Here is a 72,089-nt window from a genome sequence, read left to right as displayed (position 1 = left end):
AACACTAGAATATAACTTGTTACCAAGCCTGTCAGGAGAGATATACGGTCAACATTAATACAAATTAATATTGGTGTTCCACAGGGATCAATTATTGGGCCACTTTCATTCATATAATATTTAATGATTATTATATGATCTATAATAAGACGTAAAATATAAGACTGGATGTGTTGGTACAAAAACTATATTTAGATTTGGATTTGTTTGTTTGATTCAATTAACTTAGTATTAGCAACCAAGGCCAATGTCATTTAAGGACGACCTCCCATTTATGTGGAGTCTTGTGTGTGTGAAGAACGAGGTGCGTGTTTTGGGAGATTCGTGTTGTATATTGGAACGCTTTCCCTTTTATAATGCTACATTGTACCACTCTCTAATACCAGTCTCTCTTGCCTGCAGTGCGACGTGGGCGGTGATTGTTTTTGTATGTTGTAAGAGACTGAGTATGTATGTTTGTTTGTTTGCTTGCTTGATTGCTTGTTTGTTTTATTTTTACAGCCAATCTCAATTTATTTAAATCTAGCTTTTAGTCATTAGTTATTGGTCAAGATTAAAAATATGGTTGAAATAAAATGCAAACACTGAAACAAAACGTAAACAAATTTAAAGTGGTAAAAATATTTTTCAGTTAAACACAAATAATTCAACAGAAGCATCGAATCTCGCGACACAATAATGAATAATCCATGTAATACATGTAACTGGATAGAAATTCTAAAATATTAGCTTTATGCACCTGGCAGGCTTTCAATTAACCTTACATGAATTATTAAGGAATGCTTTTTATTTTTTGTTATTTACTGATGTGTAAACTTATACAGATATTTTAATCAATCGGTGTATTTACATTTAAACTGACTTTGTCTTTTAAATTTAATGTTCCGATAAATTAAAGATTCGTTTTTTCAGTGTTTTGCGATTGATGTAACAGCCGGTCAATTGATGGAATCCCGAAACATCTGACTTCAATTTGACGGGAAATGTTGTCAAGTTCAGAAAATTCACAAAATATAGTTCCACATTAACACATTCAATCATTAATACAATATTCTCAAATATTATTTCCTGAAAATAATTAAAATATTCAATACATTAGTTTGTTTTATTGAAGAATTAAAAAATACGGAAACAATAAGACCAAGTCTGATGCGCATTAAGTGTAAACGATTTCCCAGCTGGTAAGTTATATAGATAAGAAAAAAAGGAAATGTACATTTTTTTATTTTTACTTTTGATTTTCCTTTTCATCATTTCTTCAATTATCAATAATCCAATATATATATTTGTTGTTGTTAATGTGTAGTTCTTCGGGTGCCGTCCTATGTCCGTTGTTTTTATTGAAAAAATATGTATCAAATAAACTGAATATATGTAACATAAGACCTAAAGATCCATGATTCAGTCCAAATGGTGTTTTGCCGCCCTGGTGGAATGAAATGGTATCAAAGGGCGTGCTTCAATTAAAGGCATGACATCAGGTTATCCCTTCGGTCAATATATATGTATACGAGGGCATGACACCATATGGACCTCAACTAAGTCTATAATTAATATATTATAATTCAAATTTGCTTGTAACGAGCATTTTCATTGACTGTAAATTCACTATATCAGCCCATAATGGGAAAAATGGCGTCGCCATTTGTTACGTTGATTCTGATTGGCTGAGATGACGGCGGAATGATTTCATAGACAAAAGAGTCCAAAATTGAATTTTGAATATTGAAGAGATTATCTTTAGTAAATTAAATAATAAGAATTATTTTGAATATATTTTTTATGTTATGGAGATACAACTCAAAAATCTGAGTGTTCTCTCATCAAAAACCGCTTAATCCTTAAATATACCAGACAACACCATAGTCAATGCGAAGATTACTGGCTTTACTAAATGCTGAGTGAACTTTCCGAATCTTGTTCGCCACATCGTCTGTAATTAAATCTTCTGCAAAGTTTGCAAGTAACAAAATAATGGCATTTTTGTTTTGCCAAGGTATCTTAAGTAGTGTTGAGGTGTGAATAGAACAACTGGGACCAGAAGAGTACAAAGGAACAAAAAAGATACCTACCAGCTGATTGATGGTCAAAAGGTGAAAATCCAAGTCAATATCGACCGAAGTGGAGGGCCTAACATACCGGTTATATCCGTTCAGCAGATAGGCGTGTAAGGCGGTTCCGTCTGATACATTGAAACAATCTGTAGATGTCACTGAAAGAAATATTGACAGTTGAATAAGATATAGTATAACATTAACGTCCTATTTATTTAGTATTTTTATACATTTACAAAAGTTACTTACTTAATTAGTTACCATTATTTTAAACGTTTGAGCTTCTCGTTTTACTTCTAGATAAAAATATTTAAAATAATTAATTGCTTCCCTAAAAAACGCTCAAAAATAAAAATAAAATATTTAATGTGTATTTCGTGTTAATACGACTTATTAAACATCGGTTATTGTTCAACAGAATAGTATCGTTTAGGCTCGGTCGGCGGCGGAGCATCTTCACAATAGTTTGGCCCTGCAGGTAGGGCGTTAGAATTGTACCTGCTGCCCCTATTGGATGGTCGTAAAAGGCGACTAAATGTATGACCTTATCCTCTTCTCTTCTTCCTAACTGACTTGAACCTTCATAACGTCTCCCTTGACACCGCCCCACTTTTGGCCTTTTTGAGCGCTCACCCCTGTGAGGTAGGCTTTATATTAGTCTCTGTCCGCTGGCCGAGACACACCATTTCATTTCAAAATATTTTATGAAATCATTTAATTTAATAGGGATTGGGCAGCAGGCTATGCCTATATAATCTATATATATGCCGAGACACACCAAAGTTTATAAAATTGGTAGTTTCTGTAAGACGACTGGTTCGCCTGGTGTCAGTATAATGTGACCGGGTGGGGTGTGTTGCTTGGTGTCTTCGGCGGCAAGCTTCAGTGATAGAACACTATAAAAAGGGCAGTTCCACTATATAAGAAGACACAACACGGCCATACTGCATTCTTCCAAATCACACACCTTGCACGACATACACACTGCACTCCGCATGCATTGGAGGCCGTCCTTACATGACCTTGGCTGTTAATAGGACGTTAATTAATCAAAATTAAGTCTTTATATAATTAAAATTCTTAACCAATGTTTTTATTGGATTATATTCGTGATATAACCCTCTATGGCGTTGTTGTGGCGATGTCGAAACTTTGAAGGAGGCGAATCTTTGCGTTATTAGAAGGTAAGGAGCGGCATATGCAAGGCCGAATCCTCGCATTACTATAAAACGGTCAATTTATTAATGAATTTGAAGACAAAATTATTTAAATTATTTTAACTGTTACAAATTGCACGGACATGAAAAAATACCTTAAGGAAATGTATACCTATAAATGATACATTGGGGCACAGCAACCTGATATTGGCCTGTAACATGTTCATGGATAAATTAAAAATGCTCCGCCGCCAACAGAGCACATACGATACTCGTCATTTTAAAAAGCACTCATGTTTAATCGTGTATATGTGTATAATTAACACAAAATTAACATAATATAAATTGTTTCGCATTTTGCACATGCGCAATCAGTACCGCATTCCATATACAGTGTAGGCCATATTGCCATGGACTTTTTTCTGGAAGCAATAAATTATTTTTTTTATATTTCTTTCTTGAATTAAAATAAGTAAGTAAAGTTTGTAACTAAAGAAGAATTCCTCTGCACCTGTTTCTGTAGGGAACAGATACCATTCATCAGCGGTGTGACAATTTTAATATTCGTTCTACTAACTTGTCCAAGTGTTTGACATACGCTATCTTCTCTAAATCTTTAAATGTACTAGCCTATATAGCTATTTTAATCTACCAGTGTGAAATAAGAAATGTCGTACTAAGCAATCGATACCATATATACATAAAATGTCTTCTCAGACTTCCGTTGTTAGCGAATAAATATAATGTCTTAAACTTGTCGATGTATTCACTCTCTGATGAGTGTGTATTTAAAGATTCTCCATCGCCGACAGAGCAGAAACAATACTCATTATATTAACAATACTTGGTGTTTAATTGTGTATATATACACTGTATTTCTAATATACACAAAAACAATATAAAATAATATATTTTGCTTTAGGTGCGTGCGCAATCAGTACTTAATTCCATATTAGACATAATACCAGAGATTGTGTTCGGATGCAATCAATTATTTTAAATATGTTCAACTTGAAGTAAAATTAGAAGATCAAACTTTCAATGGTGGTAATGGTGTAAAGTAAACTTTTGCAATTGAAGAAAATACTAAATCGTCTGCTTCTGTTTTAGATAGATAAAAAATACCATCTATCAGAGGTGCAGCATCTTTAATTTTACGTATGTATATAGTTTTTCGAAACAAAATTAATTAAACAACTATCTGAGTATGCAATTAGTATTACTTTAGTAAAGTAATGGACATTTATTTTGTTAATCACTTGAGTTATGTGCGTCATAACTAAGCGAATATTGTGACATATTGTTCTTAAGTTATCTATCAAATAACATTATAATTGACGATAATAATGTCTGCTGCCTTATAAACATGTGTTACAACACAGAAAGTTGCATTGTAAAAGTTTGTGTTTTTATGTTTATAGATTTAGATGAAACGTCTATTTACAATTACTAATAACATTATCCGCACAAAAATACCAATTTTAAAGGGACCCTGTAGAGAGGTGTAGACATATTGTTAATGTTTATCTGAACAAATATACTAAAGTACCCTGTAAATAGCTGTAGACATATTGTTAATTTTTATCTGAACGAACAGATACTAAAGTTACGTTGTAGAGAGGTGTAGATATATTGTGAATGTGTATCTGAACAAAAATACTAAAGTTACCATATAGAGAGATATAGACATATTGTTAATGTTTATCTGAACAAATATACTTAAGTACCCTGTAAATAGCTGTAGACATATTGTTAATGTTTATCTGAACGAACAGATACTAAAGTTACGTTGTAGAGAGGTGTAGACATATTGTGAATGTGTATCTGAACAAAAATACTAAAGTTACCCTGTAGAGAGTTGTAGACATATTGTTAATGTTTATCTGTACACAAATACTAAAGTTATAGAGAGTGTAGACATAAAATAATGTAGAGAGTGTAGACATATTGTTAATGTTTATCTGTACACAAATACTAAAGTTACAATATAGAGAGGTGTAGACATATTGTTAATATTTATCTGAACAAAAATACTAATGTTACCATGTAGAGAGGTGTAGACATATTGTTAATATTTATCTGTACAAAAAATACTGAAGTTACCCTGTAGAGAGGTGTAGACATATTGTTAATGTTTATCTGAACAAAAACACTAAAGTTACCCTGTAGAGAGGTGTAGATATATTGTTAGTGTGTATCTGTACACAAAACACTAAAGTTACCCTGTAGAGAGGTGTAGACATATTGTTAATGTGTATCTGTACACAAAACACTAAAGTTACCATGTAGACATACATTGTTTATCTGTACACAAAACACTAAAGTTACGTTGTAGAGAGGTGTAGACATATTGTTAATGTGTATCTGAACAAAAAACCCTAAAGTTACCATGTAGAGAGGTGTAGACATATTGTTAATTTTTATCTGAACGAACAGATACTAAAGTACCCTGTAGAGAGGTGTAGACATATTGTGAATGTGTATCTGAACAAAAATACTACAGTTACCCTGTAGAGAGGTGTAGACATATTGTTAATGTGTATCTGAACAAATATACTTAAGTACCCTGTAAATAGCTGTAGACATATTGTTAATTTTTATCTGAACGAACAGATACTAAAGTTACGTTGTAGAGAGGTGTAGACATATTGTGAATGTGTATCTGAACAAAATAGTTACCCTGTAGAGAGGTGTAGACATATTGTTAATTTTTATCTGAACGAACAGATACTAAAGTACCCTGTAGAGAGGTGTAGACATATTGTTAATGTGTATCTGAACAAAAATACTAACGTTACCCTGTAGAGAGGTGTAGACATATTGTTAATGTGTATCTGAACAAAAATACTAAAGTTACCCTGTAGAGAGTTGTAGACATATTGTTAATGTTTATCTGTACACAAATACTAAAGTTACAATATAGAGAGGTGTAGACATATTGTTAATATTTATCTGAACAAAAATACTAATGTTACCCTGTAGAGAGGTGTAGACATATTGTTAATGTTTATCTGTACAAAAAATACTACAGTTACCCTGTAGAGAGGTGTAGACATATTGTTAATATTTATCTGAACAAAAATACTAATGTTACCCTGTAGAGAGGTGTAGACATATTGTTAATGTTTATCTGTACAAAAAACCCTAAAGTTACCCTGTAGAGAGGTGTAGACATATTGTTAATGTGTATCTAGACAAAACACTAAAGTTACCCTGTAGATAGGTGTAGACATATTGTTAATGTGTATCTGTACACAAAACACTTAAGTTACGTTGTAGAGAGGTGTAGACATATTGTTAATGTGTATCTGTACACAAAACACTAAAGTTACCATGTAGAGAGGTGTAGACATATTGTTAATGTGTATCTGAACAAAAATACTAAAGTACCCTGTAGAGAGGTGTAGACATATTGTTAATGTGTATCTGGACAAAAATACTAAAGTTACCATGTAGAGAGGTGTTAATATATTGTTAATGTTTTTTCCAAATAAAAACAGTTGAAATTACATACCATTGTTCTGTAGCTGATATGCATAATTTATTATCTTGTAACGTATTTGATGTCCTTACATTCCAGTTCTGTTTATAATAAATTGTATAATGTGAGATTGTGTATGCTATGATGTTAGATGCACCTGGCCGATGATCCAGTTATCACACTATTACCCGGTCATTGTCCTTAACCACAATGCCTTCCATGTCACTCGATACACTTGTCTGATGATAGTAATTATATGTCTTAATACGCATACCTAGGGTGCATGCTGTGTCGATATATATAGAGTGCCTTATATTTAAAGCAAAATCATACAAGGGCATTTTATATCCAGTCAAATATTGCACAACATGACAATGAAACCGATGGTTTAATATACGGGTTCTACATGTAGTGAGTACATCACACCAATGTAATCGACGACTGATTAAATGTCCGCTCCGAAAGGAAGGAAATGAATAATAAGGAAAGAAATCAACCAAAGAAATAAAAAAACGAGACAATGCAAACAAATATACAGTTATCCATTCTCGTTATATCCAATAAGTAATATTTATTGTCATATCTACAGTTGGAGAGTATTGTCCCAGTCAGACCAATATCCTCGAGATTTTGTTTTAATTATGACAAATCTACTTCGGTATTTTTAACAAATGTTAATCTATATCAATTATGGTATGTTTTACAGGGGCGTAGGAAGCTTGGGATGGGGGTGGGAGGACAGCGGGTGATTGCTCCGTTCCCAATGACGGGGGACAAACATGTCTTTTTGACCCCGGAACCTCCCCCATTTTCGTTGAGTGAAATGTTCTAAAAATGCATATTTGAAAAAGGGTCCAACTGCACATTTTCGTATTTCATTTTATAAAACTTTCCGCTGCGCGGTGTGTTCCCTAAAACATTCAAGCGCGTAATGTTCAAACCTTAATAATAAAGTTTCAATACACATGAACTAGACTAACAATGTCCATCTAGGGATACTATTTCAAAAAATGTATCTATAAAGATTAATTTGTTTATATGTCTTAGCAGACAATTGAGTCATAATCATTCTGAGTTACACAACAAAGAAGTGCCGATTGTGTGGATCCAGTATGTTCAGATCGAGCAGAGTTGCATAATGGAATGACGACATTCGCAGTTATCATCAAAATTCATTGTAAAACTCATCGTAGCCATTCTAAATCGTAATATTTTTTCTCGGGGGAGACCCCCGGAACAACCCCCCCGCCTTCGGCGCTCGCAAATTCATCAAAATACATTTTTACAAAAATACAAAATACAAAATTTGTGTATTCATTTATTTCCTGTTAGCGACGCCAATGTCTATAGATGTATACAAGGATCATTTAATGATATATGAAAAAATAAAAAGTATCTCCCCCATTCCGTTTCATCTTCCTACGGCACTGTTTTATGTACACGATCGGCATAGCATTAATACATTTTCTGATCCCAAATACATGTAATGTTGCTGCGTGAGATGTATGCAATATGTTAACTGTTAATGTTAAATGATAATAATAAAACTAGTATGAACAAACAATTCGATGGATGTCGGATAAAAAGCAGAAAACAACATCGTCTTCTGAATTAACTGAAACATTTATGAATTTTGCAATGTCGCATAATCGATATGAACGTCGTCTTCTTATACCAATGATCTAGACAGTAGATCATTCCGGTCAGTCGACGAATTGAACTGCTCTTATTTCGGTTAATACTACCTTCACAGCTATGTTAATTTTCATATTTACCCATGACTAGGTCAACAATTGCGTAAATCGTAAACAGCCGTGAGGCAAATTTGTCATGGAAATTAGATTTATGAGATTCCCTAAACTGTTAAGGCATAATGTCACATATTGGATATTGTGAAAATCAATGGTTAATGAATAATATCTAAAGACAAGTGTGTCACACATGACTGGCTATGCCAACAGTAAAGCAAAGTTGTAAGCAAACCCAACGATATTGTAATTATATGTCACCAATAACTCGGAACAAAAATAATGCATTAGACCTTTCTTAATATTAACTCATGAATATTCATACATAAACCAGAACGAGGCGTAGTGAGCAAGCGTCCTTAGTAATACACATGCAGCAATAATGGCTTCATCATACAGTGATAGAGATCTAGATTTAATTCCATCGCTTACCTTTTCTTTCGTGGAAAAAATGTATCCATGAACAAACAAAAATCCTCAGGACAGAAGAGCATGAATACAGGGTTGAAGTACTTCAGCATGTTTTGTATATTTATGTGTCAATGTCAAATAGTATAGGCCTGAGAATGAAACGTTCCATTACTACTGCAGATTTTCACAAGACTTTGCCAGAGCTCGAACGCGTATTAAATGATTCGCCAATAATTGTTTTGTTTAATCATATTTAAATAAAATAGAATTAATTAACTTCAGTAAGAGTGTCATTTATCGCAAACTTTGTAAAAATAACGAAGACCCGAATTCAATTGTTTGCGTGAATATAAAGTAGTTTGTAGATTTTTCGATGTATTTAACACCTCTTTGTCTACTTCGATCCTCTAGGTGTTACTATCACTGTTGTTATATCCACCACTATTTTTATGTCATTCCTTAATTATGATAACTCAGTATGCATATTTATATCGACAATACAATTGGATATGTCCATTCAATTATATCATTTACCTTAAAAGGTGCAATAAGTACAGTCTGATCTTAAGCCTTTTATTTTGGGAAATTATTTAAATAAAATACGAATGCAGTAAAAGAATAGACGTTCAAGATCGTTCTCCATTCAGAACACGACGACATTTTAGAAGCAATATTATACCATTGATAAACCATTTGATCAGAATAAAAAAGTGAAAAATGTATTTTACCTACCATAAACAGATATCCACACTATCGCCCTTGTAATAACTATCCTATAATAATTCTTCATTGCGTTCTGATCGTCACAAATGGTCCTGTTGACACCTACTAAACCTCATCAAATGCTGAAATAACGCTTCCATTTATTAATGGTGTGCTGACTAAAAGTTTTGGTATGGCATGCCAGTATGTCCGCGCCAGCCGATCTACGTGATAGGTTACCTACAGCAGGCAAATCCAGTCTCTGGTGATGATGACGAGTAACGGGATACATTACCATGTGATCAATTTCTGATCAATTTTCCAATCAGATACTAACTAAGTCATTCCCATATTAGGAAATGTCAATATTTATGTCACGTGGTGAGGATTCCGTTTAAGAGTTGTTGGCTGTTCAATATAAACACGACTTGCCTAACATTGTCTGTCCATTATGGTATAGTTTTGGAATTATCACTAGATATCACCATCATAACTCCAAGGCCCCGTAGCATTGTTTTCCATGATTAAGTAGGCGAGACACTAGACCTTTTATGATCAATAACATTATAAAACTCCCAGCGGGTACATTGTTGGTCTCAAGTCTAATTATTCATCTCATATTAGAATCGGTCCAAACAGTGTTCGGCTTAAAGTGTTTTAGTATTTAATGGTAAGTTTTATGATCATTTTGAGCAACGCTATGCAAATAAAATTAATGAATCAATCAATAGGCTATTGAATTGAAGGTACTGTGTATCCTCTCTGAAAACTATTGATATACAGACATGTATAAAACACCCTCCTGAACTGATCAATTATTATTATATTCATTATGTGTAACATGAAAAAGATACTACTGCTTAGAGCCCCGGTGGCTGAGTATTAAGGATGTCTGGACACATTACCACAAGCCCCTTCACCTTTGGATGGCGAGTTCCAATGCAATGTTGGATAAGTTACCAGGAGTTGAGCGGTAATCGTGGTATGTTCTGTAATAACCCTGGCTGTTATTAGGACCTTAGTAACCAGGTCTATCCAAACCATACTGATATTACTATCAATGAAATTTTGGAATACCGATTTGCTAAATTAAGAAAATGTCAATTCAGGTTAGAAGAATCTCGGTGTAGACTCAAGAGTTGTATTGCTTTTCTCCACAAACATGGCGGCCAAGATACAATCAGAGAGATAGAGACAAAGCGTAGGAAAAACGTATTTGGGATTACCTACACAGGGAATATTTCTTTAAGTGAATTGCACGTGAATGGGGACAGAAAAATGTGGCATAATAGATTTATATATAAATGATAAGAATTTTAGAGTTAAAAAAATTTGGACTAACATAAAATTAGTTACATTTACATGTGCGGCTTTCAAGTGTGTTAAAGTGTACACGGAATGGTTTGGTATATAAGGCTTGATAAATGCGTCTTTGGATCAAATTTAGAATGGAGAAAGTACGAGTTTCATAGCGATTACGGTATTAGAGATAATGCGACTTTTCTCTAGAACACACCTGAAGCCCAAAGCCATTGACCCCGATTCGGGACCCCTGACCTGTGACGTCACGAGGACAACGGGACTTATTCTACTCGCATAAGATAGAGAGGCGATTTTTGGTGTCTGCCATCTAATATAAACTATCTGTTTGTAAATATCGATTTTGAAGACACAAATACCTGTGTTCATGTCCGATACCTATTTGATATTATCCTTAATCACAGATATGAGTTTGAAAAACGCTTGAAAACAGGGATTTATACCATGCATACATGTATATTGATGTACCTGTCATAGATAAATAAACATCTCTACGAAATTACTGCATAATGATACACAATAAAATGCTCATAATAATCCACGTACGCTGTATATCTGTGGTGGTTGGAACCACATATATGTGAATATTATATCAAGGATTCTTGATTATGTTATCCAAAGCCCGACTCGGGTCTTTGAATGTCTACTGGTCAAACCCGCTTAACAAATTTCTGACTTTTTTATATAAAACCTGCCCATACGATTAAGTCATGATTCCAAACAGATTTTTTTGCATATAAATTATGTAAATGCATCAGCCATCTACTAATTGCGTTATATCTGAAATTGGTCTATTTGTTTTTTGACGAAATACATTCAGCTTACATATAATAAAGTACACTCGACGACTTGTTGATATTTCGCTCAAGTTCATCCATTAGTGTCTTTAATTGAAAAATAAATCATGCACGGGTCAGACGAAAACAATGAGACTGAAGATGTCTATGTGACAAGCCTAATCCATGTAGCAGATATCAAGTACAGAACAAAAACAGAACTGTCATTCCGAATAGCCAATGTCGTGCTGCGTTAATCTCTATACCTGTATACTGCAGTAACTAAACCGGGTGGTCAACCGAGACTAATGAGGGGGCTAACCAGATTACGTAAGAAAGGTGTTTAGTGACCTGTCACGCTTTGTTGATTAGCTCGAGTCAGGTGTCAAAAGTAAGATCACAGGTAAGTTAGCGATGGACCATCATGTAATTGTTGTATAATGTAATATTTGCTTACACTTAAAAATCCCTGGTTTACTGTAAAACATACCGTTCCAACATAACATATAACAAGTGTATCAATTACTAGATGTTCAGTATATATTTCAGAAAGACTCATTATACATTTGTCTTGTTTATATGTTCTGGTTACATGTAAATGTATTTTTATAAGAACAACTACAAAATTATTTACAAATGGCATGTCGAGAAAGAACTAGAACACTGACACGTCAGAAAGGGCCCCGCTATGTGTCTGACGTGCTTAAGTGGAAAAGTAGTATTTTGACAACGAATTCTTCCGTGTTAGCTATATGTTGCTAATAAATAATTAATGTCAACATTAATTGGGAAACCGATGATGGTACATTATTATAATTCTTTGGAAAAAGTCTTCCAAGTATTTAACTTGAATCCTGATTCCAAGCTAACATTACATTAAGAGCATACAATTAACTCAAATAAATTTGACCTTGACCTTTGACTTAGTAACCTTGGCCCATGACCTTACCTTTGGACAGTCAACTCCTTGTTTAATTCTGAACAACTTTGCATCATAATGTTATAACAAAATGTTTATCAGTTAAGAGCAACAACATTGTGATTTTTTTTAAATGTTAAAATCCAAGATGGCCGATTTTTTAATTTAATTTCAGCCTGAAAAATTACCAAGCAGATCTAGGATGGATGGGGAATCATCATGTAAAATATGGGGAAAATACTCCACTCCCTTCCATCATTAATGTGCAAAAGAAAAAAAACGGACAGACGGACGGACGGACAACCTGATTACTATAGGGCACCCGCATCTCGATGCGGGGGCCCTAACAATGCAAATATAATGCTCAATGTCAGAATTTTGATATTTCTGATAGTTGCTAGATTTCGGATATCCATTTTTTTTACTCCCCTCCTAATTTATGTCTATGATATCTACGTGTATTGACCTATGAAATACATTTAAAACATATTCTTTTCGTTATGTTGGTTCTTGAAATCAGAAACATATATAGGCCTACATATATATTTCTGCTGAAATCCATAGGCCTAGAGAGAATTTTTATTTATACAGAAACATATTCAAATGAATAATTATATAACCATCATTTTTCCAACTCGTCTCTTTTTAGATCACATTATGAAAATGGAATATTCCCAAAGGTTTGATAATTTAGAAAGTTGTTAAAACAGAGATAAGATCTCTAGTTAAATGTACCAGAAACATAAATAACGTATACATGTTTCCGCTAATCTACATATATATTTAACCTAATTTCAGTTGTAATATTTCCTATTATATATATAATTAAATCGTCAACATAACTATATACTTTATATATATTTGTAAAATTCTCGTAACCCCATTTCCGGAATACATATATGTCCCCCTTTGTGCTATAACCCCACTATCAAACACCTCACTGCCGTTGTCCCCGTGACGTCACATCCGGTTATTCCCCAAATCAGCGTGAGCGGCCGATTCCCTGATTAGCAGTCGATATACAGGTAAAAATCGAGCACTTCGGAGGGCTGTATCTCGGTACTGAAGCGGCCGATTTTGATGCGGTTTTCAACATTCTTGTCAGGAGATCAAACAGATTAACATATCTAAATATTATTTTCCGTTCCGTGTACACTTTAAATTGTGTAGGTCAAGCACATGTGTTTCTTATTTACAATAGTACATGTATATGTACGTATATGTAAAGTCTATTGGGAACCAACTTCTGTTAGGGTCATTGTATAACTACTAATTACATAGGCATGCTATCAATCATGATACACGATAAGTTCTAATGAGTTACCATGTTTCCCTAAGTAATACAGCAGCTACATTGATATCAACTGTTCTAGGTATTGGATATCATATCCAAATATTGACACATGTTATTCCGATGTACTGCAATATTAACTCGCCAATCTCTGTACAGAGTCGATTCCTAAGACTCCAATAAAAGTACCATCCACTCAATCTGCGTTGGAGTTCTACATTTCCACTACTTACACAACCACGAGATATTACAAAAGTTTAGATTAATATGAAACTCATATGAAGAAATATTGTCAGTGTAATAAAGAGAACACGTCAACGTATTCGAGGCTTTTGAATAAGGTTGAAATGTATGTAAGCTGTAGCGAATTCCATTTGAGCAGGAAAAATAATCCCTTGTAACAGACATTCGCTTAAGAAATTTTGAAGCTTTATGCTATAAGTTATTAAAGTCAATAGGCTGATTGCATCCCAGAGCATGATTACTAAGCTCACTCACAGATTTCAAAGTCGGCAACAATGTCTTCTTTTGACAGATTTTCCATTATCTACATTTAATTGTAGACTTGTTTGATCTTCTTTGATTTCCTTTAAATCGATTCGTTTAAGCCCCACATTTCACTTTAAAACAAGGCTACAACCAGCAATTTTAGATCAAAAATTTGTTTGTTATAGAGCAAATAATAAGTAGTTTGTTTGCTTGTTTGTTTGTTTGATTTATTAACGTCCTATTAACAGCTATGGTCATGTAAGGACGGCCTCCCATGTATGCGGTGTGTTGCGTGTATGTTGTGCGAGGTGAGTGTACTGGGAGACTGCGGTATGTTCGTGTTGTGTCTTCTTGTATAGTGGAACTGTTGCCCTTTTTATAGTGCTATATCACTGAAGCATGCCGCCGAAGACACCAAGCAACACACCCCATCCGGTCACATTATACTGACAACGGGCGAACCAGTCGTCCCACTCCCTGTATGCTGAACGCTAAGCAGGAGCAGAAACTACCACTTTTATAGACTTTGGTGTGTCTCGGCCAGGGGACAGAACCCAGAGCCTTCCTCACAGGGGCGAACGCTCAACTCAATGCCAAAAGTGAGGCGGTGCCAAGGGAGGCATTAGGAAAGATAAAGTCAGTTAGGAAGAAGAGAAAAGAAAGTAGAAATTCGTATCAAGCAGATTCGTCTAAAGAAAGTGTTACTGTACCTCAATTATATGTATGAGTGTTTATTTTATACAAGATTTTTTGAAACATGTCAAGGAAGGCTTTTTTTACATAAAAGTTATTGTTTTAGATGTGCTTTCTATAACACGTCTATGACAACTTACATTTCGGAGGCCGGTATATTGTTCCGCCTTTCTCGGAATCCTGGCATCACGTCATTTTACTGTTTCTATCATGCAGTCACAGTAATTAGGAATACTGTATATGTCTGACCTAATACGGAAACTTATTAGGTCTAAAAGTAACTGGTGTCAGGTTGGGCGACGCCGAGTCTGATACCTATTTCTTTTATGCCTAATCTTTCCCACATACAAAATGTGTTATGGATTTATCTAGTAGAAGATCCTTTCAATTAACAAAAATGAAAACAACATTAAACATGGAAACCAAAAAAGCTCAGAACTTAGGGCAGAACGTAGGTAATGTTTTATATCGCATACATTGTCACGGTCCACGTTTGTTATAAACCTAATTAAGTCTTGATGATTTCGTGTTACTACTGCGTGGATTTGCGTATTAATTTACTCGTTTTGGTCCCAAACATCCCTAAACCTTAACATTACAGAAGTTTTAGGGAAAAAATCTTAAACGAATTTATTGTCTTCCTATAGAGAATTTCAAGTTAAGGAATTCCATAATGTTAAACAAAGGAACTCTTTAAAGTTTAGGAACGCTAAGTTGATTCTCCATAGGAAAACATTATATGAGTTAAAGAAAAATTACGAACCTAAAGAACCTTCCGTAAAACATGTAATACTTTCCTATGGATATTTTTAAGTTAAGGAATTCCTTTATGTTCAATCTGATTAAAATACATATCCTTATTATCACTACGTTTGATAAGAGCCTTTCTACCACAATAGGCGGTGTTATTCAACTCTCAGGGTATCAAATAAACGATGCAGCTGTTGATTAACGATTTGTTTATACCAAACGTAGTATAAACTCTGTACGCATTCTGATTGGCTGACACGATGAACTTTGACCGAACTACGTCTTTCTCAGTTTCATGTCATCATTTGTCAACGTCATCAATAATCGAGTGACGTCATGTTATGCTGTGCTCGCTGCTTGGCGCCAAAATTGCTGTTGGATAGCTACTTATCCTCGTCGTATTTTTATCGGCTAAAAGTGGATAATTGTGGTGGAAACAGGTCACACGACTCGTGGTTGTTGGATTTGGAATAAGTGGAATAAGTTATTTTTTTTTAAAAGAAACTAACTCGTGTGGAATAAATTCCATATCCATCAACCACTCGTTGTGCAACCTCTATATATTAAACGGATCTGTATTTCAATCAGATTGCTTTTATATTAAGGTATGTTCGTGATTCTGTGGCCCGTTCCTATCTTTATGAATGCCGTAAGCGCAAGGCGTTACTTGAAATGAATCTTGCCTGAGGCGATATAAATGCATTTAAGACTTTTATTTGCGAACAACAGTTTAAAAATAGATTAAAAATGTTTAAATAAATTTTATTCACATGGAAATCTCGAAATAAGAGCCGCGACAGATTGACATACTAGAGTATATAATTTTACCATTTAGTGAAATACAAGACTTTAAGACGCTTTTATATGGATTTGAAGGAGAGTGTTCACAAAAGCCTTAGGTTTTATAATTTGCTACCCCGGCAAGTATTTCCATTAGCAGGTGGATGAATCTTTAAAAAAAAATTAAGAAATTTAAGAAATTATAATTTAAAATCAACTTTACATCTGATGTTATCAATAACCACAGCAGACAATTTGAACCTCTGTAGTGTACACCATTGGAAGTATTTATTCATGATTTCAACCATAATAATTGAAATACATGAGATAAAAGTGGATAAAATAAACATGCTCAACCGCGACAGCGCACAAACATTACTCATCGTTTGAACAACAAATCGTGTTTACTCTTGTAAATGAATGTCAAAATAACAAGAAATATAATTAATATCAAATAATTTATTTTTCTTTTGGTGGATGCGCCATCAGTACATGCATTCGTACTTCATTTCTATAGGGCATACTAGTAGTGCAAAATGATTTTTTTTTCTGGCGCAATTAATTTTTTTATCTTGAAGTAAAATAAGAATCGCAAACTTTTAAATGGTGGTAGTGGTGGAAATAAGGTATTTGTTGTAACTAAAGAAAAATACAAATTGCTCCTGTCTTTGAGAAAAAATACCATTCGTCAACGGTGGAACATCTTTGAATATATAATTTGTTTAATACAATTAAGGCTAATAGTCAGGGTAATCCGAGTAACATACTAAACCGTTCACAGCTTTACGATAACCACAGCGAAAGTTAATTGATTTTTACAAGGTCCTTTGTTATAGTTAACCACAACGTTAGTCAGTTGATTTCAACATGGTCCTTTGATATAGTTAACCACAGCGTTAGTTAATTGATTTCTATAAGGTCCTTTGTTAAAGTTAACGACAGCGTTAGTTAACTGATTTCTACAAGGTCCTTTGTTATAGTTAACCACAGCGTTAGTTAACTGATTTCTACAAGGTCCTTTGTTATAGTTAACCACAGCGTTAGTTAATTGATTTCTACAAGGTCCTGTGTTATAGTTAATGACAGCGTAAGTTAATTGATTTCTACAAGGTCCTTTGTTATAGTTAATGACAGCGTTAGTTAATTGATTTCTACAAGGTCCTGTGTTATAGTTAATGACAGCGTTAGTTAATTGATTTCTACAAGGTCCTGTGTTATAGTTAACGACAGCGTTAGTTAATTGATTTCTACAAGGTCCTGTGTTATAGTTAACGACAGCGTTAGTTAATTGATTTCTACAAGGTCCTGTGTTATAGTTAATGACAGCGTTAGTTAATTGATTTCTACAATGTCCTTTGTTATAGTTAACCACAGCGTTAGTTAATTGATTTCTATAAGGTCCTTTGTTATAGTTAACCACAGCGTTAGTTAACTGATTTCTATAAGGTCCTTTGTTATAGTTAACCACAGTGTTAGTTAATTGTTTTCTATAAGGTCCTTTGTTATAGTTAACCACAGCGTTAGTTAACTGATTTCTATAAGGTCCTTTGTTATAGTTAACCACGGTGTTAGTTAGTTGTTTTCTATAAGGTCCTTTGTTATAGTTAACCACAGCGTTAGTTAATTGATTTCTACAAGTTCCTCTGTTATAGACTTTCAAACAGTAATAGTCTCTATCTTATGATGGCTACACATAAAATTAGAATCGCATCCGAGTTGTATAATTCATAGTTTCAATGTGACATTAACATTTCTTTTACTTTTTCTCCAGGAAGTCTTCTGTGCCATTCAGTTCAAAGTTCTGTTTGCGAAAAGTGAGGAAGTGGTTTTCTCTTTGAATCGTGACGTAATCCCACAGACGCTGGAAGGAAACCGGAAGTGGATCCAGTCCTGCTAATTTCGCTATATCATTGTTGAAGCGCCATTGACGGTCACCGTCGCCCATGAAGTGAGCTTTAGTGCCATCTAAACCTTCCTGCTTTCTTTTAGCGAAGTCGTTTTCAGCATCCTTCACCATTTCTTCTTCTGATGGTAATGTGACGCTACCATCCAGAATGGAAACTACTGCTTTCGCCATCTCGAACCAGTGCGGGAAATAGGCCAGGAGTTTGGGAATAGCTATAAATAAAAGTGTTTGGAATTTTGTGTGTACAATGTGTTTGTATATTGGGGTAATCCGTTCGGAATTTATCTGGATGATGTCGTTTGACAGAAATGGAAACTGGGATAGAAACCCCGTGCACAGTACAAGCGCGTCAACCGCGGCCTGAGTATCGTCGAGAAACACTACTCCATTCTTCGTCATCCGCTTAATACCGGTTTTCTCCACAATGTTGGCAGGTAAATCTGTAGTGAGGGGATCCTTTAGATGGCTGAGGTAGACCTGTACAAAAATGACACGGATAACACTTATCTGGCGATTAACATGTATTAATGAAGTAACTTGTAACGATGTCAATGTAATGGATTGGTTGGGGATATCTTAATTTCAGTTCAAAGGTTATTTAAAGAATTACAGGTAATTGATAATGTTTACAGTCACTAGTGAATTGATAATATAAACCTCGTTGATTTCAACCAAAGGCTACTCAACTTTATTTCTCGATAGATTGAGTATGTCACGCGCAATTTGGAGGCATGCGGATGGATATTTGATGGTCCGCATCAGAAACTGTTAGTATTTCCAATACCGATCGTATAAAATATTGAACGCAGGAATAATCAATATTTTATGTTTGTCTTTTGTTATTATATACGAAACAATAAAAATTACAATTACTGACACCTTTTAACTGCCTCCTGGTCGTTTGCTGATGTGTTTGTTTATTATCTTTCTGAAACATGCCGTTGACGATACCGACACAAGCAATATGATTACAATACAGATCCTTGTTATCCCTACGTTTGATAAGTGGATCTGACAACATCCCATTAGGGGTCACGTCCAGATGACCTTTGGAAAAGGTCAATCAAAATGGCACTGCCAGAATCTTGACTGGGGACGAAATAGTTTTAAAAAGCTGTCCGAATTATTACCTTGTCATCTCGCCCAAAGAGCACAACAAAACTAAATGTATATGTATACTGGGACGAAATGGCGTTATCAATTGATGTAGCATTGTGTAGAAATCATATATGATCTAATAGACACGTGGTGGAAAGGTCATCCGAACCTGACCCTTTATGGGATGTTCTCAGATCCTCGATTGAACGGAGTGGTTATAAGGATCTGTATTTTAATCAGATTGCGACACATGGTTATTGCATTACTAATTTATATACTACTATTTTGCATGTGGGTTGTGATTACCTGTTTTGCATGTGATGATATGCCAACTGCTATATCTTGTCCTGAAAATGACGCCCCTAGGATGACAACATTTTTGCCCTTGTAGATTTCCGGAGTCCTGTAATTGTGACTGTGGGAGACGTCTCCTTGGAACTCGTCCACACCTTCGATCTCCGGTACGTACGACTTCTCGTGCTGCCTATAAGACATGGTAAAAATATCTGTAATATAATATTTATCACATAATCTGCCTGATATACAGTGATTTCGCCCGTGTAATATTTTTACGTATGTCACTACTGTAATATTACCTGGATTGATTTTCATTGGCTGGAACTGGAACATTATGACGTTAGACAAAAACAATAAAATGACGTCAGGAAAAATGACGTGACGTCAGGATTACGAGGACGGCAGGACAAAATGGCGGTATCTGCAGGATTTTCGAAATATATTTTGGCGTTAAATTCTTGTTTTGTAGGTATTTGTAGTTATGTGAGAAAAAGTATCTTAATTTTGTGTTTATTTCATATGAGTATTAATTTTGCTGGCCAAAAATAAAAATTTCTCAGACTCTCATATGAAATGAACACTCATGTAAGTTCCTGTATGAATGATGTCAAGTGATGCTCAGCGGTAGAAATACTGTTTTGTTTAGGGGGACAACAACCGTGGTGGAAAAATTATCGATTAATAGTTACATGTAGCTTTGGTTATTGATATCTTAGTTATCAATGTATAACAGGGCAAGAGTAGTGTGCCGCCAGTAGGGCTCGAACCCGCGATCCCGGACTTACTGGTCCGCCGCACTTCCGACCGAGCTCAAGCAAAGCTAGAACGAGACTGTATCACTTTTTGCACTATATACAACTAAAACGTCATTTCGTCCCAGTATACTACACATTAAGCTTTGTTAGGTTCTTTGGGCGATATAACTACGAAAACGGAAATAATTCTGACAGTTTTTTCAAACTATTTCGTTTATGTTTCTGCATAGTTGCCAATAATTGCATTGATTTTAATTTCGCGAAATTCGCGAACGCATCCAATACCGCGAGATTGATCAAAATCATGGTTTTGCATATTGTCAAAAGTCTGCCGGGTGAATGACACTTTGAAGGCGAAAATGAACTCCGACGAATAAGTAAATCGCAAAATCAGTAACTTGGAACACCTATACAGTATTAGAAATCAGTAACTTTGAACACCTATACAGTATTAGAAATCAGTAACTTTGAACACCTATACAGTATTAGAAATCAGTAAGTTTGGACACCTATACAGTATTAGAAATCAGTAACTTTGAACACCTATACAGTATTAGAAATCAGTAACTTTGAACACCTATACAGTATTAGAAATCAGTAACTTTGGACACCTATACAGTATTAGAAATCAGTAACTTTGAACACCTATACAGTATTAGAAATCAGTAAGTTTGAACACCTATACAGTATTAGAAATCAGTAACTTTGAACACCTATACAGTATTAGAAATCAGTAACTTTGAACACCTATACAGTATTAGAAATCAGTAAGTTTGGACACCTATACAGTATACAGTATTGAAATCAGTAATTAGAATCAGTAGTAACTTTGAACACCTATACAGTATTAGAAATCAGTAACTTTGAACACCTATACAGTATTAGAAATCAGTAACTTTGAACACCTATACAGTATTAGAAATCAGTAACTTTGAACACCTATACAGTATAGAAATCAGTATGACCTATACGTATAGAAATCAGTAACTTTGAACTATATCAGTATTAGAACACCTATACAGTATTAGAAATCAGTAACTTTGGACACCTATACAGTATTAGAAATCAGTAAGTTTGAACACCTATACAGTATTAGAAATCAGTAACTTTGAACACTATACAGTATTAGAAATCAGTAACTTTGAACACCTATACAGTATTAGAAATCAGTAACTTTGAACACTATACAGTATTAGAAATCAGTAACTTTGAACACTATACAGTATTAGAAATCAGTAAGTTTGAACACCTATACAGTATTAGAAATCAGTAAAACACTATAACAGTATAGAAATCAGTAACTTTGAACACCTATACAGTATTAGAAATCAGTAACTTTGACACCTATACAGTATTAGAAATCAGTAACTTAGGAACATTACATATCAGTAAGAAATCAGTAACTTGAACACCTATACAGTATTAGAAATCAGTAACTTTGACACCTATACAGTATTAGAAATCAGTAACTTTGAACACCTATACAGTATTAGAAATCAGTAACTTTGACACCTATACAGTATTAGAAATCAGTATACACTATACAGTTTAGAACTACTACAGTATTAGAAATCAGTAACTTGACACTATACAGTATTAGAAATCAGTAACTTTGGACACCTATACAGTATTAGAAATCAGTAATTTGAACACCTATACAGTATTAGAAATCAGTAACTTTGACACTAACAGTATAGAAATCAGTACTTTGACACCTAACAGTATAGAAAGATCAGTAATTTGAACACCTATACAGTATTAGAAATCAGTAATTTGAACACTATACAGTATAGAAATCATAATTTGTATACAGTATTAGAAATCAGTAACTTTGGACACATATACAGTATAAGAAATCAGTAACTTTGAACACCTATACAGTATTAGAAATCAGATGATACGTGTTTTAAATAGCATAGGGACTTTTACTTACCCACTACATACAATGACAGCATCGAAGACCTCGCTATGAACGGCCTCTTTTTTCCTAACGTCAAAGTACTTCACCGTCCACTTGGTATGACGGTCTTTTGTAGTTGGGGAAACTTCTTGAACGAAAGTGTTCATCTGCGATCAGAAAATATTTCTAATAACTCCTTGCTCCTAATTTACAGTATTTACAAAGTAAGCTCGGCCATACACGGCTCACTTTTGGACGGTAGACGCTTCATGATAGTAGATTTTGGTACCTCGAATTAAATTCACTATGTTATATCAGTTTTGTAATTTAAACATTTTTGTCGTTGTACACACTTATGTTATATGATATGATACTTTTAAGGTTTATATATATTTGTCAGCGACATCCACCTATGTCATCATCTTCAGGTATCATTTACCTCTTTAATTAAAAAAACAGTTTTATTAGTTTTACGTCCTTTTAACAGCCAAGGTATGTAAGGACGTGTCAGGTTTGTTAGCGGTGGAAAGTCTGAGTTCCCGGAGAAACATCACCGACCACCGGTCAGTACCTGTCAACTGTCACATATGATTCGAACTTGCATTCCCGAGGTGAAGGGCGGGGGGAAATATATGTGGACGTATTAACCATTCGGACACCGCGGCCCCTATTTAATTTATAACTATTGTTCAATACATGAAACGCAGGTCAAGAAGATGATCTGAATGTTTATGTTATTATTGCACAAAAATAATACCTTGATAAACTTCCTGAGGTCATAGAAATCGGCATATCTCTGCAGATAGTCACACACCTCGGGTCGTGAGAGGTAGGATTGGCCGTCTTTATGTGGAAAATCAGGAAACGACATCAACTGTTTTGGAATGTTCGTCCTAAAATTGAGCATTTGTGAACTTTACTAGGTGCTCAGTAAACTATAGCAATTAAAACATTTATCAACTACTATACTGCTATCACTGTATGAATTGTATTTGAGAACGTTATCAAAATTAGACGTGTTTCTTTTGTAACACACCTAGGATAAACAAGTGATTTATAAAGCTGTATTTTGTAACACACCTAGGATAAACAAGTGATTTATAAAGCTGTATTTTGTAACACACCTAGGATAAATAAGTGATTTATAAAGCTGTATTTTGTAACACACCTAGGATAAACAAGTGATTTATAAAGCTGTATTTTGTAACACACCTAGGATAAACAAGTGATTTATAAAGCTGTATTTTGTAACACACCTAGGATAAACAAGTGATTTATAAAGCTGTATTTTGTAACACACCTAGGATAAATAAGTGATTTATAAAGCTGTATTTTGTAACACACCTAGGATAAACAGGTGATTTATAAAGCTGTATTTTGTAACACACCTAGGATAAATAAGTGATTTATAAAGCTGTATTTTGTAACACACCTAGGATAAACAAGTGATTTATAAAGCTGTATTTTGTAACACACCTAGGATAAACAAGTGATTTATAAAGCTGTATTTTGTAACACACCTAGGATAAATAAGTGATTTATAAAGCTGTATTTTGTAACACACCTAGGATAAACAAGTGATTTATAAAGCTGTATTTTGTAACACACCTAGGATAAATAAGTGATTTATAAAGCTGTATTTTGTAACACACCTAGGATAAACAAGTGATTTATAAAGCTGTATTTTGTAACACACCTAGGATAAACAAGTGATTTATAAAGCTGTATTTTGTAACACACCTAGGATAAACAAATGATTTATAAAGCTGTATTTTTGCATTCTTGTGTACCGCATGTCTAGCATTCGCTTTCAAAATTTAACTTGATTGATAAACAAATGACATTTCCATTTTTTACAAATAATATCAACATACATGTCATTTACATTTTGGCATTTTACATTTAATATCAAAACACAGAATATCTGATATTTACATTAAATCCCTGTAGATACTAGTAAAAACAGGCATCCCGTTATCGTCGACATGCGTGCTTTTGTTATACAGCCAAAGTCCACCGACGTCACTTCCTCTCTCAAAGCATGTCGGGACGTGACCTTTCTTGGAGAGGAGAAGGTTTCTGAGCGCGCTGAGTCCAGCTTCTCCTGCTCCGATTACAGCAACACGCTTCGGGCCGTCCGCCATCTTAAACTGTGTATGGATATTCATAAATATATTAGCATAATGATTGCTCCATTTTTTGTTGCCCCCAGGATAATTTGCATTTGGCGGACTTTCATTGCAATATACAGCGTTTTGAACCTTAACCAGGGCACAGTTTCATGAACATTCCTTAAATATAAGTAATCCATTAACTGTCCATATAAATGTCTTACGGATTTTAAGGAAGCGCTCGTTAACTTTATTTTTTCTTTAACTACTGCAAAGCTTTTCTATGGAGAATTTTAAGTTGAGAGATTCCTTAAATTTAAGGAATGTTCATGAAACTGGGCCCTGAGAATAATGACGCCTTCTAGTCCATACCGTTGTAGCTGCATGCTTTGCGATACATTTTAAGGAATACACTGGTATTCAACTGACATTCATGACTTTATAAGGTCGCAGACACTAAGAGCTCATTAGCCTCACTGCATCCGTCCCGAAAACAACGAATTTAATAAATATCTAATTCGGGGATGTATCTACTGCAACCACTGGAAATATTAATGTATTGTGCTATTGATATGTGTAGTTTCTAGAATCAAAATAAGATTGTTATACTGGTCCATGAACAAGGTTTGTTAGATAATTAAGTCTTTTCTTTAGCTAAACTATTATCATAGCACTCATTATTACCCCCAATTGTATTTGGTATAACGTGTACTTTAAGCTGAATGAGACATTATGAGTTTTAGTTTCGCTATAAGGTCTCTCGCAGGTAAACTACCAATAAGTAAGGGATTCGCAGTAGTCTTAATACAGGTATATAACAATAAAGTATCTTGTTTAAATGGCGTATGTATTGTAATTGATGGTCCATACATTGCGTCTTACTTATCACTCAGACGCAAAATTTCGATGTGTGAATCTTTTAATTTATGTACACAAAAGCTGCAGACCAAGCGTATATATATATATATAACATGTATTGAATGACATGGAATAAAAAGACGGAGCTTCATTGTGTTGTTCTAAAACAGGAACAATCTAAATATAGTGAATTATAAAAAAATCAAAATACTGAAGTACTTGAAGCTGGGCATCCAATCATAGAAATGAAACACATTTGTGTTGTTTCTATGTGATATTACAAGTTGCATATCTTACCTATGTTAAAACAGGGGAAAACTGTCACTTCCTTGGTATTGTAAAGACATTTTCAATTTTAGAGAGAAAAGTTAAGTGGCAATTATGTACCGATCTCCTACGACATTATCGCAAACATACGCGTTTTTAAAAGAGGTATTCCGGGTGATTGCAACCTTTCAAGATTCGAGCTACTTATGGCATATACTTTAGCTAATGTTATATTCTTGAATGATTCGAGTTATATATTAGCTACACTGTCTTTCTATTGATGATTATTAAAAAATGTTCTTGTGTTATGAATTAACAACATGATTGAGTCTCTATGCTATTGTAGTCAACTTTATACCATACATCAAGAGCGAATATATGTATATTGCTAGTAATTTATAATATTTTCTTGATAAAACCTGATAATTAATACCAGAACCCTCATAATGTATACATATATACAATTGAACACGTATTAAAGACTATAGCTTCAAATGCATCTATTTACCTTGTATTTAATATTTGTATCTCAGTTTTGAGGAATAAAAAAAAATGATGATGTCACCGAGATATGCAGATCATCTCCAGGAAGCCGATTTACAGAATCGTAAGGTGGTGTAGAATTTCAGGGACAGAATTCTTCATGTCATCGAAAAGAAGGCGGACACCTCACGCACATTCTTTAACTGAAAGTTATCAACTTTCTGAACAGACAGCGAAATTAACGAAATGTGACTCTCGAATTTCAATATAAGTATTTTGTGATATATCGTTCAAAAGGACAGATAATTGCCTTTCCTATCGTATATAGATTTTTGTTTGTTTGTTTGTTTGATTTATTAACGTCCTATTAACAGCTATGGTCATGTAAGGACGGCCTCCCATGTATGCGGTGTTGCGTGTATGTTGTATGAGGTGCGTGTTTTGGGAGACTGCGGTATGTTCGTGTTGTGTCCTCTTGCATAGTGAAACTGTTGCCCTTTTTATAGTGCTATATCACTGAAGCATGCCGCCGAAGACACCAAGCAACACACCCCACCCGGTCACATTATACTGACAAAATTTCTTCGTCTATTAAAACATTTTCTTTAAGGCGTCAAACTCGACACACGTAAAACTGAAGAAAATGTCCAGCCAATCTGATTTAAATACAGATCCTTATAACCACTCCGTTAAATAGTGGATCTGACAAAATCCCTAAGGAGGTCACGTCCAGATGACCTTTATACCACCTGGAATTCAAATCAAATCCATTTTCTACAATTTGTTACATCAATTGAAAACGATATTTCGTCCCAATAAACATACACAATAAACTTTGTTGTTCTCTTTGGGCGAGATGACTACGTTAACTAAAATAATTCCGACAGTTTTTCAAACAATTTCGTCCCCTGAAATTCACTGTCCAAATTTTACAAGTAGCAATTTGATTGGGCATTTTCAAAGGTCACCTGGACATGACCCCAAATGGGATTTTCTCAGATCCTCTTTATCAAACGTAGTGATAATAAGGATCTGTATTTTAATCAGATTGATGTCCAGAATATTATAATTGTAGTGACATCGTAAAATAATGTAAAAATAACGAACATGTTGCTTTGTAAGTAAATTATCTACTGCCATAAAGGATGTTTGAGTTTAAAGAATGGTTTCCAGAACTATTGTGACTTCAGATCGGAGAAATACCTAGAGATTGTGTTAAACCATGAATTACAAGGATTGGGTGGTATTTTTTGTTTGTTTGATTAATTAACGTCCTATTAACAGCTATGGTCATGTAAGGACGGCCTGTTGCGTGTATGTTGTGCGAGGTGCGTGTTTTGGGAGACTGCGGTATATTTATGTTGTGTCTTCTTGTATAGTGGAACTGTTGCCCTTTTTATAGTGCTAAATCACTGAAGCATGCCGCCGAAGACACCAAGCGACACACTCCACCCGGTCACATTATACTGACAACGGGCGAACCAGTCGTCCCACTTCCTGTGTACTGAGCGCTAAGCAGGAGCAGAAACTACCACTTTTATAGACTTTGGTGTGTCTCGGCCAGGGGACAGAACCCAGAGCCTTCCTCACAGGGGCGAACGCTCAACTCAAGGCCAAAAGTGAGGCGGTGCCAAGGGAGGCATTAGGAAAGATAAAGTTAGTTAGGAAGAAAAGAAAACATAAGATCCTAAATTTAGTCGCCTTTTACGATCATGCAATAGGGGCAGCAGGTACAATTCTAACGCCCTACCTGCAGGGCCATCTGCCTTGAAAATATGTCTGAAGTGACACGGTGTTTTGATAAAAATGCATAGGCAAATCTTTTCATATCTGCTCTGCATGGAATATTTATATTCAAAATCGTCAGAATATATCTGAAATTAGATATATTTCCTGGCAGATATACAGATGCAAAACGGTCAGGTATTTTCCAAGATAACATCGGTTTCAAAGTTCGGAGATGCATATTGTTTGACAAGCCATGGATATATTTACTGTATTTGCGGACATGATTTTTGTACCCTTTGCTATGGCCTGTGCCCAGTTCGGTACACCTCGGTGGTTATTATTCTTTTTCTTTTATATCAATCTCTCTTCACAACTGTGCTACGTACGCCATATGTAAATAGTTCTCTCTGGGCGTCATCACTCAATACAGTTCGTTCATACTGTTATGAAACCAGTAGTATGTTATTGTTGTACTAGTTTTGATGTAATATGTCAATTAGTCCTAAACCGGAAAGCATTTTTGGTTTCGCGTATGAATATCACTTTGCTTAAAATGTCAACCTGCACCTGAGTTCGTGTAGATTTGTATGTCAGCAGAGCTAGCTACATGTGTTAACTGGCCGATAACAACGTGCCAAATTTTGTTTTTGGAGGAAAGCCGGAGTACCCGGAGAAAGATCACCGACCAGCGGCCAGTACCTGGCAACTATCCCACATGGGATTCGAACTCGCAACCTAGGGGTGGAGGGCCTGTGGTAATATGTTGAGACATCTTAACCATTCGTCCAACGCGACCCCGTCGTGTATACGGAGGGCGGTTATCTAAGTTTTTTTCTGGTGGTGGTTATCTAAGTTTTTTTCTGGTGGTGGATAAGACTGTGGTTATCTAAGTTTCTATGGTCTTGGATACAGAGTACGGTTATTTAAGTTTCCATAACATCGATACAGAGTGCGGTCATCAAAGTTTCTCTGGTCGTGGATACAGAGTGCGGTTATCTCAGTGTCTGTGGTCTTGGATACAGAGTGCGGTTATCAAAGTTTCTCTGGTCGTGGATACAGAGTGCGGTTATCTCAGTGTCTGTGGTCTTGGATATAGAGTGCGGCTATTTAAGTTTCTCTAACGTCGATACAGAGTGCGGTTATCAAAGTTTCTCTGTCGTGGATACAGAGTGCGGTTATCGGTTATCTAAGTGTCTGTGGTCTTGGATACAGAGTGTGGTCATTTAAGTTTCTCTAACGTCGATACAGAATGCGGTTATCTAAGTGTCTGTGGTCTTGGATACAGAGTGCGGCTATTTAAGTTTCTCTTCTCTAACGTCGATACAGAATGCGGTTATCTAAGTGTCTGTGGTCTTGGATACAGAGTGCGGTTATTGAAATTTCTCTAACGTCGATACAGAGTGCGGTTATCGAAGTGTCTGGTCTTGGATACAGAGTGCGGTTATTGAAGTTTCTCTAACGTCGATACAGAGTGCGGTTATCGAAGTTTCTCTTGTCGTGGATACAGAGTGCGGTTATCGAAGTTTCTCTTGTCGTGGATACAGAGTGCGGTTATCCAAGTTTCTCTGGTCGTGGATACAGAGTGCGGTTATCTAAGTGTCTGTGGTCTTTGATACAGAGTGCGGTCATTTAGGTTTCTCTAACGTCGATACAGAATGCGGTTATCTAAGTTTTTCTGTAATTTACAACCAGCAAAGACACATAAACACTGAGTTGAAGGTACAAACATTGGTTATTAATGTTTTGAAGATAAATGCTCATTAATCGGTTATTGATAACAGAGACGTTGTTGGTTTATTATAGGTTATTTATTTCTGATTGGATATTACTTTTTCTCACTGGTGTGATATATGTAATTACTGATCGGTTAACCTCACATACATACATACGTACGCACGCACGCACGCACGCACGCATATAACATATTGATACTTTTCTTTTGATTTTTAATAGTATATATCACATATCAATGACAATGTTGTATTACATATTTTCTAAAATAACCCTGCCTGAAGCATGCCTGTTATATTTTCACAATTTCCTTTAGCATGCATGCCTGCTAAAAACAAGAGTCCACTGCACATAGTGCATGTAGCAGGCTACACATGACATAATTATACAAAGCTTATTTATTACAAATTTTTTCTTAAGATGCAAGCCTGCTAACAAAAGTCCACTGCAGGCTACACATGTGACATTCTTATTAAAATATTCATTACAAGGGTATACTATCACATATTTGGGAAACAATATCAATAGTTACTAATGTTTTCTGTTTAGAATTGCAAAAAAGCCAGAGCTCATTTTTAAGTTGCTTCCTCAATTGTATTTTTGTAATTTCTGCGTGTGGAAGTCTGTTGTTGTGTTTAATGTCATTTCTGCATTTCCATATTGTCCACTTCATGATACAAATAAAAGTGTTTATTAATAAAGCAAGTCCACTTTTACCAGGATAACCAAGAATAACAATTTCTTCTTTATCTAGTGTTCCTGAAATATATTTCTTTAAATTCTTTAATCTCAAGACATGTTAATATATTAAAACAATTTAACCAGATATCTTTCCATTGAAATTGTATTTGATAAAGGTTCTCCCACACCGGGTCTATTATTCCCGTTAAGTTTCATGCTTACTGATTTGAGTTTTAAATTTTTATATTCGATTATTTTATTATATTCGATTATTTTATTATTTCGATCAATGATATTCAATTCAGAATCCACAAAAATATTAGATTTTTCCTCATTTAAGATATCTTCCTCGCGTAATATTCGTTTATATTTCATTGGTATTGCAGACTTCAATCTCGATAACTCTAAAATGCAGTTTCTTTTATCTCTTAGTTTCCCATAAATATCTTGATCACTTTTGAACTGTTTCTGTGCGGAATCCCATACATCACCTATCGTATGCATTCCACTGCTTGAAAAGGAGTTAAAGAAACGTGGTTTTCTATTAAAGACAATCATATAATTGCCAAATAATTCTTGATTCAAAAGTTCCTGTATATTTCTTGCATCATTAGCTCTTAAAAGTGTGGACCATGCTGATAACAAGTTTTTGTACAATTTAGAAATACGACTAAAGTTTAGCGAATTAGTGTCTGAGCAATTACACAGAAAGAAATTGCTTCCAAACTTACTGTCTAATGATTGCAGCCAGTACTGACCAATTGCATTCCATGAAGTAATGGGAGTTTTAATGATTTTATATAACAATTTTATTTGTTTACTCAATGTGAAAAAACTAACATCCATAACATCCATGCCTCCAATAAACTTTGGAGTATTTCTGATTGGATATTAGTTTTGCTCACTGGTGTGATGTATGTAATTACTGATCGATTATTGATTATCGATCGGGTACAATTATTTATTGGTTTTGAGTATTGATCGCCCCAGGTTTGAACTTCAAGTTCAATTGCGAAGAGTAAAAAACATATCTTTTCACCTGAATATGGTTTGTTCCACTACAGATTTACACTATTATCGAATGTTCCATCATACGATTATTTCATGCTTTTGATTTCCATGGTAGTAACATCTTTTATGTCAAAGGTCAGGTAGACAAATAAAATAAATAAGCTTTATTTACTTTAAATCGAGCGAAACAAGTGATACAACTTATCCAAATCAATGAAAATCACTCCTGATTGCCCGGATGTAAAAAACAAGCGCGACTCTTTGTAGTGGGAGGAAACCGGAGTGACCTATAAAATCCACGTGATCGGGCGTGCCAAAACCTTTTCATCCGGATCGGCTAGGTAAAAGGCGAGCGGCTTAACCACTACAACGCCCGATCACCAAGTCAGACAGATGCTTTACGACGTTTTTGTAACATGGCATCAATCATGTCGTCTGTGAATCAAATAACTGAACATGAATATATTTTGTACATCTTACTCAGACACAAAAGTTTTATATTTCAATTTTTCAATTACACCTAATCCGTCCTCGGTATTTACAGTTTGAATTTGTGACAAAAATGTCAGTAAGTGGTACGGTAAGGTTAGTTATAACTAGATGACAGACCAACCTTTACGAGGGCAATTAACCTCTGCTATTGACGTCATAAATACCAATTTAAACTAGCTTCAATATTATAGCTCAAAATGCTTTTAGACAGATAATGGTGTCGTCGCTGCACCTGGTGCCTATTACTGATAATGGAGCAAAGAAATAATTTTGCAAATTAGTATCAAAACCTTTGTATGCATATAATCGTACTTCTTTTATATCACTTACCTACCAGGCAACAATCCTGAACCATATGAAATATCAGATTCACAGCCGAGACATTTTTTTTCACATATAAATGTGGTGACCTTTTCCAAGGACAAGTATACGGCAGGTCTACAAATTATGAATTTGACGTGTAATGAGAAGTAAAGTAGATATTCAGAATGGTCGTGTTGTTTGTTTAGGACAAAAATAATATATATATATATATATATGCACGTATACTCTTAAAATAATTGGAAAAGTACAGAAAATTGTGCCCGAGTGATTTTCTGAGGCACTCATACGTACCCGGCCGAAAGGTATAGTACGCCGGGTAAGTAAATTCGTTCTATTTTAAAACAAGCTTACAAAATTATCTTGCGTTTTGAGGTCATGCAAAGTATGGTTATCACACTAAATCTGTTTACAAGCATTATTTGGTTTTAACAAGAACTGTTGGAGAACAGCAAAGCTCGCCTATTCAGAAGAAGTTGATGTTCAAGTATTTACTATTTAAACATGGAAATATGACAAATTAACAGACTCAAAAAAAACCTAAAGGGCCCCAAATTGGTTGTATTATCATGTTCAGCATCCTTACAAATTAGGAAAATAAAATCATAAACATTTATGATGACTTAAGCTTAAACAATTCACAAAATAGAAATTTGCTCAAAACTTTAACATGGAAATATGACAAATTAACACTCAAACACCCCCTAAAGGACCCCAAATTGGTTGTATTATCACGTTCAGCATCCATACACATTAGGAAAATAAAATTATAAACATTTATGATGACTTATGCTTAAACAATTCACAAAATAGAAACTTGCTCAAAAACTTTAACATGGAAATATGACAACTAAACAGACTCAAAAAACCCCTAAAGGACCCCAAATTGGTTGTATTATCCCGTTTAGCATCCATACAAATTAGGAAAATAAAATCATAAACATTTATGATGACTTAAGCTTAAACAATTCACAAAATAGAAATTTGCTCAAAACTTTAACATGGAAATATGACAAATTAACACTCAAACACCCCCTAAAGGACCCCAAATTGGTTGTATTATCACGTTCAGCATCCATACACATAAGAGAAAATAAAATCATAAACATTTATGATGTCTTAAGCTTAAACAATTCACAAAATAGAAACTTGCTCAAAACTTTTACATGGAAATATGACAAATTAACAGACTCAAAACCCCCCCTTAAGGACCCCAAATTGGTTGTATTATCACGTTCAGCATCCATACACATTAGGAAAATAAAATCATAAACATTTATGATGACTTAAAGATGCTCCACCGCCGACAGAGCATAAATGATATTCATCAATTGAATGATAATTGGTGTTTAATCGTGTATATATATATGTCTAATCAGCACAAAAAATAATACAAAATAGTTGATTTTGCCTTTGGTGCATGAGCAATCAGTACTTCATTCCATATAGGATATAGTGCCACGGAATTTTTTCGGGATGCAATTAATTATTTTTGATATTTTCAACTTGAAGTAAAATTAGATGCTCAAACTTTTCAATGGCGGTAATGGTGTAAATTAAATAATTTTTGTAACCGAAGAAAAATACTAAATCGTCTGCTCCTGTTTTTAATAGTGAAAGAATACCATTTGTCAGCGGTGGAGCATCTTTAAGCTTAAACAATTCACAAAATAGAAAACTTGCTCAAAAACTTTAACATGTAAATATGACAAATTAACAGACTCAAAAATCCCCTAAAGGGCCCCAAATTGGTTGTATTATCATGTTCAGTATCCATACACATAAGGAAAATAAAATCATAAACATTTATGATGACTTAAGCTTAAACATTTGACGAAACAGAAACTTGCTCAAAAACTTTAACGTGAAATGGGACGCCAACGCTGACGCCGACGCCGGGGTGACAACATTAGCTCCCCCTATTCTTCGAATAGGCGAGCTAAAAAGGATTAAAAGATGCTCCACTGCCGACAGAGCATAAATCATCATTTGAACAATGACTGGTGTTAAATCGTGTAGATATATATATGTCTAGTGAACACGAAAAATAATCTTACATAATTTATATTACCTTTCGTGCTTCGTAATCAGTACTTCATTCCATATAGGATATAATGCCACGGATTTTTTCGAGATGCAATTAATTATTTTTCATATCTTTAACTTGAAATAAGATTAGAAGCTCAAACTTTTCAAATGTGGTAATGGTGTAAAGTAAGTAACTTTTGTAACTGAAAAAAATACTAAATCGTCTGCTCCTGTTTTTGACAGTTAAAAAACTACCATTTGTCAGCGGCGGAACATCAATAAAAATGTTATAAATACAATAAGTGAAATCAGTACCAGTACACAGCCACAGCCCTCACTAAAGTATTCGAAATCGTTTTTACAACAAGAATCTTCATTTTACTAATTTTATATATTTTACCTAAATAACAGTGAATTGTTTTGTAAAAATGTGTAGTTTAATCAACTTAATCAAAAACATCAGATATTGACAATAATTTTAAGAAATTAACAATTTGGCGGCCATTTTACAACGATGCAATTCTTACACTTTGTAAAGAGGTGAAATTTCAGCCGTTTATACTGCAATATTTTAAGTGTGGAATTATAACCTGTTTTAGTGATTTTTTTTAAAAAGTTATAAAAGATCAAAATCAAGCACACCATACTATTCTTATTCCGTCTTTTTTACTTTGGTATGAATTATTTTTTTCAAAAATACATTGTATACATGTATATTAGAAAAAAAAGCAATCTGATTAAAATACAGATCCTTATTATCACTACGCTTGATAAGAGGATCTGAGAAAATTCCATTACGGGTCATGTCCAGGTGACATTTGAAAATGGCCAATCAAATTGCTACTTGCAAAATTTTAGAGTGAATTTCAGGGGACGAAATTATTTGAAAAACCTGTCAGAATTATTTTGGTTTGCGTAGCCATCTCGCCCAAAGAGCACAACAAAGCTAGTGTATGTTTACTGGGACGAAATATCGCTTTCAATTGATGTAGCAAGGTGTAGAAAAAGGATTTGGTATGAGTTCCACGTGGTATACAGGTCATCTGGACGTGACCCCCTATGGGATTTTGTCAGATCCTTCATTTAACGGAGTGTTTATAAGGATCTATATTTTAATCAGATTGGAAAAAAAAATTATCAGATTTTTTTTCTTTTCACCAGAGCAGAAACTTCAGTTATAGAACACTTAATATGAATCAGCAGTGTTGATACTGAATGCCGATACTTTAACATTATACTATATATATTGGGAATGAATCACTAGTTTTACTTGTTATAAACCTGGAACTTTAATACTCTACTCACTGTGACTAATGGACAATAATTTATTTGGACGCTATACTAAGGTAGATATTTCATTTGCTACTGCACAGTACCTGCATGTATTATACAAATACTAATGAAATTCGTATTTAAGTCAATGAATATTTAAAGGCCCACTACCTTTCCGGAGGAAAACATAAAGGTTTCTTAAAAACATTAATAACATCAGAAAATATATACCAATGGCCTAAGATGAGGTTACAACACCAAACATATGCAAGATTTCCTGCGTAATGTTTGATAACAGTGGAGAGTTATTTCGCTGTTTTGCCGTCTGGCGCAGTGATAGTCAACTACCGCGCGGTATTTAGGACGACGGCGGGAAACATAAGACGACCCGCGTTATGAAAATTAACATTTTATTTATTTTAATCAAATTGTTCATAATGTGATGACACGTGTAGTATTAACGGTAAGTTAATAACTTTAGCGACTATACAAAAATGTCGATCTCGTTTTACTTTCCCATTTTAAAAAATAAAAGCCGTTTCGGAAAGGTAGTGGGCCTTTAACAAGACATCTGGTTAAAAGCAATATATTAATATTTAAAGCATTTTGAATCATGGACTTGAAATAAAACATGGATGGTACTTTTATATGTGCCGTAATTTTTATACTCACGAATCAAAAAAAGAGGCTTTTTCAATATTGTATCCACCACAAAAAATTACCACCATTTTTAGAATGACATTATTTACAATGCATAGGTATTAATTTTACAAGTATGAACAAGAGCTGAAAATGCTTTTGGCAATACTGCCAAATTTCATTATGATTACATCTGAAGTGCAAGTGATTTCTGCAGGTATGTTTCCACCTAAACATCTATTAGGCATTAAAACAAGAGATTTACAGTGTATTGAATCTGTGTTGTAATTAATGTTTACAAGTCCTTCTATATATTTGTCCATTTGAACTATTTTCACAGCTCCATTCATTAAACCTAAGGGATTTCAATAGATTTCTGAAGAACAAATAGCATTTCAAAATGTTGCTTTGACCTGTTAAAGGAGAAAAATCTGCCGTAGTACAGACAGTATACGTAAATGCGCATTTAAACGAGGATCTTTAATACATGCGATAAATGGTTAATAGAACTGTTATACTTTATACATTTTACTCGGATCTGGAAACAATGTCACAATCAACAATTGATTAATTGATAGATGTAAACAAACATGCAGACGAACACGTTGTGTTAGTGTTATTTCGGACTGAAGAAGGCCCTATAGTGGCTGAATATATATTCCATAGACATGATTTTGATTTTACTTAGATTTTTTTTTGGCCTTTCATTTCGGATTATTAATATACTAGCTTTATACCGTATTTACCTCCTTATGATTAATTGCACGAGGCCCAGATAACTAATTGGCATATATGTTGAATATGTAGTAACACATAAAACCATCAAAATTGTCCTACAGACAATAACAAAAAAAACTAGATTTGATCGCGATCAAAACACGGGATTTCCACCTATGTAATGATATAAATAATGTTAGCGAACAGACGATTGCTTGAACGAACGAAAAATCTCACTCAATATTAATCAGAAAGCGTTTCTTACGAAAGTAGTCTGGTCCAACAGAAAAACAGATTTAGGGGAATCCCCCTTTGGGCACAAGATTTCATAGAGAGGTGAATATATTGGAGCCTGCTGATTGGATATATTCAGGGTACATTAGTTAATGGTTAATGTGTGGGTCGGGCAATAGATGTAGATGTAAAATTTGTAAAGAATTTTGATGTGAATTTGTTTGGTTCTGTGGTTGCAAAACTGCCGTATATTTCCCCAACATACAATGTAGCACCGGTTTTGCTTAAACAGCCGGTGTCACATGTGACAGCTCTGCCACACACATAAAAGGTTTTGAAACTGTCAGTTATTGGGTTTGTGCATTACCTTTCTTTGATTAAATGTACATCCTATTAATAGTTAGGTTCACGTAAGGACGGTCTCCCATACATGCGGTGTAGCTATACATGTACATGTACGTGTATTAACGCAAACATGGCGATTGTGTACATTGTTCATGCAGAACTTAAAACATCTCGAAATTAAAGTATTCAAGTTGGGTATAGGTAATAACCAGCCAAATGAAAAAAAAAGACCTTCGAAACGGCCCGTGTGTTACGAAGGTTGAGCCCAGGACAGAATTTTAACCCGGCCGCTGATTGGCTGGCTTACTATGAATTTCAAAATTAAAAATGTTTTCTGACAGGTAATTATTCCTTGATAACCGTGATATGAATTTGGAAATTCCGATTGAGATTTAGGTTCAAAATATCAATTTTGATAATGAATAGGTAAAAACATTAGAATTTCAGGTTTTTTAAAAGCTCTTGGACCAATGCGGAATAACACGTACGATTAGAGTTTTAGTATTAGATACCGATTATCTCCCTTTGGCCACATGCCACATCATGTAATCACAACTCAAAATCGCTGAAAGTTCTATACCTCCGCCACTTTGAATCATATGACATTGAAATTGGTCATTTTATGTATCTGAAAGCATGAATTTTCACATCCAATTCAAAACATTTCACCTTTGAATTTTCATGAATTACGCTAAAATTTACGTTAAAAAATGAACGAAACGCCATATTCGGAGGTCTATATTTCCGCCATTTTCAAATTCATGTCTTTGAAATTAAAAACCTTTAAAGACAATAGGCTAAAGCTAACATTTACAAAAATTCAACACTCTACATGAGATGATAAAGGCCCTACGAGCTCACAAATAACGGAAAAAAATAAGAAAATGAAACAAATTGCCATATTTGGAGAGCTATGTTTTCGCCATTTTTCTATATAACCCCTTAAAAATAAATAACTTTTGAAGACAAAAGTTCCTACAACATAGGTATGAAAAATTCAACACTGTACATACAGGTTTAAAGGCGCTGAAACGTCTCGGGCAAGGACAAATATAAACTAAAATTTCGATTTTCGATGTCCTATATCTCCGCCATTTTGAATCTTATGACCTTGAACTTGGTCATTTTATGTGTCTGAAAGTATGATCTTTCAAATCCAATTCAAAACATTTCACCTTTGAATTTTCATGAATTACGCTAAAATTTACGTTAAAAAATGAACGAAACGCCATATTCGGAGGTCTATATTTCCGCCATATTCAAATTCATGACTTTGAAATTAAAAACCTGTACAGACAATAGGCTAAAGCTAACATTTACAAAAATTCAACACTCTACATGAGATGATAAAGGCCCTACGAGCTCACAAATAACGGACAAAAATAAGAAAATGAAACAAATTGCCATATTTGGAGAGCTATGTTTTCGCCATTTTTCTATATAACCCCATAAAAATAAATAACTTTTGAAGACAAAAGTTCATACAACATAGGTATGAAAAATCAACACTGTACATACAGGTTTAAAGGCGCTGAAACGTCTCGGGCAAGGACAAATATAAACTAAAATTTCGATTTTCGATGTCCTATATCTCCGCCATTTTGAATCTTATGACCTTGAACTTGGTCATTTTATGTGTCTGAAAGTATGATCTTTCACATCCAATTCAAAACATTTCACCTTTGAATTTTCATGAATTACGCTAAAATTTACGTTAAAAAATGAACGAAACGCCATATTCGGAGGTCTATATTTCCGCCATTTTCAAATTCATGTGTTTGAAATTAAAAACCTGTACAGACAATAGGCTAAAGCTAACATTTACAAAAAAATCAACACCCTACATGAGACGATAAAGGCCCTACGAGCTCACAAATAACGGACAAAAATAAGAAAATGAAACAAATTGCCATATTTGGAGAGCTATATTTTCGCCATTTTTCTATATAACCCCTTAAAAATAAATAACTTTTGAAGACAAAAGTTCATACAACATAGGTATGAAAAATCAACACTGTACATACAGGTTTAAAGGCGCTGAAACGTCTCGTGCAAGGACAAATATAAACTAAAATTTCGATTTTCGATGTCCTATATCTCCGCCATTTTGAATCTTATGACCTTGAACTTGGTCATTTTATGTGTCTGAAAGCATGATCTTTCACATCCAATTCAAAACATTTCACCTTTGAATTTTCATGAATTACGCTAAAATTTACGTTAAAAAATGAACGAAAACGCCATATTCGGAGGTCTATATTTCCGCCATTTTCAATTCATGTCTTTGAAATTAAAAACCTGTACAGACAATAGGCTAAAGCTAACATTTACAAAAAATCAACACCCTACATGAGACGATAAAGGCCCTACGAGCTCACAAAGAACGGACAAAAAATAAGAAAATGAAACAAATTGCCATATTTGGAGAGCTATATTTTCGCCATTTTTCTATATAACCCCTTAAAAATAAATAACTTTTGAAGACAAAAGTTCATACAACATAGGTATGAGAAATCAACACTGTACATACAGGTTTAAAGGCGCTGAAACGTCTCGGGCAAGGACAAATATAAACTAAAATTTCGATTTTCGATGTCCTATATCTCCGCCATTTTGAATCTTATGACCTTGAACTTGGTCATTTTATGTGTCTGAAAGCATGATCTTTCACATCCAAATTCAAAACATTTCACCTTTGAATTTTCATGAATTACGCTAAAATTTACGTTAAAAAATGAACGAAACGCCATATTCGGAGGTCTATATTTCCGCCATTTTCAAATTTATGTCTTTGAAATTAAAAACCTGTACAGACAATAGGCTAAAGCTTACATTTACAAAAAATTCAACACTCTACATGAGATGATAAAGGCCCTACGAGCTCACAAATAACGGACAAAAATAAGAAAAAGAAACAAATTGCCATAATTTGGAGAGCTATATTTTCGCCATTTTTCTATATAACCCCCTTAAAAATAAATAACTTTTGAAGACAAAAGTTCATACAACATAGGTATGAAAAATCAACACTGTACATACAGGTTTAAAGGCGCTGAAACGTCTCGGGCAAGGACAAATATAAACTAAAATTTCGATTTTCGATGTCCTATATCTCCGCCATTTTGAATCTTATGACCTTGAACTTGGTCATTTTATGTGTCTGAAAGCATGATCTTTCACATCCAATTCAAAACATTTCACCTTTGAATTTTCATGAATTACGCTAAAATTTACGTTAAAAAATGAACGAAACGCCATATTCGGAGGTCTATATTTCCGCCATTTTCAATTCATGTCTTTGAAATTAAAAATATTTACAGATAATAGGCTAAAGCTTACATTTACAAAAAATCAACACCCTACATGAGACGATAAAGGCCCTACGAGCTCACAAATAACGGACAAAAATAAGAAAATGAAACAAATTGCCATATTTGGAGAGCTATATTTTCGCCATTTTTCTATTTAACCCCTTAAAAATAAATAACTTTTGAAGACAAAAGTTCATACAACATAGGTATGAAAAATCAACACTGTACATACAGGTTTAAAGGCGCTGAAACGTCTCGTGCAAGGACAAATATAAACTAAAAATTCGATTTTCGATGTCCTATATCTCCGCCATTTTGAATCTTATGACCTTGAACTTGGTCATTTTATGTGTCTGAAAGCATGATCTTTCACATCCAATTCAAAACATTTCACCTTTGAATTTTCATGAATTACGCTAAAATTTACGTTAAAAAATGAACGAAACGCCATATTCGGAGGTCTATATTTCCGCCATTTTCAAATTCATGTCTTTGAAATTAAAAACCTGTACAGACAATAGGATAAAGCTAACATTTACAAAAAATCAACACCCTACATGAGACGATAAAGGCCCTACGAGCTCACAAATAACGGACAAAAATAAGAAAATGAAACAAATTGCCATATTTGGAGAGCTATATTTTCGCCATTTTTCTATATAACCCCTTAAAAATAAATAACTTTGAAGACAAAAGTTCATACAACATAGGTATGAAAAATCAACACTGTACATACAGGTTTAAAAGGCGCTGAAACGTCTCGGGCAAGGACAAATATAAACTAAAAATTCGATTTTTGATGTCCTATATCTCCGCCATTTTTGATCATATGACCTTGAAATAGGTCATTTTATGTTCCTGAGAACATGGTCTTTCATATGCGCCCTTCAGAACATTTCTACGGTAAAGTTCATATTTGACCTTTGTTTGACCTCATTTGACCCTCTAGCGAACTCATGACCTAGACATAATCTCTGATAACATGTAATGAGAAAAAAACTTTCAATATCGCGATCTACCTGAATAACTAAACATGGACGATGTACAGCGTATAGTTATGAAGTTATGAGCATTTAAACTTCGTTCGAAAAAAGTAGTTTTTTATGTCTGTGACCTTGACCTTGACCTTTATCGTACAAAATCGAACGTACGTTTCAAGCACTCATGTACCTACATAACATGTCCAAATTTGAACGTCGTACCTTGTTCCGTTCTTGAGAAAAAGTGTTAAGAAGGTTTCGTGGAAATAATAAGAATAATAAGAACTAGATTTGATCGCGATCAAAACACGGGATTTCCACCTATGTAATGATATAAGTAGTGTTAGCGAACGGACGATTGCTTGAACGAACGGACGATCTCACTCAATATTAATCAGAAAGCGTTTCTTACGAAAGTAGTCTGGTCCAACCGAAAAACAGATTTAGGGGAATCCCCTTTTGGGCACAAGATTTCATAGAGAGGTGAATATATCGGAGCCTGCTGATTGGATATATTCAGGGTACATTAGTTAATGGTTAATGTGTGGGTCGGGCAATAGATGTAGATGTAAAATTTGTAAAGAATTTTGATGTGAATTTGTTTGGTTCTGTGGTTGCAAAACTGCCGTGTATTTCCCCAACATAGCACCGGTTTTGCTTAAACAGCCGGTGTCACATGTGACAGCTCTGCCACACACATAAAAGGTTTTGAAACTGTCAGTTATTGGGTTTGTGCATTACCTTTCTTTGATTAAATGTACATCCTATTAATAGTTAGGTTCACGTAAGGACGGTCTCCCATACATGCGGTGTAGCTACACATGTACATGTACGTGTATTAACGCAAACATGGCGATTGTGTACATTGTTCATGCAGAACTTAAAACATCTCGAAATTATAGTATTCAAGTTGGGTATAGGTAATAACCAGCCAAATGAGAAAAAAAGACCTTCGAAACGGCCCGTGTGTTACGAAGATTGAGCCCAGGACAGAAATTTAACCCGGCCGCTGATTGGCTGGCTAATCTTGAATTTCAAAAGTAAAAATGTTTTCTGACAGGTAATTATTCCTTGATAACCATGATATGAATTTGGAAATTCAGATTGAGATTTAGGTTCAAAATATCAATTTTGATAATGAATAGGTAAACACATTAGAATTTCAGGTTTTTTTAAAGTGCAAAAATTCTCCTTTTCGTATGAAGATCTTGGACCAATGCGGAATAACTCGTACAGTTAGAGTTTTAGTATTAGATACGGATTATCTTCCCTTTGGCCACAGGCCACATCATGTAATCACAACTCAAAATCGCTGAAAGTTCTATACCTCCGCCATTTTGAATCATATGACATTGAAATTGGTCATTTTATGTGTCTGAAAGCATGATCTTTCACATCCAATTCAAAACATTTCACCTTTGAATTTTCATGAATTACGCTAAAATTTACGTTAAAAAAATGAACGAAACGCCATATTCGGAGGTCTATATTTCCGCCATTTTCAAATTCATGTCTTTGAAATTAAAAACCTGTACAGACAATAGGCTAAAGCTTAACATTTACAAAAATTCAACACTCTACATGAGATGATAAAGGCCCTACGAGCTCACAAATAACGGACAAAAATAAGAAAATGAAACAAATTGCCATATTTGGAGAGCTATATTTTCGCCATTTTTCTATATAACCCCTTAAAAATAAATAACTTTTGAAGACAAAAGTTCATACAACATAGGTATGAAAAATCAACACTGTACATACAGGTTTAAAGGCGCTGAAACGTCTCGGGCAAGGACAAATATAAACTAAAAATTTCGATTTTCTCGATGTCCTATATCTCCGCCATTTTGAATCTTATGACCTTGAACTTGGTCATTTTATGTGTCTGAAAGCATGATCTTTCACATCCAATTCAAAACATTTCACCTTTGAATTTTCATGAATTACGCTAAAATTTACGTTAAAAAATGAACGAAACGCCATATTCGGAGGTCTATATTTCCGCCATTTTCAAATTCATGTCTTTGAAATTAAAAACCTGTACAGACAATAGGCTAAAGCTAACATTTACAAAAATTCAACACCCTACATGAGATGATAAAGGCCCTACGAGCTCACAAATAACGGACAAAAATAAGAAAATGAAACAAATTGCCATATTTGGAGAGCTATATTTTCGCCATTTTTCTATATAACCCCTTAAAAATAAATAACTTTTGAAGACAAAAGTTCATACAACATAGGTATGAAAAATCAACACTGTACATACAGGTTTAAAGGCGCTGAAACGTCTCGGGCAAGGACAAATATAAACTAAAAATTCGATTTTCGATGTCCTATATCTCCGCCATTTTGAATCTTATGACCTTGAACTTGGTCATTTTATGTGTCTGAAAGCATGATCTTTCACATCCAATTCAAAACATTTCACCTTTGAATTTTCATGAATTACGCTAAAATTTACGTTAAAAAATGAACGAAACGCCATATTCGGAGGTCTATATTTCCGCCATTTTCAAATTCATGTCTTTGAAATTAAAAACCTGTACAGACAATAGGCTAAAGCTAACATTTACAAAAAATCAACACCCTACATGAGACGATAAAGGCCCTACGAGCTCACAAATAACGGACAAAAATAAGAAAATGAAACAAATTGCCATATTTGGAGAGCTATATTTTCGCCATTTTTCTATATAACCCTTAAAAATAAATAACTTTTGAAGACAAAAGTTCATACAACATAGGTATGAGAAATCAACACTGTACATACAGGTTTAAAGGCGCTGAAAACGTCTCGGGCAAGGACAAATATAAACTAAAATTTCGATTTTCGATGTCCTATATCTCCGCCATTTTGAATCTTATGACCTTGAACTTGGTCATTTTATGTGTCTGAAAGCATGATCTTTCACATCCAATTCAAAACATTTCACCTTTGAATTTTCATGAATTACGCTAAAATTTACGTTAAAAAATGAACGAAACGCCATATTCGGAGGTCTATATTTCCGCCATTTTCAAATTCATGTCTTTGAAATTAAAAACCTGTACAGACAATAGGCTAAAGCTAACATTTACAAAAAATTCAACACTCCTACATGAGATGATAAAGGCCCTACGAGCTCACAAATAACGGACAAAAATAAGAAAATGAAACAAATTGCCATATTTGGAGAGCTATATTTTCGCCATTTTTCTATATAACCCCTTAAAAATAAATAACTTTTGAAGACAAAAGTTCATACAACATAGGTATGAAAAATCAACACTGTACATACAGGTTTAAAGGCGCTGAAAACGTCTCGGGCAAGGACAAATATAAACTAAAATTTCGATTTTCGATGTCCTATATCTCCGCCATTTTGAATCTTATGACCTTGAACTTGGTCATTTTATGTGTCTGAAAGCATGATCTTTCACATCAATTCAAAACATTTCACCTTTGAATTTTCATGAATTACGCTAAAATTTACGTTAAAAAATGAACGAAAACGCCATATTCGGAGGTCTATATTTCCGCCATTTTCAAATTCATGTCTTTGAAATTAAAAACCTGTACAGACAATAGGCTAAAGCTTACATTTACAAAAATCAACACTCTACATGAGATGATAAAGGCCCTACGAGCTCACAAAAAACGGACAAAAAATAAGAAAAAGAAAACAAATTGCCATATTTGGAGAGCTATATTTTCGCCATTTTTCTATATAACCCCTTAAAAATAAATAACTTTTGAAGACAAAAGTTCATACAACATAGGTATGAAAAATCAACACTGTACATACAGGTTTAAAGGCGCTGAAACGTCTCGGGCAAGGACAAATATAAACTAAAATTTTCGATTTTCGATGTCCTATATCTCCGCCATTTTGAATCTTATGACCTTGAACTTGGTCATTTTATGTGTCTGAAAGCATGATCTTTCACATCGCTAAATTCAAAACATTTTTTGACCCCTGTAGCGAACTCTTGACCTTGACATAATCTCTGATAACATGGCATGGGAAAAGCACGCGCAATGTCAAGATCTGTCTGAATAACTAAACGTGAACAATGTACAGCGTACGGTAATGAAGTAATGAGCGTTTAAAGTTCGTTCCGAAAAATTTGTTTTTTACGTCTGTGACCTTGACCTCGAACCTTATCGTACAAAATCGAACTTACGTTTCTAAGCTCTCATGTACATACATAACGTGTCCAAATTTGAGCGTCGTACCTTGTTCCGTTCGTGAGAAAAAGTGTAAGATGGTTTCGTGGAAATAATAAGAATAATAATTTCCACCTAGAAAATCCCTTTGATCGCGATCAAAACACGGGTATTTCCACCTATGTATATGATATAAGTAATGTTAGCGATACAGACGATTGCTTGAACGAACGAACGATCTCACTCAATATTAATCAGAAAGCGTTTCTTACGAAAGTAGTTTGGTCCAACCGAAAAACAGATTTAGGTGAATGTTGCCATTTTGGGCAACAAGATTTCATAGAGAGGTGAAAATATCGGAGCCTGCTGAATGGATATATTCAGGGTACATGGAACAGTTTGAATAGTTAAAGTGTATGGGTTGCAATACATGAACTAGATGTAAAATTTTGGGAAAGAATTTTTGATGTGAATTTGTTTGGTTTTCTGTGGTTTCAAAACTCCCGTGTATTTATCTCCAAGCATACCATGTAGCATCGGTTTTGCTTAAACATTCGGTGTCACAGGTGACAGCTCTGCCACACACATAAAAGGTTTGAACCTGTCAGTTATTGGGTTTGTGCATTACTTTCTTTGATTAAAATGTACGTACCTCTTTAATCAGCTAGGTTCACTTAAGGGACGGTTTCCCATTCATGCGGTGTAGCTACAACATGGTAATTTTATCGTGTATTAACGCAAACATGGCGATTGTGTACATTGTTTAAAAATAAAAAAACAACTCGAAATTAAAGTATTCAAAAATTGAAAGTGGAAAAACAGTATTTTAAAATGTTGAAAACAACAGAATACCTATAAACGGCCCTTAATGTAAAAACGTCGTTTCGCAATTTCAGGTCAAAATTTAAACCGGCCGCTGATTGGCTGGATTAATTTGAATTTCAAAAGTTTAAAAAGTTTCTGAAAAATTTGATAACCATATAATGGAGCATTTGAAATTTCATTTTTTTCAAAATATAACCCGTTGAAAGGTAAAATGTAAACTTTTTGAAATTTTTAGCGACTACAATGAGATATTGAACATCGAATCAACACTGTATTCAAAAATAAATTATTTAATTATAGATGAAACGTCCTCTTGGCAAGGAAAAAGTATATATAACTACAAATTCGATTTGAAAGATTCTATAATCTCCGCCATTTTGAATCTATGACCTTGAAATTGGTCATTTTATGTGTCTGAAAGCATGATCTTTCACAATCCAATTCAAAATCATTTCACCTTTGAATTTTCATGAATTACGCTAAAATTTACGTTAAAAAATGAACGAAACGCCATATTCGGAGGTCTATATTTCCCGCCATTTTCAAATTCATGTCTTTGAAATTAAAAACCTGTACAGACAATAGGCTAAAGCTAACATTTACAAAAAAATCAACACCCTACATGAGACGATAAAGGCCCTACGAGCTCACAAACAACGGACAAAAATAAGAAAATGAAACAAATTGCCATATTTGGAGAGCTATATTTTCGCCATTTTTCTATATAACCCCTTTAAAAATAAATAACTTTTGAAGACAAAAGTTCATACAACATAGGTATGAAAAATCAACACTGTACATACAGGTTTAAAGGCGCTAAAACGTCTCGGGCAAGGACAAATATAAACTAAAAATTCGATTTTTGATGTCCTATATCTCCGCCATTTTAGATCATATGACCTTGAAATTGGTCATTTTTATGTTCCTGAGAGCATGATCTGTCATATGCGCTATTCAAAAAATCTTTTCTGTGACAAATTTCGTTTTTGACCTTTGTTTGACCCCATTTGACCCTCTAGCGAACTCTTGACCTTGACATAATCTCTGATAACATGGTCAATGGAAAAGCAAAGCGCAATGTCAAGATCTGTCTGAATAACTAAAACGGTGAACCATGTACAGCGTACGGTAATGAAGTAATGAGCGTTTAAACTTCGTTCGAAAAATTTGTTTTTTTACGTCTGTGACCTTGACCTTGACCTTATCGTACAAAATCGAACTTACGTTTCAAGCTCTCATGTACATACATAACGTGTCCAAATTTGAAGCGTCCGTACCTTGTTCCGTTCGTGAGAAAAAGTGTTAAGATGGGAGTTTCGTGGAAATAATAAGAATAATAAGAAACTAGATTTTGATCGCGATCAAAACACGGGATTTCCACCTATGTAATGATAAATAAATGTTAACGAACAGACGATTGCTTGAACGAACGGACGATCTCACTCAATATTAATCAGAAAGCGTTTCTTACGAAAGTAGTCTGGTCCAACCGAAAAACAGATTTAGGGGAATCCCCTTTTGGGCACAAGATTTCATAGAGAGGTGAATATATCGGAGCCTGCTGATTGGATATATTCAGGGTACATCAATTAATGGTTAATATGTGGGTCGGGCAATACATGTAGATGTAAAATATGTAAAGAATTTTGATGTGAATTTGTTAGGTTCTGTGGTTTCAAAACTGCCGTGTATTTTCCCCAACATAGCACCGGTTTTGCTTAAACAGCCGGTGTCACATGTGACAGCTCTGCCACACACATAAAAGGTTTTGAAACTGTCAGTTATTGGGTTTGTGCATTAACCTTTCTTTGATTAAATGTACATCCTATTAATAGTTAGGTTCACGTAAGGACGGTCTCCCATACATGCGGTGTAGCTACACATGTACATGTACGTGTATTAACGCAAACATGGCGATTGTGTACATTGTTCATGCAGAACTTAAAACATCTCGAAATTATAGTATTATTCAAGTTGGGTATAGGTAATAACCAGCCAAATGAGAAAAAAAGACCTTCGAAACGGCCCGTGTGTTACGAAGATTGAGCCCAGGACAGAAATTTAACCCGGCCGCTGCTGATTGGCTGGCTAATCTTGAATTTCAAAAGTAAAAATGTTTTCTGACAGGTAATTATTCCTTGATAACCATGATATGAATTTGGAAATTCAGATTGAGATTTAGGTTCAAAATATCAATTTTGATAATGAATAGGTAAAAAATTTAGAGTTTCAGGTTTTTTAAAAGTGCAAAAATTCTCCTTTTCTTATGAAGATCTTGGACCAATGCGGAATAACACGTACAGTTAGAGTTTTAGTATTATATACCGATTATCTCCCTTTGGCCACATGCCACATCATGTAATCACAACTCAAAAATCGCTGAAAGTTCTATACCTCCGCCATTTTGAATCATATGACATTGAAATTGGTCATTTTATGTGTCTGAAAGCATGATCTTTCACATCCAATTCAAAAACATTTCACCTTTGAATTTTCATGAATTACGCTAAAATTTACGTTAAAAAAAATGAACGAAACGCCATATTCGGAGGTCTATATTTCCGCCATTTTCAAATTCATGTCTTTGAAATTAAAAACCTGTACAGACAATAGGCTAAAGCTTACATTTACAAAAAATCAACACCCTACATGAGATGATAAAGGCCCTACGAGCTCACAAATAACGGAAAAAAATAAGAAAATGAAACAAATTGCCATATTTGGAGAGCTATATTTCCGCCATTTTTCTATATAACCCCTTAAAAATAAATAACTTTTGAAGACAAAAGTTCATACAACATAGGTATGAAAAAATCAACACTGTACATACAGGTTTTAAAGGCGCTGAAACGTCTCGTGCAAGGACAAATATAAACTAAAAATTTCAATTTTCGATGTCCTATATCTCCGCCATTTTGAATCTTATGACCTTGAACTTGGTCATTTTATGTGTCTGAAAGCATGATCTTTCACATCCAATTCAAAACATTTCACCTTTGAATTTTCATGAATTACGCTAAAATTATTACGTTAAAAAATGAACAAACGCCATATTCGGAGGTCTATATTTCCGCCATTTTCAAATTCATGTCCTTTGAAATTAAAAACCTGTACAGACAATAGGCTAAAGCTAACATTTACAAAAATTCAACACCCTACATGAGATGATAAAGGCCCTACGAGCTCACAAATAACGGACAAAAATAAGAAAATGAAACAAATTGCCATATTTGGAGAGCTATATTTTCGCCATTTTTCTATATAACCCCTTAAAAATAAATAACTTTTGAAGACAAAAGTTCATACAACATAGGTATGAAAAATCAACACTGTACATACAGGTTTAAAGGCGCTAAAACGTCTCGGGCAAGGACAAATATAAACTAAAAATTCGATTTTCGATGTCCTATATCTCCGCCATTTTGAATCTTATGACCTTGAACTTGGTCATTTTATGTGTCTGAAAGCATGATCTTTCACATCCAATTCAAAACATTTCACCTTTGAATTTTCATGAATTACGCTAAAATTTACGTTAAAAAATGAACGAAACGCCATATTCGGAGGTCTATATTTCCGCCATTTTCAAATTCATGTCTTTGAAATTAAAAACCTGTACAGACAATAGGCTAAAGCTAACATTTACAAAAAATCAACACCCTACATGAGACGATAAAGGCCCTACGAGCTCACAAATAACGGACAAAAATAAGAAAATGAAACAAATTGCCATATTTGGAGAGCTATATTTTCCGCCAAAAATTCGATTTTCGATGTCCTATATCTCCGCCATTTTGAATCTTATGACCTTGAACTTGGTCATTTTATGTGTCTGAAAGCATGATCTTTCACATCCAATTCAAAACATTTCACCTTTGAATTTTCATGAATTACGCTAAAATTTACGTTAAAAAATGAACGAAACGCCATATTCGGAGGTCTATATTTCCGCCATTTTCAAATTCATGTCTTTGAAATTAAAAACCTGTACAGACAATAGGCTAAAGCTAACATTTACAAAAAATCAACACCCTACATGAGACGATAAAGGCCCTACGAGCTATTGTAATAAACGTTGGACTTGTATTTACCACTAGTGTTTATACTCTGGCCATTTGCAAGTCTGTAAAAGTGGTAGTTTTTGCTCCTGCTTAGCGCTCAGCAAAAAGGGAGTGGGACGACTGGTTCACCCGTTGTCAGTATAATGTGACCGGGTGGGATGTGTTGCTTGGTTGTCTTCAACGGCATGCTTCAGTGATATAGCACTATAAAAAGGGCAACAGTTCCACTATACAAGAAGACACAACATGAATATACCGCAGTCTCCCGAAACACGCACCTCGCACAACATACACGCAACACACCGCATACATGGGAGGCCGTCCTTACATGACCATAGCTGTTAATAGGACGTTAATTAATCAAACAAACAAACAAACAAACATGGAGAATGTGCGTGTGTGTCATGAGAAATTCTGATCGTTATTTAGAGCTTAGGATACCAAATTAATGTACATGGGAAAAGTTGGGAGTCAGGATATAGATTTTTCGTATACATATTCACATAATAGTAATAGTTTACCGATAATCATAGATGTGATGCATCTAAAATGGGGGTTGCGGTTTTTGGTCATTCAATAGCTATAATGGGCGGATGATATTTGCCATTTTCCATGACCTCAGAGTGTTTCAGAGATGTTTGCGTTTAATGTTATTATCACTAAGACAATCAATTAAGTTTCCGTTCCGTATTTTTCACCCCACTAAACACACCCGTATCCGTTATAAAAATACACGATGTGTATTGTGTTACTCTGTAGTCTCCGTAATAAGAGTAGGCCGCTACAGAGGCGCCTACTGCTACAGGCGATTGATAACACAGTAAATAAATAAAAGTAAATAAAAAAATAAATAAAGATTGAATTGACCTTTGATAATTGAATGATTCTTATAGAGATTTCTCAGTAAGACTTCGAATCCGAATACGAAATCCTTTGTATTGTATTTAGTTCTACTTCATTGATCACTATATGCTATAGTGCTGACATTCAATTCGCGGCATGCTTCAGTGATATAGCACTATAAAAAGGGCAACAGTTCCACTATACAAGAAGACACAACATGAATATACCGCAGCCTCCCAAAACACGCACCTCGCACAACATACACGCAAAACACCGCATACATCGGAGGCCGTCCTTACATGACCATAAATGTTAATAGGACGTTAATTAATTAAACAAACCAAACAAAATTCAATTTGCTTTCTGATTCTGATTCCGACTCGGTCTTAATGATAAATCTCTTATTGATCGTTTGGGATTAATAATGGAAGTGAAACTCTTAATAATATTGATTCCTATTCATGTACTGTTCCCTTCCAACAACCTGATTTTATTTTGGAGTTGTGAATGGTCACTTTCATTGAGGCCCTGCAGGTAGGGCGTTAGAATTGTAGCTGCTGCCCCTATTGCATGATCGTAAAAGGCGACTAAATTTAGGATCTTATCATTTCTATTCTTCCTAACTGACTTTATCCTTCCTAATGCTTCCCTTGGCACCGCCTCACTTTTGGCCTTGAGTTGAGCGTTCGCCCCTGTGAGGAAGGCTCTGGGTTCTGTCCCCTGGCCGAGACACACCAAAGTCTATAAAAGTGGTAGTTTCTGCTCCTGCTTAGCGTTCAGCAAAAAAGGAGTGGGACGACTGGTTCGCCCGTTGTCAGTATAATGTGACCGGGTGGGGTGTGTTGCTTGGTGTCTTCGGCGGCATGCTTCAGTGATATAGCACTATAAAAAGGGCAATAGTTCCACTATACAAGAAGACACAACACGAATATACCGCAGTCTCCCAAACACGCACCTCGCACAACATACACGCAACACACCGCATACATGGGAGGCCGTCCTTACATGACCATAGCTGTTAATAGGACGTTAATTAATCAAACAAACAAAACAAAGCATGGTCACCTTCATTGAACTCTCAACTATGCTTCTTTTCAATCAGCAAAGAACAACAAAAAATCCTTCTCGAACCTTTAATTTTTATGTGATCAACTAAATATTTATTTGCTGCAAACGTTTTGCCACAAGTAGAACATTTATAGCCCTCCATTCTTGTACCGTCATGTGATTTAAGGTGCCTGTAAAAGCTCTGTTTATATCTTAACTGTTTATTACACACGTCACAGGCGTAGTTTGCCTCCTGTACCATTTCTTCATGGTGTACCGCTCCCACTTTAGATGTATCCGCCATAGTCTCTGCAATGAAATAAATATAAAAATTTAAAAAAAACCCATTTGAATCAACGTCAATATACCTTAATAACACTTGAATCATTGCTAAAAAACGATGTAAAAAGATGCATAGTTGACTGGCATAATTTAGTAATCGATGCTGTAAGTCGAAAAGGGGGATAAGCTGCACCAGATGGTATCATTTCGTCCATTTAGGACTCATCTGACAATCCGCACTCATAAAACCTACTTTATCCCAACCGCAACAATCAATGACGTTACTTTTTTACTTTACATTTTCCGCAACCACGAAAAACTACTTTATGTCAACCGCAATAATGACGTTACTTTTACAGACACATTTTCAAAATCGTATCTCTCAATCATCCGGCATTAGATTTAGAAAATCTTTTGAGAGGCTGTTAACAAGAGTTCGAAATTATAATATAATCAGTTGATATTGGTCTAGACTCGATTTGTAAAGCAGCATGAGATCATGAACTTGACAATTGGCGAAAAGTGCCAAAAATTATGCACTGTACGTAGGTGTTTGAAATACTGGGGCCATACAGAAACAGGTTACCGCTTCCCGATTTTGGATATATCATCTCTGTTCTCCGTGCACACTTCAGATTTCTGAAAAAAGCTTCCTGATGAGAAATATGACATTTTCTCTTCCGACTTGTCCGGCGAAGAGATTATTGTACGGCACCGGACAAGCGGTGATTGGTCAGATTCGGTCACGTGATCGCTGGAAAGTTTATATAAGCGCGCGATTTCAACTGTCTTGTCAGATTTGCTCAGCCAGCGACAGCAGCATATACTGATACGGCAAGGTACTTAGCCTAACATCATGGCTTGGGATTTTTGGATATTATATATATATTCAATAGGTTTTTGTATACCTATACATAAATGAGTCAATGAGAAAGTAACTAAATTCTAATTAAGATGAATATTTCCTCATAATTCGTGGAGTTATCTCCCATTTACTAATACTATATACCGAGGTGGTAATCCGGTCATTCCACTTTCCTAATGCCTCCCTTGGCACCGCCTCACTTTTGGCCTTGAGTTGAGCGTTCGCCCCTGTGAGGAAGGCTCTGGGTTCTGTCCCCTCCCTGGCCGAGACACACCAAAGTCTATAAAAGTGGTAGTTTCTGCTCCTGCTTAACGTTCAGCATACCGGGAGTGGGACGACTGGTTCGCCCGTTGTCAGTATGTGACCGGGTGGGGTGTGTTGCTTGGTGTCTTCGGCGGCATGCTTCAGTGATATAGCACTATAAAAAGGGCAACAGTTCCACTATACAAGAAGACACAACACGAACATACCGCAGTCTCCCAAAACACTCACCTCGCACAACATACACGCAACACACCGCATACATGGGAGGCCGTCCTTACATGACCATAGCTGTTAATAGGACGTTAATAAAACAAATAAACAAACAATAAATCATTCCACGTTTCTATATTTAAAACTAGTGGTATCTGACCAGTCAGCGTGCCCGTATATTCGTCGTATGTCAATTACAATGATTTAGAGCTATCTCCTACTACACTAGCGACTTTGAGAGAAAGAGAGACTTAGAGGAAGGCCAAAACTGTTATGTAATTTTAAACATGTTCCACCTAAATAAGTTGATAGACTAAAAAGAATTGTTGTCTATTTCTTGAGAAGCGGCCTTGGAGGGATCAACGAATCGGCTAATTCCTGTTACAATTCAATCACTTTTTCTCGCAAAATAAACAAGAGAAAACATAATCAACTAATAAAATATACATCAACAACTACGTGTACTCTGTAGTAGTAGCCTTATCATGTACTTCATAGTCACAGCTCATTTATGGACTGGTTTAACCATGCTTTGTTATACTCCGATCATAATGATTATTGCTGTCATCTTGTCAGAATGTCGTTGCTTTGACTCTTCTCTCATCTCAGACAGACCTTCTAAATAATTTGTATAACATATCTTTCTGGACTTATCTTCTGCTGTTTCTTAGCAGGGGGTTCTGTCAACATATGGAAAAAATGACAAAAATATTAATTAAACAAAAATCCTCATTTGAAGTGGTGTCGCAAATAACTAATGAAGAAATTTAAACACATAAAATTATGATAAAAATGATTATCTAATGATTCATTGCAAAACGATTACAAACTTTAAAAAATGGCGGCCACAAACTGAAGCTGTTAATGTGTAGGATTGGATTTTGGGGTTTTTGCTTGTATTTTTATGTACGTGTTACCTTAGAAGTGCTCCGATGACAAATGTCTCAAATATAAACCCAGCAATAGATATTTAAAGCACCTGATGATATTATTTGGCGAAAGTGAAATATAACATATCTGTATTAGTTTGAAGTGATATATGTTGAACAAATATGGAGAACTACCATTTAGCAGCTATTTTTGCAGCCAGGATTCCACTACCTCTTCCGTCACAACATAGCGGGGAGATGTGTCGGGAAATACCAGCACATATGCTAATTACAGAAATGACCATGAATTTCTTACAAGTCCCGCTTCACGTCTCTGAATTCCTTTAACAACATATTCCTGCATGTGGATTCCCCAAGGCAATGATGCGTACCTCCCAACCACTTGTATGAATTTATCAGGTAATCTCCAATTCCTACGATGTAAATGTATGTGCGTTTAGTTATATAACATTTTAAGAAAACAAGGCCTCAAACTGCTGCTGGTCAATTCGTATTACAAACGAAAAATCAACTCTACTTTCACAATCTTATTGATTACTACGTATATATGTATTTAGTTTGATATTTTCTTACCTAGTGATTGGGTACATCTGTCGCCCGTGTCGTCAACGCTTTCAGCTTCTGAAATGTAACAGATCTAACTCGTAAGCTTGAAATCAAAAGATCGTTTACTCATGTAAACTTATAATTCAGTAAACATTGTAAGTTTCCTACAGTAACGTGTCATCAACAATTGATCATTTTCAATACATGTAGACGATTGTGTCGTAATATACAGTCCCCTTCTACACGTAAAATTACCTCTTGACTTCTTTCCTGCTGAGTCCAAGACTAGTAATAGAGTTATATCGGGTTGTTTGCCAAACCCTTCTCTGTGAGCTCTGTTTCCAAACAATCATGTGGGTTGTCAGAACCAAACATGTTCATCTTGGTCTGAAGTTTTGAATGTTTATCTTTCAGATATTTGATTTTAAGTCTGCATTTTTCGGCCGAAACTTTGAATATCCATCACCCACCATACGGGAAGCTACCGCTTTCCAATAACTTTTTACGGGGTAGCCCAAAGCTTCCACATATTTCACCATTGACCCTCAGGATGTTTTTTTTTCCCGTTGATGTTGTCTACATGATCAGATCAGATAGAGCATTATCTAGAATTGTAAAGACGTTATACTAACTAAAAGTAAAGTACTGCGTCAGCTCTATTTATGTGACATCGACAAAGGTTACTGACAAACCAGTAATATTTATAACTTATAAAAATCACTTTCTTTGCGTAACGAACATCATTTTCTTTCGTTTCTATGGGTGTAAAACTGGGCTGTCCAGGGTAATATACTCAACCCTGCTATGTATGTATTGCATATCTACCAATGCAATAAAGCCAAGCGACTATATTCTGGTATAGGGGAGGCAATTCGTACTGTTATCTGCATTTGTTTACAGGGGAAACAATTCGCACTGTCGTCTGCATTTGTGCTTTGTGTAAAAGTGTCGAAAGAGGGAAATTCGAAATGGCAAACAACAGTTTAAAGAAGTCGTTCAGAAATTCATTGATGGAGATAACTTGATACTTCTTGGCAAGTTTATGGCATCAAAATATAATGATCGGCGACCAATCCATTGTACACCTGCAAATGAATTGGATAAATATTTATCTAGCTTTGTGGTATCTGTAAGAACCAAAGACAACAAAGAGTATGAACCTAGTACGTTGCGCGGCATGATTATCATTTTCATGGATACAGTATAAGTATAATCAGTAACAGAGTTTCCTAAAAGACCAGATGTTTTGAAAGCCAAACAACACGACTGAAAACGTCAGGGTAAAGGTTTTAAACCAAATAGGGCGGATCCTTTGTATGATTGGACATTGAAAACTATTTCAATCTGGACAACTTGGGAACCTAAATCCAACATCTGTTATACACAACCTATAATATAACAACATCCTACATTTCGGTATGAGAGGTGGGGCTATGGAACATAGAGCAATGTGTTTGGGCGATGTTGTTCTGAAACATGACGCCGATATCGACATAGACTACCTTGAATATCATGAACGTTTGACCAAAACAAGAAACGGGGAGGATTTGAGGACAATTCGGGCGCGTCCGCCGAGGATGTATGAAACTCCATATGACCCTGAAATATGCAATATGAATAGTTCAACTGTATATGATTTACCAAGCCAGACGCCCCGAGGGTTACTGTAACCCTGATGATCCTTTCTAACTGGCTAGCGTTACATATGACAAAAAACCTTGTGTTCAAGACAAGTTGTTCCTTCGATCTTGAGTAGGCAAAAATAAAACTATCTGTCATAATGAAACTATGGCGAAAAAAGCAGACCTACCGGGGAAAAAAACTGACAAACACCAAAATTCAGAGAGCACTTGTATAAAAAATGACTGATAATAATGTGCCTGCCAGACAATCTCAAGACGTTTATTACCGGACACAAAAATCTAGTCTCTAAATAAGTAAAGATCACTGAATGATCAGCACAAGTTTGCAATTTCATTCATGCTAAATAACCTGACCAACAAATCTTGAAGCTCTCCGGGGGGGGGGGGGGAGTTGTTCCTGTCACATGTACAGCGACACAACCGACAGCGAAACCAAACGACGAGGTTCTACACACGCCAATTATGTATCCAAGTGTCTCCAAAAACACGCACCTCGCACAACATACACGCAACACTACGCATACATGGGAGGCCGTCCTTACATAACCATAGCTGTTAATAAATCAATCAAACAAACAAACAATATTAATGAACGTAGATCAACGAGTGACGTCTCAACCAATCCTAACCCAAACTATAATCAAGTCTTAATGAATGTAGATCAACGAGTGTCGTCTCAACCAATCCTAACCCAAACTATAATCAACTTCACTCAGCCGACACCTGCAATCCGTCCATCTTTGATGTAGATCAACGATTTTCGTCTCAACCAATCCTAACCCAAACTATAATCAAGTCTTAATGAATGTAGATCAACGAGTGTCGTCTCAACCAATCCTAACCCAAACTATAATCAAGTCTTAATGAATGTAGATCAACGAGTGTCGTCTCAACCAATCCTAACCCAAACTATAATCAACTTCACTCAGCCGACACCTGCAATCCGTCCATCTTTAATGTAGATCAACGAGTGTCGTCTCAACCAATCCTAACCCAAACTATAATCAAGTCTTAATGAATGTAGATCAACGAGTGTCGTCTCAACCAATCCTAGCCCAAACTATAATCAAGTCTTAATGAATGTAGATCAACGAGTGTCGTCTCAACCAATCCTAGCCCAAACTATAATCAAGTCTTAATGAATGTAGATCAACGAGTGTCGTCTCAACCAATCCTAACCCAAACTATAATCAAGTTCACTCAGCCGACACCTGCAATCCGTCCATCTTTAATGTAGATCAACGAGTGTCGTCTCAACCAATCCTAACCCAAACTATAATCAAGTCTTAATGAATGTAGATCAACGAGTGTCGTCTCAACCAATCCTAACCCAAACTATAATCAAGTTCACTCAGCCGACACCTGCAATCCGTCCATCTTTGATGTAGATCAACGAGTGTCGTCTCAACCAATCCTAAACAAAACTATAATCAAGTTCACTCAGCCGACAACTGCAATCCGTCCATCTTTGCCTTCTGCCATCTATCGGACATCTAACACATTCAAATTCTCGTCTAGAATCACTATTTGCCGGAGCTTTTATCCAAAACTGCTCCATCAACATTTATATTTCTAGTTATAGTTGTACTTCGTCAACGTGCAAATGTCATTGAACCACCGCACTTTATTTCGAAGTGAATGTGCACATAGTTAGACCAATCACGCGACGATGGCTTGTCCATTTCAGAACTACGACAAAACGTGTGATGGATGAATATACACATCTCAATCTGTTACTCTTTCCAGTGACTGATTATATCTGATGTTAATTTTGCGAGACAAACGACGTTTGTATAATTGAGTACCGGATATTTTTTTTTATCAGAGTTTCGTTGAATTATCAAATAGAGATATTAAATTTTATCAATATGGTGTTTTTTGTTGTGTATCATTCGAGTGTGACGAGCAGTTTTTCTGTATACCAGGAAATGAGAGAAAAGCACTCTTACATATGTATATATGTAGGATATTCCACCCGGGATCTCAAAACGTGGTAAAAAGCCTCGCAATTTAGCACATTTTGACACCCCTCGGTTGGAATATCTCTATCCTACATATATACATCTGTAAGAGTCTTATGTTATTCAGCAATATATTTTTTCCTAAAGACAAAGTATACTACTTACACAAATCTTCCCCTTGAGTTGATTCAGACCTCTGCGAGTTGTCAGGCGTGCTTGCTGTGTTTGCCGTGCTTGCTGTGATAGCTGTTTAATAAAAGAAGTTAAAAATTGACCAGACAATTATACATATGTTTCAAATGCATATGCATGTATAAAACATGTAGGTCTGATTATACAAAACACCTACATCATTATGAGAATCATTATATCATAAAGTATTGCATATTTTGTACAAAAGTTTGTGATAGGCAGGTGTATTTTTACTCACCATGTTACTTTTATATGGGAAAACAGTTTTTCATAGGCTGCCCGTCTGACTTTTGGATCTGTGATAGAAAAATCACATTTAAGAATATAAAACAGCGAAAAGGGGTGTGGCTTCCTGAAATACGTCCCTGTGTTTATTTTTTGAAATCAAGGACTATATTTTCACCAATATCTTGTTTTTTAATATTTATTCATATAGTTAACTGTTTAGAGAATGTGTTTGCTACTGTTGTTGTTAAAACAAATGTTTTCTTATTTTCACCTTTTGCTCAAACAGACTGCCATCTTGTTTGCTGCTGTGCCTATTTTTCCAAACCGTTGGTGATTTCCGCAGTTCGGCTCGTGCCTGAATTGCGCACGCATATTCGGCACACAATCAAGTTGCTTCGCCGGTTAGCTGGTTGCCGATCTGCAAACCGCCAAGGCAGAATCAAGTTCACCCTATAATAGGTTAGAGTCTTTTGATATCGGCATTTTATATTTTTTTCTGCTATTATATTTTGGGTTTAATACCAACATTGGTTTTAGGCAGCAATATGGAAGCATATACCCATCATATATTTGTTTAAGAAACCGCGTTTTATTTTGATCTTGGTTTAAGTAACTATCGCAACTTACGTTATGATTTTTGACTTTAAGCACCAGTAATAATACCACATTCAGCATATTGACCTCGTTTTATTCCTAAACAAACAAGATTACTGGAGCGAAGAGTCATGTGCCCTGTTCCTAACACAATGTATCCGTTTATTGCAGATTAATATAAATGTCAATATGCAAATGAGGTGTAGTGATATTATCATCAGCAAAAGGCAGTGATTGATATCAATTATTTTGTAAGGGGATAGTTCATGTAAATATCATTTTTTTAATGTCTTTTTTAATTTACAAATTTATAGTTGCTTGAATAATATACGACTCATTGTAAACTTATATACAAGCGAAAGACATGGCGACATCTGCACTGCACTTCCCGCCAACACTCATTTTTTGTCGTATGCATGTTATTGATTATATATTATACTACATTATATTATGAATTATTCTAGTTCTGTAGGCATCACGAGAATACATACTCAGCAGAGATCGAAGATGTGGACGAGTTCCAAGGAGACGTGCCCCACAGTCACAATTACAGGACTCCGGAGATCTACAATGGCAAAAATGTTGTCATCCTAGGGGCGTCATTCTCTGGACAAGATTTAGCAGTTGGCATATCATCACATGCAAAACAGGTAAACACTGGATTTTTTATATGGTTTGGTCATGTAAAGAGTAATACTTAAGTTTCCTTACAATTTGATTACAATAAATATCCTTATAACCACCCCGTTTTAATAGAGCGTCTGATAATATCCTAAAGTCGGATGCTGTCAAATCCTCATTTTAAACGTAGTAATGATACTGATCTGTATCTTCATCAGACTAGTACAGGTTGTGTATATCCTAACACACTGCTATAACGAATCACATTGGACAAGGTAAATTAATATTTTATAACGGATATTTGCTATAGACCTTATTGAATTAAATCAAAGTCATAGGCAAAATGCACCAAGCACCATCGTAGTCCCTACGTTTTACGTTCAAATTCTAAAAAGTAGTTTCTAATGTGATATTGTCATATAGTCTATTATAAGAGATTATAATGATTTGTATTTAAATCAAATTGAAGAGGAAATAAAACTCAAGAACTCTTTGGCGCGGAAAGCGATTAAAACTTAAGATCCCGATACTCAAAGAGATTACAGACGAGCTTCAAATGCCGTAAGAAAACGAACGCGATTTTTACGTAAGAAATTAAGAGTGTGAATTAGCCGAGAGGTCGAAGGAAAACCCGAAATTAATCTGGCACTATATAAATAGAAGTCAAAAACTAAATCAGCTATAGGTGACCTCCACACGGATTACAACAACGAAACATCAGCGAAAACTGTCAGAGATTGTGAAAAAGCTGAAATTCTTTAACAGTTTTTCAGTAGTGTATTTGTGTCGGAGCCCAATGGTGATATTCCGGAAATTCCACAAAAAAGTATCAGAACAGAGATGAGAAACTTGATATTTACAAATGAAGAAACACAGAGAGCATTATTAAATCTCAATGTTAATAAATCCCCGGGACCAGACGGAGTACACCCACGACTTCTCAAAGAATTGGCAAATACAATTGCATTGCCATTAACAATACTATATAATCAGTCTATAGAAACGGGAATGGTACCAACAGGATGGAAAGAGGCGCATGTATTAACGATTGCACGTACTACCTTGCTGATACAACTCTAAAGAAATCACAAGTGGAAAAAGACTTAGGAGTAATGATCGATAGCAGTCTCGAATTCGAAAACCATATATTTGAAAAAATCAAAAGAGCAAATATGATGATGGCAATAATAAGAAGAGCATTTATAAATTTGGACAAAGAAACCTTTCTATTATTATATAAATCATTAGTGAGAACTCATCTTGATTTCGCATGTGCTATCTGGTTTCCGTACAACGCGAAATACATCGAAAAAATCGAAGGAGTACAGAGAAGGGCAACAAAGCTGGTCGCTGAAATTAAGAACCCATTTCATACATAGACCGACTAAAATATCTACAGTTACCAACATTAGCGTTCAGGAGACAGCGAGGAGATATGATAGAAATTTACAAAATAACCAACGGAATGTATGATCGTGAAGCTACGGGATTTTTGGCGACGAAGATGTGGAAAGATGTTTTGTTCGCGGTCCGGAAATAGAGGAAATTCTTTAAAAATATACCCTCAACAATGCAACACTGTAAAGAGAAAAAAACAGTTTTTCACTACGTACTGCAGCTGTGTGGAACAACTTACCAGAGAGTGTTGTTTGTGCTAAGAACTTAAAATTGTTTTTAAAAATGAACTGGATAGACATTGGAAAAATATCGATCTATTTTATTATTTCAAGGCTAATTGACAACCTAAGGTGATATTACAATCAAAAACTGTATTCATAAGTATGTACAGAATTTGAGTCTGGTGTAGAGGATATATTATCCTGTATCAGAAATCTGTCATTAAATGTCATTAAATGAATAAGATCGTTGCAAGTTGTCCCATATAAATATATATTAATCACCAGATTACTGTTATGAGTATCATTCATATACAGGTCTATCTCAGCCATTTAAAGGATCCCCTCACTACAGATTTGCCTGCCAACATTGTGGGGAAAACTGGCATTAAGCGGATGACGAAGAATAGAGTATTGTTTCTATACGATACCCAAGTGAGGTTCACGCGCTTGTGTATTGCACTGGGTTTTAGTTCCAGTGGCCATTCCTCTACAGTAACATCATTCAGATAAATTCTGAACAGGTTAACCCCATTTACAAGCACATTGTACACAAGAAATTCCAAACGCTTTTATATTCCTAAACTCCTGGCCTTTTTTTCCGGACTGTTACAAGATGGCGAAAGTGTAATATTACGTGGGGAAGGGGCACTAACAAAAAGAGAATTATTTCAAATTGCATCACGTCACTATTCAAAGAGAAAACCACTTCCTCACTTTCCGCAAACAAAACTTTGAACTGAATGGCACAGACGAATTCCTAGAGATAAGATAAAAGACATCTCACATTACATTTTTCAACTGATCGGTGATATGGTTGTCTTGATCCCTAGTTTTAAACGTTTGATAACGATTGAATCCCGTATGACATGATACTCAAAAGTGTAGTCATTCGAAATTTAACAAAAGTATATACATAAGAGGTCATAACTCGGTGAGATAATGTTGAAAAAGAAATATTTCATCTCCAGACATCGAATAATGACACTGAATGTAAATAATGCATACATATAAACAAAAAAGTGATGTTATACACACAATCCATCAGTTATGATATCCAGTGGATCTTACAAACATAAAATAAAAACACATCATATACAGGAATGACTGGATACTCCACTCATTTTATGGAGAACAATGATAGCAAGCTATGACAAGTTAATGAAAAATATGACATTAATGTAATCAACTTATAGCACTATGGTACATACTACTTGGCTTTCGACGGGTTAAACACAGTTTACACATTACATTTTATATCAAATCGCTGTTAAAATTGATGAAACTGATATGTTTTGGGGTCCTCAAAGGTACTCTGAAATATTATTATCGGGTAACATGTTTATAAACATTACTTTATTCGCCATTAAAATTGTCCTACCACAGGATCCCATTTTATGTCCATATCATAATGCTGTTATATTTGATGCGACTGATCCCATCAGTGTCCTCAAATGTAACTTTATTGTAGCAATATGTGGAGGATTTATGTGTAACTCGTGTTTGGTCAAAGGTACTATTAAATGTCAATATCGGGTAAAACTTCTCTTACACATCTATAAACACAATCTGATTAAAATACAGATCCTTATTATCACCACGTTTAATAAGAGGATCTGACAACATCCTATTAGGGGTTAAGTCCAGATGACCTTTGGACAGGCCAATCAAAGCGGCACTGCCAGAATCTTGACTGGGGACGAAATAATTTGAAAAAAACTGTCCGAATTATTTTCGTGTACGTAGTCATCTCGCCAAAAGAGCACAACAAAGCAAAATGAATATGTATACTGGGACGAAATTGCGTTATCAATTGACGTAGTAATGTGTAGAAAATGCATGTGATCTGAAGTACACGTGGTAAAAAGGTCATCCGAACATCACCCTTTATGGGATGTTCTCAGATCATCTATTAAACGGAGTAGTTATAAGGATCTGCAGAATAATCCAATTGCTATAAACATTACTCTATTCTCTCTGTAACTGATATGTTTGTTTGTTTTTATGGTTAATTAACGTCCTATTAACAGTTACAGTCATGAAAGGACGGCCTCTCATCTATGCTATGCGTTGCGCGTGTGTTGTGCGAGGTGGGTGTTTTGGGAGACTGCGGTATAATCATGTAATGCGTATTGTATAGGGGAACTGTTGCCCCTTTGATAGTGCTATATCACTGAAGCATGCCGCCAAAGACTCCAAGCAACACCCCATCCGGTCACATCATACTGACAAAGGGCGAACCAGTCGTCCTTAGAGGATTATATGTTGTACTTGATCATGTATGTGTCCATGTATGGGTCAGTATGTCGCCAATTATTATTGTCTACATCTAAGTGTCTTTTCAGACCTCCGTGAAGTTGATTCCTAGTTCCCAGTTCCTTATTCCATTACTTATTCGATTCCCTGATTACTTATTCGATTCCCTGGTTACTTATCCGATTTCTAGCTACTAATTAACATCAGGAATGGTTCAAAATGCATTATTATGCATCACAATGATCTATTTGACCTTTTAATTACTCATTAAGGGCCCATTACTTATTCGATTCCCTGATTACTTATTCGATTTCCTGATTACTTATTCGAATCCCTGATTACCTATTCCATTGCTAGCTAGTAATTGCCATCAGAAATGGTTCAAAATGCATTTTTTTTATGTATCACAATGATCTAGTTGACCTTTTAATTGCTCATTAAGGGCCCATTACTTATTCGATTCTCTGATTACTTATTCGATTCCCTGATTACTTATTCAATTTCTAGCTACTAATTACCATCAAAAATGGTTCAAAATGCATTATTATGCATCACAATGATCTAGTTGACCTTTTAATTACTCATTAAGGGCCCATTACAGATTCGATTTCCTGATTACTTATTCGAATCCCTGATTACCTATTCAATTTCTAGCTACTAACTACCATCAGAAACGGTTCAAAATGCATTATTATGTATCACAATAATCTAGTTGCCCTTTTAATTACTCATTAAGGGCCCATTACTTATTCGATTCCCTGATTACTTATTCGATTCCCTGATTACTTATTCGATTCCCTGATTACCTATTCAATTTCTAGCTACTAATTTCCATCAGAAATGGTTAAAAATGCATTATTATGTATCACAATAATCTAGTTGCCTTTTAAATTATTTATTAAGGGCCCATTACTTATTCGATTCCCTGATTACTTATTCAATTTCTAACTATTAATTACCATCAGAAATGGTTCAAAATGCATTATTATGTATCACAATGATCTAGTTGACCTTTTAATTACTCATTAAGGGCCCATTACAAATTCGACTCCTTGATTACTTTTTCGATTCCCTGATTACTTATTCGAATCCCTGATTACCTATTCAATTTCTTCTAGCTACTAACTACCATCAGAAATGGTTCAAAATGCATTATTATGTATCACAATAATCTAGTTTAGATTACTCATTAAGGGCCCATTACTTATTCGATTCCCTGATTACTTATTCGATTCCCTGATTACCTATTCAATTTCTAGCTACTAATTACCATCAGAAATGGTTAAAAATGCATTATTATGCATCACAATGATCTAGTTGACCTTTTAATTACTCATTAAGGGCCCATTACTTATTCGATTCCCTGATTACTTATTCGATTCCCTGATTACTTATTCAATTTCTAGTTACTAATTACCATCAGAAATGGTTCAAAATGAATTTTTATGTATCACAATGATCTAGTTGACCTTTTAAATTTTCATTAAGGACCCATTACTTATTCAATTCCCTGATGATTCCCTGATTACTTATTCGAATCCCTGATTACTTATTCAATTTCTTCTAGCTACTAATTACCATCAGAAATGGTTCAAAATGCATTATTATGTATCACAATAATCTAGTTTAAATTACTCATTAAGGGCCCATTACTTATTCGATTCCCTGATTGCTTATTCGATTCCCTGATTACCTATTCAATTTCTAGCTACTAATTACCATCAGAAATGGTTAAAAATGCATTATTATGCATCACAATGATCTAGTTGACCTTTTAATCACTCATTAAGGGCCCATTATTTATTCGATTCCCTGATTACTTATTCGATTCCCTGATTACTTATTCAATTTCTAGCTACTAATTACCACCAGAAATGGTTCAAAATGCATTATTATATATCACAATGATCTAGTTGACCTTTTAATTTTTCATTAAGGACCCATTACTTATTCGATTCCCTGATTACTTATTCAATTTCTAGCTACTAATTACCATCAGAAATGGTTCAAAATGCATTATTATGCACCACAATGATCTCGTTGACCTTTAATTACTCATTAAGGGCCCATTACTTATTCGATTCCCTGATTACTTATTCGATTTCTAGCTACTAATTACCATCAGAAATGGTTCAAAATGCATTATTATGCATCAAAATGATCTAGTTGACCTTTTAATTACTCATTAAGGACCCATTACTTATTCGATTCCCTGATTACTTAAGTAATATGTGCCATAACTGGGCGAAAATTTTGGCATGTTAATTTTTCTTCATTTATGTATTGAAAACCATAAGGTTTGGTGAATTAAGCCGTGAAAATCATTCAAATGGCTTCAGATGCCTTATAAACGTTAGTTAAAACACAGACATTTTGTACTGTAAAATTGTTGTTTGTATGCCTTATGTATGTTTAGATGGAAACTTTCCTGCAGAAATAATTTTACAATTACTAATAACATTGTAAAAATGTGAGATGAAATTGTAGACCACAATTTGGCTTCATTGTCTGAACGTAGGTACTCATTTTGCTTACTATAGATGTAAATATAATCATTTTTGACAGTACTGCAAAAAATCATTTTCTGCTCTTATTTGTATTTGTAAAATAAAAACTAATGCATTGAAAGTACTGTAATTTTCAAAATGTTAGTAGCTTTTGGTGATGAATAACATATTAAAAACTTCTCTTGATTCGTGAGTATGAAAAATACGGCACATTGAACTTTAACTAGAGCTGTGACATATTTTCCATATTTTTTATGTAACGTATTGATCCATATTGATAATAAATGTCTTATCTAAATGTACTTGCAATTTCATGCGTATTACTTACATGAGGGTATACCAGCGGACAGAAAATAAATAGAGGATACTCCCCGTTTCTTGCTGCATACAAATTTCATTTCATCGAGTGAGGTGAAAACTTTAATATCTTTCACGAGGTATTCATCAAGAAACAAGGAATATTCTATTTATTACATTTGTTTTCTGGCATTAATTTTTTGAAGACCATCACTACTGTTTCGGCCAAAGGTTATTCCGCCATTGTCTTTTACAAAGTTATTTGCCTAAGCGATTATGTTTAGTATTTTTGTGAGCATAACGTCATATTTTTTCAAATAATTTGGCGACATTTTTGCACAAACTAAATGGCGTAACAATCAAAACGATATTTTCAATGTCAATGCTGCATTCGGATTGGTCAAAAACGAGTGAAAATATCACTCCTGGACTAGTAAAAATATCACTTATATTTTCAATACAAAACCCTTTCACTGCAAAAAAAGGTTATAAAAGAATTTTTTATGATTTTATCAAATAAGTTCTATATAACACGCACTAACTTTGACATTCGGAGATAGTACATTATTTAGGCTATCATCCTGTTATATTATACAAATATTTCATGGGTTACTGTGCTCTAGTTCATAATATTTAACCCGAGGTGGTGGTAATCAACAAATGTTAATATATAATAATATTTGTTGATTACCACCACCGAGGGGTAAATATTATGAACTAGAGCACAGTAACCCATGGGATATTTGTTTTATTACATAATCACCAGTTTCTCAGTTGTATATTGTTAAGCGAATACGACAATCACTTAACAAAATCTCAACACCGTATCGTACGGAGAAGCTTCAAATCCTATTGAAGATTGACGTATAACACACGAACGTTGAACAGGTTGTATCTCTGGTTTGGATATGTCTTATTGTCTTCTTTCACATTATTAGACCTGCATGCAGCCTTTTAATTCAACGCATTTGCCGTGTCCGTCCTCTACTCGATAAACTACTACATGACGTGCTTGATTCGAGATCTATAACGTGAGCGTGAACCTTTGTGACGTCATAATAACGTAACTCACTGTTACGCGTGATTCCTCGGAAACTATACAAACTATAGAACAACACCGAGGTGTTCCCAAAGCCGTGCAATATAACATTTCGAACCGTGCAATATAACGTTTCCATGGAAGCGTGCAATATAACTTCGAACTGTGCAATATAAAAAGGTTTTATTGAACGGTTGGGATAATAGTTGAAAATATAACATTTCCTCATATATAAATTGGTGTAAACAAATTATGTAATAAAAATATATAGTTTGCATGCTTCTTCTATTATTAATATACATAGATACCTTATCTTTGATGTAAAAAAAAACCTTCGGCAATACAAAAGAAATTACGGTTACGATGGTTAGTTCTAATTGCACTGTATTAACAAGGATTGATTGAAATGATAACACAATGCGATTTTTAAATGGAGTTTTAGTTATTTATTTCAACCCCCGAACGTAAATGGCATTTACGGGGGTGCAGCCTTTGATGCTTTGGAAAACTTCTTTAGCGACCCAACAAGTCCATCATAATAGATCCAGCCTTGGATAATTGATCGAATGCAGGCACTAAAGTGGCCATGTCGATGCATGGTGACACCGACAAGCGTGTATACGTCACCAGTAGGATAATGTAAATTCTCAGTGAAGTCTTCAATGTCGTTTTCGTGCCCTGCAGTGAAGAATTGTACTGCTCCCTATTGCATGATCGTAAAAGGCGACTTTTAGGATCTTATCTTTTCTCGTCTTCCTAAATGACTTTATCTTTCCTAATGCCTCCATTGGCACCGCCTCACTTTTGGCCCCTGTGAGGTAGGCTCTGGTTCTGTCCCTGCCGAGACAGTCTATATCCGATTCGTACCAAGTCGGCTATTCGCAGAACTAGTAATTTCATATACAGGCCGTAATCGCATCTCCAAATACCCGAGAAATGGATCTTCTTCCTGTGCACCTGCAGAAAATAGTAGCTCTTAAAGTATTATATCTTTTTTAATTATAAAAATGAATACTGAAAAAAAACTACAAATCGTGGACGTCGCCAGGTCATTTGCAACCTCCTGAAATTAGCCAAGCGATGAAGAGATGAATAACAATTTTCTGAGGTTCTTCATCAGATATCACAAATATAATATTGCTGTGGAATCGAAGCACTTTCAGTTTTTTTGAAGTTTTAATGTTACACTCTATTATTTTACGGCATATGATAAATCGTTTGGAATTTAGGCTAAAAAGCATTGAGATAAATTTTTGCCGTATCATCCAAAAAATGTCAAACAAAAATCCTTTCCCCACGTTCAAACAAACGATAAACAAAGGAGATAAAGAAACAATAGGAAAAAACGTGATATTAAATTGCAATATCTTTTTAAATTTCTTTTGATCGTCGTATGATTAAATCATTGATCCACCATGTATAGAAACAATCCCCAGAATGGAATTACCTCATTTCGCTGGACGGACGGATTAAGACAAAGGACTATACTTCTCCTCATTTTATCGATATAAACAAGAAAATGATATACATCATGTTTATGCAGTTGTCTCATTCACAAACAATGTCCCAACCTGATAATGTTTAATACCGATAACTTTTGATTATTTCTATACAAGATTATTCGATATTTAATGTCTATTAAGAATTCATGTACTCTTTTCTATAGATCTAAAAACCTAGAATGATGTAGAATATCCTGTAACCTAGAGGAGATATCCGAAAAAGGGACAGATGATGGACCAGTAAAGATCATTTGTAGTGGACATTGAGAGTATCAAAAGATAAATGAGAAATTTTATTTCCAGCTCTCCCTGATTTCTGTTTTTTTTATGAATATATTCATTTCATTTCAGAAAAAAAAATGTTTATTTATAAAACATAATTGATCATATTTTATCCCGCAGAATTATTCTTTTCATAGTGCCTGTGTCAAGTCAACATTCATCAGTACAGGTGTTAATTATTTTAGTTATAGGAGCGCAAACTCTGGCTTTTCTACCAGTTACGTTTTAAATATCCCTTTTCACACTAACTTTTCTCACCTCATTGCACCAGTCTCTCCGGAAACATTCTCTACCTCAGAATCAGAAAGCATCATCAATCCACAACTCGAATCACTAGGAGCAATCCATTCCCGGAACATCTGATCGATGGTACTGGGACAATCAGAACTGTTAAAAACCGAAAGGGACGTATCACTTGCTATAAATGGTTCCATATCTATTTGCAATAATTGTTTCTTCTAAAATCAATCAACGCAATATTTAAGGACTAAACTAATGTTTCAATTGACAATTTTTAATTCCTTTATGACACAAAAGACTTTATTGAACTTTACGTCACCGTCTTTTTCCTCGGATAGAACATAATGATTTGCATTTATCTTGAAACTGTGAATGGCTATCATTGTTGAATATGTAGTATCACATTTCATTACGTTGACAGATGAATTAGATGAATGACTATCATCATTGAATATGTAGTATAACATTTCATTGTATATGATTAACGACAATGACCTTTTTCAATGAAATGGCAACAAGACATAAATACCATTCTCTATAGTGAATGAACCCGTAAAGTTTTTATTTCATGTTACCTTAGGAATATCTCTGTCCTCTGTCGTTCGATGTACGGATGCGGTTAAGAGGGGCTGCTGCATTTCTCCTTGATCATTGTTTGAACTGTTTTGTTGAAAATGCCAGCGAACATCTCATCTTCCTCGCCATATAGGTTGATGACTTTTTCACGAAGGGATCGCTCCTTTACCATGGTTAGCCATGTAGCCTTGGCGTCTGCAAAATTTCCGGTTGATATCAGATGTAGAGAATTAAGTAGAGTGTTCAATATCGGATTCTGGCGGTTGCAATCTGTAAATAGGGACGGGTTGTCCAAATGAGTGATATACATGATGGTCAGAAAATTGTCAATGGTGCAAGTGTTCCTAAGATGTTGCCCGATGCTGGTTACACCTCCCCACCGAGGCACAGGGGGAAATTTCTGAAGAACGCTCTCATGTTTCGCTACTGTTTGTTTTTCATTTTCAGATCTTGTATCTTGTTGTTGTCGGCTGTCCCCCGAATTCCTTGCAGTCTGTTTTGGTTTCTTGGGAGGTTGATACCTATTTTTGCCTCGTTTTCTCTTTCTTGACCATTTTTCCACGGCAACATCAATAGTTCTTCTCTTCCTTTTGGCACATCTTATTTCAGGTAGGTTCAGCTCCTTTATTCGAGCATTGATACTCCGCTTGAGTTTCGATGCAAATTTGGCCGGTCTTAGACGCTCCTTTCCTTTCAATATGTCCTTCTTAACAACCCTGATCCAGGCTTCCACATTTGCATTTGAATCGCGAGTTTCATTTGTTTCTATTGGTGGTGATTCTGAATTGCACTCATAGCGTCCAAGTGAACCAAGAA

General features: G+C 34.9%; 1 protein-coding gene across 1 annotated transcript; it reads right to left on the bottom strand.

Moving 5' to 3' along the window:
- Positions 1–16,842: 16,842 nt before the first annotated feature.
- On the bottom strand, positions 16,843–32,357 carry LOC138311052 (uncharacterized). The gene is made up of 6 exons (XM_069252483.1): positions 32,220–32,357; positions 24,463–24,677; positions 23,285–23,420; positions 22,561–22,694; positions 19,882–20,059; positions 16,843–18,954 (listed from the first exon to the last, which is right to left on the bottom strand). The coding sequence occupies exons 2-6, from the start codon at positions 24,669–24,671 to the stop codon at positions 18,328–18,330; spliced, it is 1,284 nt and encodes a 427-aa protein (XP_069108584.1). The 5' UTR covers positions 24,672–24,677; positions 32,220–32,357; the 3' UTR covers positions 16,843–18,327.
- Between the last annotated feature and the right edge of the window lie 39,732 nt (positions 32,358–72,089).

Source organism: Argopecten irradians, chromosome 16 (assembly GCF_041381155.1).
Source record: "Argopecten irradians isolate NY chromosome 16, Ai_NY, whole genome shotgun sequence".
NCBI classification, from domain to species: Eukaryota; Metazoa; Mollusca; class Bivalvia; order Pectinida; family Pectinidae; genus Argopecten; species Argopecten irradians.
This window is presented reverse-complemented; position numbering and strand designations above follow the sequence as displayed.

Coding starts and splice junctions, on each gene's coding strand:
- LOC138311052 (XM_069252483.1), bottom strand. CDS start 24,671: ATGGCGGACGGCCCGAAGCGTGTTGCTGTAATCGGAGCAGGAGAAGCT. Junction 22,695..23,284: donor ACCTCAGGAAGTTTATCAAG/GTATTATTTTTG, acceptor TTCTGATCGCAG/ATGAACACTTTCGTTCAAGA. Junction 18,955..19,881: donor TATCATCACATGCAAAACAG/GTAATCACAACC, acceptor ATTTTTGTACAG/GTCTACCTCAGCCATCTAAA.